General features: G+C 39.3%; 2 protein-coding genes and 1 non-coding gene across 3 annotated transcripts; 2 read left to right on the top strand and 1 right to left on the bottom strand.

Annotated features, from left to right (window-relative positions):
• Positions 1–1984: 1984 nt before the first annotated feature.
• Positions 1985–2090, bottom strand: LOC114479883 (U6 spliceosomal RNA). Its single transcript, XR_003676030.1, has one exon. It is a non-coding gene; the product is annotated as a U6 spliceosomal RNA (small nuclear RNA).
• A 1203-nt stretch (positions 2091–3293) lies between these two features.
• Positions 3294–14587, top strand: mcm4 (minichromosome maintenance complex component 4). The gene is made up of 17 exons (XM_028472485.1): positions 3294–3796; positions 4270–4331; positions 5498–5656; positions 5798–5961; positions 6054–6155; positions 6245–6340; positions 7298–7393; positions 7477–7615; positions 8434–8654; positions 8785–8905; positions 10173–10432; positions 11457–11822; positions 11899–12026; positions 12821–13028; positions 13539–13767; positions 13914–14047; positions 14345–14587. Exons 2-17 carry the CDS (start codon positions 4283–4285, stop codon positions 14438–14440), a joined length of 2568 nt encoding a protein of 855 aa, XP_028328286.1. The 5' UTR covers positions 3294–3796; positions 4270–4282; the 3' UTR covers positions 14441–14587.
• A 1695-nt stretch (positions 14588–16282) lies between these two features.
• On the top strand, positions 16283–29778 carry ube2v2 (ubiquitin-conjugating enzyme E2 variant 2). Its single transcript, XM_028472486.1, has 4 exons — positions 16283–16419; positions 25027–25172; positions 29312–29437; positions 29513–29778. The coding sequence occupies exons 1-4, from the start codon at positions 16404–16406 to the stop codon at positions 29657–29659; spliced, it is 435 nt and encodes a 144-aa protein (XP_028328287.1). The 5' UTR covers positions 16283–16403; the 3' UTR covers positions 29660–29778.
• The last annotated feature ends 31170 nt before the right edge of the window (positions 29779–60948 follow it).

Here is a 60948-nt window from a genome sequence, read left to right as displayed (position 1 = left end):
TTTTCTAAATTAATTAATCAAATAAATACTGTTGATGTTCAGTTTAATTGAAATAATGTCAACAATGATAACATTCCCGAAAATTTTTTAATCAAACAGGCTTTGTAGTGTACGTGATATAATTGGTAAATTTATATTTGTTTTTCATTTAAATTTCACCAACTACAGCCTGTTATACATGTGAGCTAATATGATTTAAGTCTGAAACACGCCAAATCTTATTCTTATTATAGATTATGTTTTCCTATCTAAGGTTGCAAAAATTAAAAATAAATAAATAAATACAGGCTTTGTTTGTGTTTACATGACAAGAATTTTACTATTTGGTAATCACAAATTGGAGAACTTTTAAATTTTAAACACAAAAATAAATTCAAAAGCTACTATTGTAAATATGTATAGCTTCTGACATGCATGACAAATGTGTTTTGCTGTAGTCCTATAGACATAAAAACAAGAGTAACATTATAATTTCTCTAAATTTATTAATTAGATTAATATTAGTAATGTTCAGGTAATTTGAAATTATGTCAACAATAATAACATTTCCTTGATTTTTTTTTTTTTTTTAATCAACATATCTTAACATTGGAACTATAATTGTAAAACAATCTACTTAATAGATGGAACATTGTTTTCATTCTATTTTATGTAAATCACATTATCCACTTACTTAAACTTAAAAATTGAAGTTGAAAGGGAATAAAAATTGACTGTTTTAGCAGAAACATCCTCACTTATTGGGAACTTCACTTTTTCCCTTTAATACCATAGTAATGACATCACACATGCTGCTGTGTGTAAATCTAAATGTTAAACGCAATTCAACTTAATATCTACAATATTCTACAATTGAATAAATATAATGTAATATATATTTTAGATGCAGTGCGATAAAATCCGATAGTTGTTTTCTGGCTGATATCGGACCCATATCCGATATCAATATCGGATCAGGACACCCCTGGTTAAACGTAAATCTTAATGTTAAATCTAAATCTAATGTTAAATTGGTTTCCAGCTGTAAAGCTAAATGTTTAGAAATGATGTGGGCAGGGCAGCACCTGTCGATCACGAGGCCCTGCCCACACCACCTAGTGAGTGAGGAGAGAGGAAGAGTGATTTTGTGACAGTTAGGTTTAACATTTACATTTAGATTTAACATTTACATTTAGATTTAACATTTACATTTAGATTTTATTTTACACATTTTTAACAATTTTTAACATGATGTTTTACATGAATTTGTCTCAAATGAAAGAAAAATGAGCTAAATGTGTGGAAAATGAGATAAATGTTCAAAATATGTCGACAATGAAACAGTGACACGAGATAACTGGGAGCCGAGGCTACATTAATCCATCTGATGATGAACAGATAGCGCTCTGAACAGCCAGTTTCACTTTATTACATCGAAGACGTGTTTCTATTCAGGTAGTCCTCCTCAATTTATCGCACACTGGAATGAGAGCACGTTGTTTCACTGTAGTATGTTCCTGCTGATGCTGTGCTCTGTTTCCTCAGCAATAAATGGGACACCTGCAGGTAAGAAGGCTTCGATTGGATGTATTTCAAACGCTATAGAGCTTCTAAGTGTGCACCCTTGGTCACCCTATGACTGTGGAGGTAAGGAGAGGTTATGTTATTTTAAGTGTGCACTCAAAGCTACAGTCAGAAGGGAAAAGTTTGGTGAATGGTGTCCGTGTGCGCGTGTCAAGTTATTAATTAGATGAGCTGATCTCGGCGTGTTGATGGGTGCTATTCTGACTCAGTACTGCCTCTCAGGTTTGAGGTTGAATAACATCATGCCTGTGTCTATTTAGCTCAGAGATGAGCAACTTTGAGCACATTGGAGGCCATAAAAATAGGATTGCCTGACCTGAGGGCCACATGATCAAAAAATGCATTAGACTGACCAATCTGAACATTATTGCACGAAAAAAAAAAAAAAAAACGTCACTCGTGGAAATAAATGATTAAAAAACAAAATTGAGAACGCTTCACGATTGTGCGTGTCATCCTTGCGCCAGGGGCCATGCTAATCTTCTCTGTATCGTTCCAATTTTATCGTATGTGTAGCAACACTACACATTTAACACACGCGCCCCCGTCGCTATTTATAATTAGTAATTGTTCAGTTTATGTAACACACGGTTTTTAAAAATGACTTTAAACAAGTAAAATGAAATTGCATTTAAATAAAAATGTGTTTGATAAGGATAATATATATAATGGTATACTGTATTAAGTACGTTTTTAACCTGAGTTTTCTTTCTGAAGCTGCTTAAAGTTGGGTTCAGTAGCGCGCAAAGGCTTCTGGGATTACATTGGTGTCGCACAGAGGGCGATTGTGTCTCACTTTAGATGCATTGTAGTCAATTATTGACATTATAGAAAGTAGAATGCAGTCCAACGTCCTGCATCCTGATCAATCTTTCTTTCGAACCTTTTATTTGTCACCCTGTCGTTTAGTATAATGTGATCTTTATTACTGTAAAGGTTCCACTATAGTTCCACATATTCACCTCTAGATGTCGCCAACGCACTGCACTAGTCCAATGAATGCAATACGCATTTTGAACAAAAAGAAAATACCTTTACTTATACATTGTTGTGTCTTTTATGAAGCTGTTATTAAACATATTAATGTCTTTTTTTTTTTTTAAAGAACCCCTGATAATTCGGTCATGCATGTTTTCTCACGTTTCATTTATACCATATAAATACTGAACTGACTTTTATTTTCCATTTGCTTTTTTTTTTTTTTTTTTTTTAAAAAAAAAGCAAATATATTTCATAATTTTGTATTTATTTAGTTGTAAAATTGTTTTTAATTTTGTCTACTTATTATTTTGAGTATTATATACATAATTACTACATAAATGTAAGTCTTCATAATTTGTTGTCCATATTTTAAAATTAATTAACCCAAAAATGTAGGGTTATATGAGAATTGATGTAACTACAATACCTTAATATTCTAAATTACATTATATCATCAGAAGCTTTTCTCAAAAAGGGTGTTTTTGGCCCCTGAGACCAAATGGGGCTAAGTGGTCGTGAAAATAAGGTAGCATAAAAAACATCCTGATGAGTGGCCTAGTTACTTTTCTTCTATTTTATTATTTCCATATTTATTTCAAGTTAACTTTATTTATTTTAAAATTGATATTTTTTGGATCTTTACATTGTATCAATAATTCAATTATTTTATAGGTTAACTTCTCAATTTATTTATTTATTGATTCGTTTTTCACAGAGTTCAGCAAAGCATGGAAAAAGTGATGACGTAAATGTAGTTTTAATAGTTCAGAATCTATTTAGTGTCATAATTCTTTTTTCTTATATTAAAAATTTTATTTGTATTTCCTGATTTGTGGTTTTATTTTTTGGACAAACCCAAAGCAGAATAGGTGGTTTTGTGTATCGGACATAAATCAAAGTAGCGTAGTTTTAGTTTACAGACATTGTTCTGTAAAATTATTACTTTATAATAATCACACCGTAGTATTGTTATTTGTTCTAGTGTTTGGATCGTTTGAAAAGCTATTTTCTACATACAGTAACAGAACTGAACCCCCCCTCGTTTTTGTCAAAAATGAACGAGTCCAAAGAGCCGCAATACACAGATCTGCTCACTGATTGGTTTGTGTTTCCCCGCGAAAGCTACGTCACCCTCAGTTTCGCGCCACATCTGCAGCCTTCACAAGAAGGGGAGCAGTACCGGAGCAATTAACTGAGGTTTTACCGGACAATCCGTCGGGTTGAGTGGTTTATTTGGAGCGCAAGACTTTCGGTAAGTTTACCGGGATGTCCGGGAGCCTTTTGATTTTTTTTAAAATCGTTTTTATTTGCGGGAAATAAGATAAAATCCTTCAGCTCATTGTTTTCTCTGCAGCCACATGTCAGACTGAGCAATGAATGTCATTAAAACAGCTGCAAATTCATCCATAATGACCAAATAGCCCCAAATAAAACCAGTTAATTACTACACAATGCAATTATGTTGTGTGTCTTGTTTCACAGTGGATCCCTGAAGATGTTTGTTTATTTATAGCCTCTTTTTTGGTCTAAATTATGTCTGAGAAGAGTGATTTCTAGCAGTAAGATTGAAAATTATGGCATCTTAAAAGATCTTGGTCGTTGAGATGTTTTTTTGTATACAAAACAATGGTGTATATATGTGCGTAGGCCTATATGAATATATATCATCAATCGAACTGTAGTGAGTTTATTTATTGCTAATATGTCTCATTTTTGTTTCCTCAGATTTTTGTGAAACATGTCTTCTCCAAATTCCAAACGTGGACGAAGCAGCAACCCTCCCACACGTAAGTTCATTATTATTGAAATAATCATTATTAAAATGAACCAATACCGATCACCCCCCCCCTCCCCCATCACCCCCTGACTCATCCAAAAATTGATTCATTAAAAACAAAGAACAAATTCAAAACATGCTTCTGAAAAAAATCACAAAAAAAGTGACTCCATTAATTATTAATAAACAAACAAAAAGTGGTTTATACTTCTGATCCATCCAAATCATATATTAACATGCAGCTGTTTAACTGGAAACATTAAGAATGTCTCCTCCACCAAACTGAGACCCTCAGCGAGTTTGGATCCCTGCGCCCCAATATACCCTATCCCTAATTTATCATTGGTAGAAAGTGATTGTTTACCAACACACATTTAATTTGACAACCTTTTATTAGCATTAACTAATGCTGTAAGTATAGATACAGTCGTTTGGCTGTATGGGGGGAAAAAACTACAGTTAATAGATAAATAAATTAAAAAAAAAAAAAAATGAAATAGAAATAACTTTTGACTGACACAGCAATCACACACTCGCAATCTAACTTTCCATCAGGCAGCACACACACAAATATTTATCCATCTATCCATTTTCAGAGCCGCTTTGTCAGCAAACAAACAAATACATCACACACATTTCCACACTCCCTTCCGTATTACTCCCACATCATTTATTTATTTTACTTGTCTCTCTTCCTCATATTGGTCACATGGGACTATATGTGTGAAAGCACCATTAGTGTCACTGTTGTATTAGGATTTTTCAGTGATCGGTTGCTACTGTCTGGCAGGCAGCGGGGGGTGTGGAGTGTTTACGACAGTGACATAACCAAAGTGACCTTTAGGGGGAGCATTAAGCACAAGTCGCTTAGTTCTGCTTTAAATTATTTCTGTTGAACATTTAAAGATGCAGACTTTTAAAGACTTGACTCAACCTAAACATGCATGTGTTTCGACTGTGGGAGGAAGCCAGAGTACCAGGAGAACATGCAAGCTTAACAGAAAAAGTTCAGACGTCCAGCTCCACAGCAGCAACCAGTCCCATGTGTTTGAGTTAGCTTCGCTCATAGCGGTGCTGGGTCAGTGGGTATGGGGGCGGAGCTATGCTTTCAGCTCCACATATCTGACCAATGGTTATGATGCATCCCTTGATGTTTCCTGTCCTTTGTGTTCTCAGCGCTCAGCGAGGATCCGACCTCTCCTCCATCTCAGAGACGTCGGACTCAGGACTCGTCCATCGGAGACTTGATGGCAATGCCAACGTCACCGGGCACTGACCTGCTGAGTCCAGCTGCTCCACAGGACACGTCACTGCTGTCCAGCCCAAGGCCTTCAGGTACACTGGGCATGCTGTCCTCACTCTGTGTGGGGGTGTGGGTTCACACGAGTTTTCTCGTGTCGTCATCCTAGGTCGTTCTGTTTGTTTGGGTCACTGGTGTGAGACCACCATGTGTGTATGTTTGTGTGTCGCCCTCAGTGCTGCCGCCCGACGTGGACATGAGCTCACCTCTGATGTACGGCACTCCCAGCTCCAGGATGGAGGGAACGCCTCGTAGCGGAGTTAGGGGCACGCCGGCCCGGCAACGACCCGATCTGGGATCAGTCAGAAAGGCCCCGCAGGTCGACCTGCAGTCTGAGCAGGTAACAGCCGTGGGGGCGGAGTCTGGAACAAAAAGTGGTGATGTCATGGGACAGGCAAATAGTGAATCAAAACGTCCTGTGTGCTCCTCCAGCCCGTCTCTGATGCGACCGTGGGCAGCGAGCCCAGCGGAGGACAGAGGTTGGTCATTTGGGGGACGGACGTCAACGTCAACATCTGCAAGGAAAAGTTCCAGGTATGAAGACGGGGAAAGGGAAGGATTTGAGGAGGGGTCACCAGTGTCATAGGTTAACCCTCTGTTCTCTGCTTCCTGTGGTCTCTCAGAGGTTCGTGCAGCGCTTCGTGGATCCGACGTCCACCGAGGACGAGAACGCCGGTCTGGACCTGAACGAGCCGCTCTACTCGCAGAAGCTGGAGGAGGTGGGTGTGGCCTTGATCATATGATCATTGATGGGTGTGGTGATGAGGCCCTGTGAATGTGGCGAATCTTTCTGGCCAAATGTTTCACCAAAAGGCTCATCAGACAAGCCCCATTTCATAGCTCATTTAGAAATACTGCCATCTGCTGGTAGGTATGGTAGTAGTGGATCTGTAATTTTACGGTACTATGTCAAAATCTCCATTTAAGGTATTGTAAAGCCATGAAAAACCTAATCCACCCCGATTCTGGGATATTGATAAATTAATATTGATGGTATTTTGGTCTGTTGTGATATATTAATACATTATTTTATATTGAGAGTGTGGCTGTTTTTATGGATAAATAGTTGTATGAAGTGCTTGTATGACTGAGTTATCATTGATCTCAGCAGATGTAAATTATGTTTTACCTTCTCTTTTTTTAGTGGTTCCATAGTTCAGCAAAGCATTCTCCAGTAACCCTTTGCTTGGTTTTATACATAAGGCTAACATTATGCTGTCATTAGCATGAATAAGGTGTCGTTTGCTAAATTATGACAACTTTGGGGCTATGTTGGCATTTTTTGGGTTAGGTGGAGGGATCTAGTAGGGTTAGGGTGAGGGATTAGGATAACTTAGACAGGTGTCATGTCATATTAATGACAGCATTATGTCAGTCTTGTGTATAAAATTTCAAATAAAGTGTTACCCAATCTCCTACTTCTGCACGTAGCAGTCTTAACACTGACTTTGCATCACTTAAGACCATTTCTGTATTTCCTGCAGGTTTTTAAAAAAATCTAATCACATAACGAGGCAGTCACGTGATTTCAAAGAACTAGGCTTCTTTTGTCTTTTGTCACCTGATACTCTGACAAACGATGCAGGCCTCAAGGCACGCTTCATCTGGACACGCCCCCTTTGCTCGACACGGGCGTTAGCGTCGAACGTAACATCACTGTGTGTGTGTGTTCTCAGATCAGCGTGGTGGGCGACCCCGTGCTGAACGTTAACTGTCGTCACCTTCAGTCCTTCGATGCTGAGCTCTACAGACAGCTGGTCTCTTACCCTCAGGTGAGGTCACATGACTTGTTCACCGTTGACACACATCGTTGTGCGTTTGATTATTGCGTAATTACGTTACGTCCGTGTTACAGGAAGTGATCCCCACCTTCGACATGGCCATCAACGACCTGTTCTTCGACCGCTTCCCAGACTCTTTCCTGGAGTATCAGATCCAGGTCCGACCCTACAACGCCCTGAAAACACGCAACATGCGCAGCCTGAACCCAGAGGGTGAGTCCCACCCTGCCCCAGTGCATGTTGGGTGTATTTAGCAGTGAATTAAACTCCTCCAGTGTACAGTGTACATTTTAGGACATCCTCAGGTTTCAGAGTGAGGTATCAGGAACATTCTGTTATTTATCAAACCAACTGGATTCATGACTCAGCAAAACCTCAGTCAGAAGAAGAGCCTCACTTGTCAAACCAAACGCCGTGAAATGGCATGGTCTCAGGCTTCAAAATAAAAGTCATCAGACTCAACAGCCTCAGGACATAAAACACGACATTACATATTTTGAATAAACCAGAAATACACATGACGTCATCAATATGTGTTGCTTTGGATACGAGAAATTAGTTGAAAGTTTTATTTTTTATTTTTAAAGGTTAAATTGTATCAAAGTTTCATTTAACTATGTATTAATTAATCAAACAATACTTTGATATATCTTACCTTTTAAAAAAATAAAAGGAAATATTGGTTTTTCAACTTACTACTTAATGTGTACATCCGGTTCCTTCAAAATAAAATGTCATGTCTTGTTTTACGGACTGAGGCCTTTGAGTATGACAACTTTTTTTTTTTTTAAGTCTGAGGCCGTCTCATTTGATGCCGTTGGGTTTGAGTGAGGCCTTTTCATCTGATGGAAGTTTTGCTGAGTCATGAGTCAGTTTGGTCTGATAAATGACAAAGGTTTTCCTGATACCTCACTCTGAGATCTGAGGATGTCCTAAAATGTGCACCGTACCAGAGAGATGAACAGTCTTTGTGAGCTTTTCTGTGTTTAGTGAGTCTTGAGTTTTGTGTCTGACGTCTTGCTTCCTCGCAGACATCGACCAGCTGATCACCATCAGTGGGATGGTGATCAGAACCTCTCAGCTCATCCCAGAGATGCAGGAAGCGTTCTTCCAGTGCTCCATCTGCGGCGCCAGCGCTCGCGTCGAGGTCGATCGAGGACGCATCGCAGAGCCGGCGGCCTGTCGCCACTGTAACGTGTCACACAGCATGGCCCTCATCCACAACCGCTCACTCTTCTCAGACAAGCAGATGGTGAGTGTTCGACTTCAGACTTGACCGGAGTCGTGAGGTTGCGAGGTCCGGGACTCCAGCTCCACGCCTCGGTCTTGTGCAAAGAAACTAATTTTGTGTACGGTGTGTCACGGACTCGTTTGTGCCTCAGGTGAAGATCCAGGAGTCTCCTGAGGACATGCCTGCTGGACAGACGCCGCACACTATCGTGGTTTACGCACACAACGACCTGGTGGACAAAGTGCAGCCTGGAGACCGCATCAACATCACAGGTACGACAGGTCACGTGACCTATCCACGGTTTTGTTTAAGGTTAAATTCCCAAGCCAACATTTAAGTCACCATTTGGAACAAATAATTTAAATTATTTAATTGATCAATATCATTTTAAATGCAAGAAATTTTAGTGAATCAAAAGTTTTTTAAAAATGTGCAATTTAGTCACTTTTTCTCAGAATTGTAAATAGTACTGATATATGCTACTCAAGTAGAAGTACTCTTACTTTACTGAAATTATACTCAAGTACAAGGAAGTCATACATAAAATAATCAAGTACAAGTAAAAAGTAGCTCAATTAAATAGTACTTAAAGTAAAAGTTACTAGTTACGATCATCTCCAATGTTTATTTTTGGTAATAAATCTTGCCACGGTTCCCTTACATACAGTAAACGTCTCATGTATAAACTTAAAAAGGAAGAGACCAAATCTTGCACAAATGGAACTTAATTTATTTTCCACAAATGCATTTGTATAAAATAAAATGTTTGTCAAAATGTACAATTCTTTTCAAAATAAAATAACATATAGCTACGTTTATGAACTCGAAAACAGCGCCAAGCTAAATGTGCCATGTGGGTAACAACACTGTAGGTAGAAACCACAACCTGAACCCAAGAAAGTGGCTGGATGTAGAAGTGTAACCAATTACCTTATTTTTTTTAAAAACGTACTTAAGATAAGTAAAATTACTGCTTTGGAAATATACTCAAAGAACAAATACCCATAAAAACAAACTCATTTACAGTAACGTGAGTACTTGTGATCCATTACTTTCACCTCTGCGTACTATTGTTGTTTTTTTTTTTTTTTTTGTTGTTGAACTTTTTATTTATATTTTTCACAGAACAAAACAAAACAAAAAGAACATTTTCTGAGAAAAGTGAAAAACAAAAATAATAATGAAAATAAATAAAAGTATTCTGTACATATACGATGCACATAATATGACCATTCACTTCTCAACATACATGGCACACTAATACACAGCAATATAGTGATATCTGATATTCAATATATATAAAAAAAAAAAAATATATATATATATATATACATACACATACTCATACATACACACATGTACATACATATACACACACCAGTTACCTCACATTACATTAGGGCAGTTTTTTTTTTTTTCTTCTCTTTTTTTTCTTTTTTTTCCCTTTTTCTTTACTATTGTTATTTTAAAGTCGTACAAATGTAGTCCACAGTGTTTAACTGTGTCCAAAGTTGTGAACGGGTTCCTCTGAACCTGCAGGGATCTACCGAGCCGTCCCCATGCGAGCCAATCCTCTTCAGAGCAGCGTGAAGTCCGTCTACAAGACGCACATTGACGTGATTCACTTCAGGAAGACGGACGAGAAGCGTCTGCACGGTTTGGACGAGGACGCCGAGCAGAAGCTGTTCACCGAGGACCGCGTCCAGAGCCTCAAAGAGCTGTCCCTCAAACCAGACGTGTACGAGCGGCTCGCCTCCGCGCTCGCCCCGAGCATCTACGAGCACGAGGACATCAAGAAGGTTGGTCCAGATGTTCATTTCAGATCTAATGTCCATCCTGCTGACAGTGGGCAGAGACATTCTGGTTTGGACGAGCGCTTTAGTTACGACTTGTTTAAACAAAGTGCAGCAGTTTTATTCCTCAACAGCTGATAGAACTGAATATGCTTCCATTTCAGCTCCAATACACTTTATATTTGATTTTTCTATCTTTTCTACCTTGTACATGTACATCTTTACTACTTTTGAAATGATTATAATTATTGTTAAACTTTTCTTTGATTTGTTCTCTTTGTTTTTAATCTTTGTGGCATCCAGTGTGGACAGCAAAGTAAGAATTTCATTGTACAGGGAAACATGTTTCTTTACTGTGCACAAGACAAACACTTTGAATCTTAAATAGTAAACAATAAATACAAAGCCTCTTCATGGACACATTTGTTTTCTAATGAGTTGTACTGGTACTTGCTCCCCTGAAATTTATATTGCATATATTATAAACTTTAAACTTGTGGAAAACTAAGGATAGTCCATAAACTGTTCTACTTGTTAACATATGTATATATTTGTTTACATATGGCACTCTCATGGCCATCGTTGTGCCTTATCATTCATTTGCACCTTGTCATTTAGTTTGTGGTGTCTTGCTCCTTGTTTTTGTGTTTGTTGTGTGTATTATTGCTGCTTTTTTTTGTTTTTTTTAATATGCCACTCTTTGCCTTACTAATTATCCCTCGGGGAGATTAATAACGTTTTTTTCTGATACTGTATCGTGTAATAGTTTAGAAAAGTAAATAATTTCACCTGCTGCCCTCTGTCCAACATCAGATGCAGATGTAACATTTTTACGTAATTCTTTTGCACATCCGTAAATTTTAGCATTTTAGGCTCGCATCAAATTTTTGTTTGCGTTCATGGATCCTTTTTTTTTTTTTTTTTTTGCACACACAAAGTTTTGCATGCTGGGCCCAAAGACTACCGAAAATGTTTTATCCCCTAGGGAACAATAGTGTTTAATGTTTGCTCCTGTCCATGTTGCGTTCAGGGAATCCTGTTGCAGCTGTTTGGCGGCTCTCGTAAAGACTTCAGTCAGACGGGCCGAGGCCACTTCAGGGCCGAGGTCAACATCCTGCTCTGCGGAGATCCCGGCACCAGTAAGTCCCAGCTGCTCCAGTACGTGTACAACCTGGTTCCCAGAGGCCAGTACACGTCAGGGAAAGGCTCGAGCGCCGTGGGCCTGACGGCATACGTGATGAAGGACCCAGAGACACGTCAGCTGGTGCTGCAGACTGGAGCGCTGGTGCTCAGCGACAATGGAATCTGCTGCATCGACGAGTTCGACAAGATGAGCGACAACACGAGATCTGTGCTGCATGAGGTCATGGAGCAGCAGACACTGTCCATCGCCAAGGTGACGCGCGCACAAACGCATACACATATTGATTCAGGGCGCAGGTGTGTTAAAGGAGGTGTGATTGTTGATCTAGGCGGGGATCATCTGTCAACTGAATGCTCGCACCGCCGTGTTGGCAGCCGCAAACCCCGTAGAGTCTCAGTGGAACCCAAAGAAGACGACCATCGAGAACATCCAGCTACCACACACACTGCTGTCCAGGTAAGCATGTGTCCGTCCCTCTCCGTGTCCGTCCCTCACCGTGCCCGCCCCCCCCCGTGTCGTCCCTCGCTGTGTCCATTCCTCACCGTGTCCCCTTTGTCTGTACGTCACAAATACCTACTTAAGTACTCTTTCAAAAAAATTAAGAATCCAAATTAAAACTCAATTTGTATGAATAATTAATAATAATTAAATAATTAATGCATTTTTCTATGCATTTGTTATGATTTGCCATCTTGTTTTTAATAAATGAAGCAGTAACTGTAGCTGAAGTTAGTGGTCATGTCCTATTCATTTTCTTAACATTAATGATCTTGTGTTCTATTTCTCTTATAAGTGCATGCTGATATAAAATAAATTCAAATAATTATGAAAAATAGAAAATTATTTTTCTTCGCACTTTATTAATAAGGATTACACTTTAAAGAATTTTTTTTTTGTCACAAAGGGGGTCCCTGAGAGTTTTTCATTTTTCAAAGAGGGGTACAGCAGAAAAAGTTTAAAACCACTGCCCAAGTGTAGATTCTGCTGTTTTTGAAAAGGATGTGTTGTAAAGACTAACGTTGGAGATGTGCATTCATGTTGAAATAATTCTGCATTTTAAAGCAACCCTTACCTGCACTGAATTTAAATATTTTAGAACAGTACACTGAAGGCTTTACAGAGCAGCATGTTATTCTGGCCCTGCCTGTGTCCGTCCCGCACCGTGTCCGTCCCTCACCGTGTCCGTCCCGCACCGTGTCCGTCCCTCACCGTGTCCTTCCCTCACCGTGTCCCCTGTGTTTGTTCCTTAGGTTCGACCTGATCTTCCTGATGTTGGACCCTCAGGACGAGGCCTACGACCGGCGTCTGGCGCACCACCTGGTGTCTCTGTATTATCATGGCGAGGAGCAGATGGAGGAGGAGTTCCTGGACATGTCGGTCCTGAAGGACTACATCGCCTACGCTCGCACCTACATCAGCCCTCGTCTGAGCGAGGAGGCCAGCCAGGCCCTCATCGAGGTACGAGACGCACTTATCCTCAGTGGGACATATTTATTTCTTCTTCAACTTTTTGGGTTTGGTATTTGTCGTTCGGGCATATTTTATATTTGCTGTGATTAATTTATTTTTGCCTAGTTTTTCTTTGGGTTTTTAATCCTTTTTTTTTCTTCAAATTTAACATGTTTTGGCAAATAACAATTTTGTTTTTGCTTTTTAGTTTTTCTTCTGATATTTTATGTTTTTTTTTTTTGATTGATTGATTCCCTTTATTTGATATGGATGTCATAATTACATTGGTCACCCAGATGTGTTGTTTTGAGTGTTAGCACATGTGCTAATTTGCAACACCTGTCCAGGTAATTTTAGGTAAAAGATGTTAAATCCTGTCAAGTAGAATTGTTAGTACAATTTTTGTGATTTTTTTTTTTTTTTAATTTTAATTTTTAATTTTTTAATTGTTTCAATTTTATGTCTTCAGTTTGTTTTTGTTGTAACTGTGTTTTCTAACGTAGTCTCCTTCCTCCTCAGGCCTATGTAGACATGAGGAAGATCGGCAGCGGTCGGGGGATGGTGTCTGCGTATCCGCGGCAGTTGGAGTCTCTGATCCGTCTCTCCGAGGCTCACGCTAAAGTGCGTTTCTCCGAGCGGGTGGAGACAATCGACGTGGAGGAGGCCAAACGTCTCCACCGGGAGGCGCTCAAGCAGTCGGCCACTGACCCCCGCACCGGCTTTGTCGACATCTCCATCCTGACAACAGGTACGAGCCCCGCTTTTATTTTGAAAGTTAGTGGTGCACCTCAGAGCGATCAGCACAGAAAGCACACAAATTACAAAATCGTTAAGGCACACAAATGCAAATGACTTGTTGCCATAGTAACACTCGCGGGCGTCTCTCTCTGACAGGAATGAGTGCCACGGCACGAAAGCGTAAAGAGGAAGTTGCTCAGGCGCTGAAGAAGATGATTCAGACCAAAGCACGGACGCCAGCCATGAAGTACCAACAGCTGCTGGAAGAACTGCGCGCACAGTCGGAGACGGTGAGGGCCTTTTTCTTATTTTGAAACTACTTTTAATCAAATTTTTGACAGAATACAGATATCATAACCAGGAACATTATTAGAGGATGCTCAGTTTGTGGTCAGCTCACTTAACCATTTTTTTTATTTCAAACAAGCTGCTTTAAAAGCCAATCCTGTGCTGCGGATGCCTTTTTCTATTTCGTGTGACATGGTTTCAGGATTTCCGAAGTGTGTGTGTGTGTGCAGTGAACGAGTGGCGTGATTGTTGATTTGTAACTGGTTTTACACTAACTCTTTCATGTGTTCCTTTTGAAGGCCGTCACTAAGGAGCTGTTTGACGAGGCTCTGCGCGCGTTAGCCGACGAGGATTATCTGACCGTCACGGGGAAGACTGTTCGCCTGCTGGCCTGAAGGAGATCAGGGAGGACTTTACCATGACTTTTGCAGACTGGTTTAAACTGTCCCTTATTTTCTATTTGCTCCGGTTTTTGCTGATGCTGTAAATTTGAAATTGTTTCTGAACAGGTTTTTGTTGTGTTTACTCCGCTGATGTTTGATTTAAAAACAAAACAAATCTAAAAATGCTTGTTAATAAATTGATGTTTCATGTTCAATGTGTGTCTGTGAATTTTATGGAGAAAATTCTGCAGAAGCTTAGGAATTAATATAAATCATTTTTACATTTTTGTGCAAAATTACCCTTTATTAAATTCCTGGTTTGTCTTGGTTAAAACATTTTGACCTATTTTAAGAATTCTAATCATGGTTTGAGTTAAATTTTTAGAACCATGAAAATTTATTTTCTATTTACTTTGCGTTTTTATTACGAGCTGTTTAATGTGTTGTGTTCACATATTTTTTTTTTTGTTAAATGTGAAACTAAATAGGTTAGAGCATTTTATTTTTTAATCCAGGCAACCAGACGGAAGAGTGATTTATTCACCCCGATGGGTGAAATAAGCAGGTGTTTGGGGAATATGAACCTGTTTTAAAGGTGCGTTCACATAAAACGCGACTATCGTCGTTTTAATCGCCCGTAATGAGTTGCTTGAACATTGTCGCACTTTTTGGTTGCTCCACTTCATCGCTGGGGGCGCCGATCACTTCTTCTACAGCCTTACGTTTACAGCCCTTTTCACTGACGGCTCCACTTGTACTTTTTAAATGATCAACTTACAGAGTTACTATAAAGGATGAGTTCACTCAAATTATACTTGGAATTTAAAAGGCTTATTCAAGGAGTATTCTACTTTCATTTGGCCCCAGTAAGTTGAAGTGTACAGCCCTCCCGCTGCAGCCTCTGCTCTAGAGACCGTGATGTCTGCTTGACGTTGCGTCATTTACATTGATTTTGAATGTAATGTAGTCTGGGCGTCCAAAAAAGATGTATTATAGACATCCCAAGAAGAAGTCATTAAAAAAAATGACCTAGGAACCCCTGACCTATGCTGTCATTGACCTATGATCAATAACCCCCGTGACCCCCCTGAAATAGGACAAAGCGGGTCTGAAAATGGATGAATGATCAATTACTTTTTTTTTTTAAACCCTTTACTACTTAGAAAATGTTCGAACCACAGAAACCTTTTTTCAAACATGTTTTTGACAAATTGTAAGTTTACAAATCAGTAATACAACATTAAGGAAACAAAACATCACTAGTAAGAATTAAACAAATACAGGCAGTTTGTCACTTGGAGGTACAGGAAATGGTTCTTCATATAGAAGCAGAATTATTTCACCTTTTTTGTTTTTCAAAAACTTCAAAGTATTTATATATTTAAACTCAACTAACAAAAGCTGAAAATTTTGGAAGGGTTTTTGAGAATTTCGATTTATGAATATGGAATTTTGCCATTCATAATATGAAAGTTATTGATTTATTTTTGTTATTAGAGAAAAACAAATGACATCTTTTGGCGTTATTTCTATCGTGTTTTTAGTTGTGTTGTAAACAATCCTTAACCGCATGCCAGAATAATAACGTAAATTGGCAGTGGTAAAATAAATGTAAAATCGTTTCAGGTTAATTTAAACAAAATGTGCCTTTAGCGATCTTATCGGTGTATTTGGAAATGAGAACAAAATTTTGAAATGTACTTCCCTGATTTTATTATATATACAAAATTGAAAGGGGCATAACCAAAGCTTTTTTCCAATTTATATTTTTAAAATGTGAGTTCCAGATTGCTTTACCTCTGGGAGTAGTTTTATTGTGAAAAAGGATTTTCTGTCTTATATGTTTATTAGCACCTCTTTTTATTAGTTCGTTTTACACGTTAAGCGCGCTTATCAGCCGGTTTGAACTACCCGCAGTGACGCAGCACGCTGCTCCTGACGTCACACACCGTTGTGTTCCCGGACTCGGAGGAAGATGGCGGTCAGCGGAGGTTTGTGATTCACACACTAACACGTTAACGCAGTGCAGTTTGTAGGGCGAGGCCGGGGGCCGATGGCCGCTGCCGGGTCGCGGCCGGTCAGTGTCCATCCTGCAAACTAGAACTGTAGATCCTTCTGGTATCGTGTCAAAATCCAGACCATTGACGACCCGCCTTGGGTCCCGTCTATTTCCTGGAGTAGTGACGGTTAAAGCAGAGCTAATGGCTAACAAAGCTAGCATACTAAAATCTTCCCCACGCTTCTCACAGCCATCATCGGCTTTACTATCGCTATACCGGCTCTCTGTGAGCTCTTAGCCGGTGTTTGGTTCATTATTTACCGTCCTAATGAACGTGTTCTCCAGTCGGCTCCGGCACGTTAGCAGCCAAGTGGTAACCGTGTTAATTAGTGATTGGGCTGCGGCAGTCTTTATAAGGTTCGGTTGATTCAGTGATTCTCAACTGCTCTGCCTACAAATCATAGCTATGTGGTACAAACTAATACTTATAGGATAGATAATTCTGAGACAAATAATAGTTCGATAAATAACTGTGATCAGTAACAATAGATATATGTATTTATGAGCAGGCATATTTATGACGTACTAAAGTAATAACACATTAGATCCAGTAATCATATGAATGAGATACACAATGGATAATGAAGCAATTATGAGAGACGGTTTTATGATACGGAAGCAATAATGAGATGAGTTTGAAATATGTAATACAAGCTGTGCTCGTCGTTACATTAGACATATTAACAGATTAATAATGTAGAAAATGTAATACATGTAACACAACTAGTCCAGTTTCAATATCATTGTTTTTACCACATATCACTGTTAAAACAGATTTATTTTTAGCTACCCTGCTAACCCTTTTATTTTAGCCCTCACCCAGGAAATACCCTAAAATGTTTTTTTTTTGGAAATGTATTTTTAAAAGTGGAATTTGCCGTGTTAAAATGAAAAAAATATATATGTCAAAAGTGGGATTCAAACCCACGGCAGCGGAAGGAAGAAACCTTGAGTGCGGCACCACACAGCCAGGCACAGTACACTTATGCAGAAAAAGTCTGGAAAATGTACCCATAGTTCTGGGGGCTATTGATAATTAGGAGTGGGTACCTCACGATACGGTACACGATACAAAGCTCACGGTGACGATTATCTCACGATATGGCGATTATCGATAAATTGGTCAGAAATCAATCTACGATAATCGATGACATGACAGGAAAAAAAATAGGATTAAGTGAAAAAATACAATTTTTATTTTATATCTCTGAAAGGTGATAAATTGAAAAAGTGTCCTATGAACAGTGACACTATTTTAGTGTAACATTTCTGTAAATAACTGTCAACATACCAATGTAAATGAATAAGTATCTCCAATAGTGCTTTCTGTAAACAACAAATAGGGTCTTACCAGTGACACCATTATCGCGCAATATTCCAGTAAACAATATATTGGTTCCTTCAACAAACAGTGACAAAATTTTTGTGAAGACCTACCTGCACATTTTAGTGAAAAAGCAGAAAAGGTTTTGAATTAAAAAAAAAAAAAATGTAATACTTATCGCGAGCATATCGATAATCGATCATGCAAAAAAAAAAAAAAAATATCGTGATATATTGCCGTATCGAGATATCGTCACACTTCAAGTATCAATAGCCCCCAGAACTATGGTTCCGTATCAATAGACACTTTGAATAACCTATTATTAGTTGGTTAAAATGTGATCTTTTAATGTAATTTTCATGTAATTAAATCTATTGTACAAACCCACATGATGGATCTTTAATACAACAGTTTGATTGTGTGATCATCATTCCCAACACTTTTTTTAGATTGATTGATTATATGGCTATAAACACATGATGATGTATCTGCTGTTAAAGCCAGCTAGCATCGCTGACACTCTAGGAAGTCAGTCATCAGTTCACATGGCAACCATTAGGTTCCTAACACCAGGCAGAAGCATGCTGACGGCCCTGTGCCGTGCCAGAAACTGCTGACTGTCTGCAGGCTTGGTCTCGCCCACAATAAAATCCTATTTCTTCTTCTTACATATTTACATTTTCACAATTTACTTCAACATTGATCACACTATTATGAGCGTTATTAAATCTGTTCAATCATTATAAATCTGAACAGACAGGAAATGGTTACAGTTTAAATATTGACACTTGGATAGGACTCACATTTCCAGTGTTAGAAATGACCTCAACATGAAATGATGAAATAACTAATTATTAAACTAAAAACAGAGTAAGTTTAGGTTGACTAATGGATTAATGCTCCAAATAATATTTTTTTTTTTTTTAGATAATCCTTCCTTTTTTTTTAAATGTATGGTTTATTTATACATTTGCAGAATCAATTAACGTTATACACAAACTTACAGGCGTCGTAGTGCTTTGTTTTAAGGAATATTATGACGTCTGGGATGCGGCAGCAGTTTGATTTAATTCAGTTATTTTTTTTTATTTCAAACATGAACACAAACAATGCACAATATATATATATAATGAGCCCGTTACATGTTTTAATGGTTGAACACATTCTTTCTACTGTAGCTCATGCTGCTGTTGTTAGAGATGCAGGACTAGATTACAGGTGCTCCAGCCTTTAGTAAGAACTGGTTTTCAGCAATTAACACACAACGCCATTTGTCTGCGTCAAGCTGTGAGTGAGGGCGGAGACAGTTTTCTCTGAGCTAGTGAGGGCGGGGCAGAAAGTAGTTTGTGTGAGAGGCCTACAGTTAGGGAGGAAATAGTGAAGGTAGATGTGAGATTAAGTAGGATTTTCATTGTCTTTCTACTTCTGTCACTGAAGTCATTTTGCCCCGATGGAGCCGGTAGAACACGTTGGTGTGTGACAGTGGTAGAGACTCTTATTTGCTGTTTGACTTGAATCATTTCTGTTCTAATTCTATTTGGTTGTCATTCCCTAATTAGTTGTCAGTACTAGCTTGGTAAGCATTTTTCAGTTGCATTTTCAATTACTCATGTACAAATACAACTCAATTACCATTATAGTTACCAGTGTTTTTTCTAATCACAATTAAATTCTAGTGATTTTTTTTTTTAATCCCCAGAAAGTCAATTACAATTATGTTCTCAATTACTAAAGTTCAATTACATATAATCACAATTACTGAGTGTAAAATAAATAACCTAATAAAAGCTAACCTTCCTCTCTTGTGTTAGCATTAGCATCTCTTATGGCAGTTGTTCCCAAACGGTGTGCCATGAGGCAAGTCTGTGTGTGCCGTGGGGTTTTGTGACACCCGTACATAATTTATTGCACTATACAACTACACAAAAATAATTATCTTTTAATTTACTACTTTTGTACGCACTCATTTCATAATACAGAGGCAAACGCTATACCTAAATTTTTTTTTTTTTTTTTTTTTAAATATTTCATTGAATATTTCATGAGTAATATAGTTGTCTGTCACATTTTATTTGGCATTAGTAAATAATTATGCACATTTACAGATGCTGTACATGATATGAGTGATAACACATGTTATAAAAGCTATTTTACACAATAGGTGTGCCTTTAGATTTTTACTTTGGTGTGCGTAGAGCACAAAAAGTTTAGGAACCACTGCCTTGCTAACGGGTCAGTTTGACCCATGTCTGAAATGTAGGGCTCTAATCAACCAAGGAATTGGTTGGTCGACTAAGACTATGGCACACATAGCGATTAGTTGACCAAAAAAAGTGGAAAATGAATGAGCAGGTGCAGAAGAGAATGAGGAGAAAGGAAAAAGAGAGATAAATATTTAGTTTTGGGGTGCTGATTTGCTTTTAAACACAGATTTTAATATTTAATCCTTATCACCTATATAAGTGCATTTCATTTTTTTTAACAGTATTGAAGCTGATACCGTTGCTGGTTGACCAACAAAAATCTTGGTCGACCACGACGGCATCGACCAATTAGTCGACTAAACGTATAAGACCATAGTTGGCAGCCCTATTTAAATCAACTGTAAAATACACTAAAAACAAATATCTTTCATCTAATTTTGTTCCTTTCTATTGGTTACAATGTTAGGCTTCCTAATCAATGAAAATATTGGTTTTGATATTTTTGGTGTGAACATCTGAGCCTTTTTTGTGTCCGTACACCCTTAGATTTATTTTTTTTAATAATTCGTGTAGAACTGTACATGAAATTGTAACATGGTTCCCCAGTTTTGCGTAAAATTTTCCTGGCAATTCCAATTACAAAGTCAATTATCTAAACTCAATAACTATTTAATTACAATTACGACAGCAACATATTTTTAAAAATACAATTGCAATTATGATTACGCCATAATTGTAATTAATTTACAATTACGCGATTAAAATTGACCCCAACCCTGGTACTAGCTATTGAACCTCCAGAAATCGTGCAAAAATGTCAAATTGAGTTAACCACTTTTTAAAATAGAGTATATAGAATGTAGTTTTAGATTAGCAGATAAGAAACACATGGGGGCACACAGTAAATGACGGTTCGGTTCATCCTGGCCAAGCTCTAAATAAGTTATTTTAGTTTGGAATAGGGGTGAGTATTGGCAAGGATGTTGCAATACGATACATATCATGATACTTGGATCACGATATGATATTATCACGATATATCACAATATTCTACCCAGTTAATATCAAAATTAAACGTTGGGATGAAAAATCAAGTTGCTGTATATGTTCATCAGAAGATATTGATCATTCAGAGGATAAATTCAGTCAAAACTACTGTATTTGCTTCAAAACATCCTCTTTAATATTTATTATTAGTGTTTTTGCACATTTTCACTAAAAAAAGGGAATGCAGTGTTACACACTACCATCATAAAATAAAGTGCATCAAATAACCATTTGCAACACATGAACGCATTGTAACCACCACTGAAATACTGCACAAATACACAAAAATATTGATTAAATATATATATAAAAAAATGTTTTTAAATCGGCACCCAAAAAAAATCGTTTTTTTTTTTTTCACACCCCTAGTTCTGGCTTGCCATGTTGGATAGCAGTAATGTTAGCCTGTTGGATGATCATTTCTCCTTGACAGTGGCATGTGTTCATGTCAATCTGTGTTTCTGCTGCTGCTGCTGCCATGTTGATGTGTGTTCTTCTTCTGTAAGGTTTGAAAAGGTTTGGAGGAGCTTTACTTTAGGCGAGGCGTATCTTTGTTTCACTCTAACCAGTCAAACCACCACACATCTGCCAGCTGTCAGAAGTCCCGTTGAAACCCGTCTGTCCAGTCCGACAGTCCAACTCCAGCATGCAGAAACCAGTCCGAACAGCAGCAGACGTAACAAACCCACACCAGTAGAGTGTGGTGGTTTGTGTGTAGCTCACAGACAAACAGATGGGCTTTGACAAGTCTGTGACACACGTTTGTGTTCTCTACCAAACACTATATGATATGAACACAGACACTGTGCACGTGAACAGTGCACAGTGAGCACAGTGTGCTCAGTGTGCACACAAAAGCAGAAACACTCTTTCTGCTTTTGTCTGTGTGCAGTTTGAAAGCGTTTGAAAGTTTAATTTCTTTCATAAAAAACAAAAAAAAAAAAACATGCAGCAGTGAATGAAATGCTTTGATAAGAAAAGACAAAGGATGTGAAAGTTTAACATTCAAATTACATCATAGGGTGCTTTCACACATACCTCTTTGCTCTGCACCATGCTTCGCTTACTCGGATACGCCAGTCTTTTTGCGATATGTGAAAGGTCACTGAAACTCTAGTGCAGAGCAAACAAGCAAACTCTGGTCCTCTGATGAATGTAGGTCTCGTTTCGGCTCCAGCAAAGCGTTATGCGGTCTTTAACCATGTGAGAAAGCAACCAGGACCAAACATAGGACTTTACATTAAAGCACAATTGTAACCGAGCAACTCCATCAGTGACAGCAGCAGCAGTGTGCCAGTGCCTGCCGTCACGGTAACAGACACGAGCACACGTTCACAACCCAGTGCTCCAGCAGCAACACATCCGTCCATCCATTTTCAGAGTCGCTTTGTCAGCTCACAAAAAAAAAAAAATTTCCTCACTCTTTACAGTATTAATGCCACATCGCTCGTTTATTTCACTCATTTTTGTTTAGCCAAACTGTTCACATGATCAGTGATGGCTGCACATTTGGCTGCTGTTTTATCTGCGTATATATTCTCATATCTTCACATATTCCACATCCTTACCGGTGATATGACGACTCTGACAAGTGGAGACGGAGCTGAGTCATCAGCTGTATTTATATAGAGCATTAGCGCAGGTTGTAGCATTGTGTTATTGGTTATTTTGAATTATTATTAATGGCTTTCCTGCGGGGATTGTTTTAGGATTTCCTTTGGAAAACATAGGAAGAGAGACCAAATATAGGACGTGACGGCGCGACTGTCAGTAGTGACAGAGCAGCGCCGCATCGTCACGGTATTGGAGGTTGAAAGATTCTTTTCTTTTCTTTTTTTTTCTTAATTCTGTCCAATCGGCGACCGAGCGTTTCGCCTGTGTGACTTTGTTCAGAAAGTTTGGTGCGTTTGGCAAATAGAATGTGTGAAAGCGGACCGGACCAAATTAAAATGCAACAATGTTGCAGATTCACCGCCTGAATCGCAGTCCACCGGACTATATGTGTGAAAACAGCCATAGTGTCAATTCCACACTTCACACACATCATTGGCCAGATGCCGGACACACAAACAGTCGGTGTCCAGTAAGGGTGTAATAATAAATCGATTTGGCGATATATCACGATATTTCACCGTGTGTTTATAGTATTGATCTTAAAAAATTGTCCAAAGAATTTTTTTTTTATTATGTTTTTTGACAAAAAAACCATTAACATATGTGTAGCATGTAAACGCCCGGTCACTAGCTGTCAGTGAACCACATCAGACCTTGTTAAACTACCTCACTACTCAATGCATTTTAGCTTGGAAGTTGATTGCACTTTATTTTCATAAATTATACTGGCTACTTTTATAGATGTATGTTGTTACTTTTATATAAGAACTTATCAGAATCTGTTGGGGAAGCAAAAGTTAAACGTTTTTGAAAATTGTACTTTGACAGTTTGATAAACATACTATTTGTTTTTGATATTTGTACTTGAATTAAAGTTAGTTACCATTTACTACTTATTGCAAGTTTAAAATAATGAAATAAATTATAATTCATACCATTTTGTATTTTAAAAGTGAAATATGTAATTATGATATTGCAATGTATATCCTATTGCAGTGTTCCTCAAATGAGTGTACGTGTACCCCTAGGGGTACGCAATGGCACTAGAGGGGTTACTTGACGGAGAGAGAGTGGAAAATTAACAAATAAAGTGTTTGTCTTGGTCCCACGCCAGGCGTGAGATGACCGGAAATGATAAAAACTATATAAATACATCTATTCAGGAGCCACTAAATCATTGTTTTTCAACCTCAGGGTCGGGACCCAATGGGGTCGCCTGAAATTTACACACGATCTTAAACAACTGTATTTCTGTACTTTCTAGGGAAGATTAATTGTGAGGCAGTTAAAAATTGATTAAATTGTGTCACGGTTCACAGCAATACTTTGAAATTTAATCGCAGTAAATATTTAATTTTTTTTTTTTTTACAGCAAAGAGCGTTATCTATTTAGAATTTAAAATTCAGGACGCACCATCGTGTTTTAAATCAGAAGTGAGGAAGCATTTTGGCTTCCCCAAGACAAAATGAAAGAAGTGAGAAAGAAAGAACATGTTAAATCTAAGTTAAGAGGAGCACAGAGAGGAAAGGGAGAAACAAGAGAGAGAGAATGAAAGCCATAGGTTGTTTATTTATATTATTTCTTTGATGTTATGGGATTTGTTTTTAAGTCCAATTGTTAAGGCAAAAAATAGATTTTCAGTTGCACTTTTAAAAAGAAAAGGAACTATTATGTAGTTTTGAATAGTTTACTGTAGAGCCAGAATTTAAATGAATAGGCTTCTTCTTCATTTGTACTATTTCTTTATTTATTTTATACAGGATTTATTTTTAATTGAATTGCTTTGTTTTGCATAGTTTATCAAGGGATTCTTTTGATAATGAAAGATAAAAGAAAATGGTACAGTATTTTTATTTTCAAAGGAAAAAAAATGAATATTTTTCTGTCATCATTTGTCTACAGTCTCATTTTGTAAAATAAATTGTGAGAGAATCATATCGTGAACCCAGTATCGTGAATCGAATCGTATCGGGAGTTGAGTGAATCTTTACATCCCTAGTACTTTCACTTTGTGAAATATAAATTTAGTTCAACTAAAATGCAGTAAAATGAATAAATGACTGAGCTCAAACATAATCAAAAACTTGTCTTTGGGGTCACCAGAAATTCTTTACATCAGAATGGGGTCACGGTCCAAAAAAGGTTGGAAACCACTGCATTAAATACAGTTTCTTACCACTTATTTACAAAATCACATTATTTAAAATGTGTTTTCACTCGTTTCTTTCATCATTATGCTCTATAATTTTAAATGGTTTTCTAAGCAAAATGTTGTAGTCAGACACTTTATCATCCCTCATTTAAACCAGGTCTAACCCTGAGTGTGTGTGGTGTGCTTGGGTCCCACAGTTAGAGTACCACGTAACTTTCGTCTCCTGGAGGAGTTGGAGGAGGGTCAGAAAGGCGAGGGCGATGGGACGGTGAGCTGGGGCCTGGAGGACGACGAGGACATGACGCTCACACGGTGGACGGGCATGATCATTGGACCAGCACGGGTACGTATCAAGAGGAGCAAAATATATATTTTAAAGCTTCTCTTTTCATGTATTTTTCAAATAACAGATCAGTCTGTGCTATATCAATTATTTATATCAGGGGTGTCAAACTAATTTTAGTTCAGGGGCCAAATACGGAGCAGATCATCTTAAGTTGGTTATAGGTAGGAAATGAGTAATTTAATCATTATTGTGCTCTAGTTTGCACCTCTACGTATAAATAAATGATACAATATGTACGGCAATGATAATATCAAAGCAATAAGTGACAGATATCGGCTGCTGCAGGATCTTCACTTTCAATTTATTTTGTTTTGTGACCAATTTCTATTTAATTTGGGGAAATTTTGTGGAATAATATGAAGAAAATTGCTGAATTTGGGAAAAATTGAGAGATTAAAAATGAATGCCATCATGTGATTTAAGCATTGGGGTAAATGTGAGCGCTGCTAATATTGTTGAGTTTCATAGAATTTGTGAATTATTTTGAAGATATCTAGTTGAGATTTTTACAAATGAATGAGTTGGTAATTTACACAATGATTCTTGTTTCTATGATATTTATTTTTTTTTGCTCTCTGCTGCGGGCCGTATTGGATGCTCTAAAGGGCCGGATTTGACCCCCGGGCCTTGAGTTTGACACGTTTGATATACACAGTAACAGTATATCAGACTTATACATAAATTGTTCTTTCTAATAGGTTAGGCATCTGTTAAGATAAAGGCAAATGAAGCATGAATTGATATGAAATACAGTTTATTGATCTGCTTCAATTACAGTTTTAAACTTATTAAAGACTCAAGGGAAAGTTGTCAGTCAGATGGGTTCATTTATTACGCAGATTCTGACTAGGAATTAGGAATAACATGTGAGGAAAACAGCAAAAATGATGAAAAATTATAGATAGCAGAAGTTCTTCCATTAACAAAGTGATTTGCTCAGGCTTGTAAGTCAGTGCCCAGTCAAAATCATGTTTTATAATATTGCGATACCGCAATTGTGTATATATGAATTATTAATTTCTAAGTGACGCTGAGGGTTGCTGGGTGCTGTTGCTCAGCCTGGTCATAGTAGTAAAAGCTCATCATGAAGTCTGAAGTAACAAACACACCATCATGTCAGAAAGACTGCTGTAGTTTATTATACTAAAGTGTCCCTGGTATCGCTGACTCAGGTAGGTTGGTGTAAAGGCATCTTGGGAGTAAAGTGATGATTAGATTATGGATGGTGGATAGAATGTGTCGTTGTCCCCCAAACCATCTGTGCTCTTCAGACTGAGAACAGTTTGTGAGAGGCACATGGTTAAAGAGGAAACAGAGAGCGTAGCAGCTCGGAGAACTAGTATTGTAGCACAAAATAGTTTTTACAACAAAACTAAAAAAGACTCATGACGTAATGGGATACATGAACTCAGAATATCGACATGTACACACTGACTGCTAAATAACTAGCCGTTTATTTGTGACGTAATAATGTATCAGCAGCATTTGTTTTAAATAAATGTAAGTGTGATGAATATAAAGCGAATATAAATATAGAGCGTTTTTAAATGATCAATGTTCGTGTGAGAAATACATAAACAGTGGCACATTTAAACCTGCTATGCTGATGCATGCTCACATGCACACGCCTGCACGGAGCTGCTGTGCACGGAGACCATGATGGCTCATAAGTAAAGTTACACCATCTGTAAATACTGTGCAACACAAAACTTTGACGCTATCATTCAACTGGGCAGAGCCTTATTAAACAACAGCTGGACGTTTGCATACAAGCTAATCACTGTTGGCAAAGACGGAGCAGCTGAGCAAGCTAACGTTAGCGTCTCGTCTATTTTTGGAATCAATGTAATAATGTGAGGACAGATATAATTTATCTATTGAGATAACTTCTCTAACTAAAGAGATGACGGTGTGCATACGCACGTGTGAAATGGTAAAGAGACATTAAAAGTGAGCAGGGTTCTCACCAGCACTGTTGAGCGTAGGGACCCCCTACGATGTAATTTTTCTCCCCTATGGAGTGATGGTGCCCCCTACATTCAGTTTTCAGCAACGTGTGGGGAGGTTTTTTTTACTTTTTTAATCGGTACCGTCGTAATAATTGTTGCACACTTGGACACAAGAGGGACGTTCAGATGTGCGCAGGTTGTTTTAACTCTTTTTATTCTGCATAACCCAGAAACGCATACATCTGCCGCACCGGATGCTCCTCTTTACCTGAGGACCCCTCTTGCCACTTAGCTGCCCCCAATGCTGCCCGTCTGCATCCTTCAACAGGGCGTAGCGGAACATGAAGCTGCTCCTCATGTTTCTAACGCACAACTGATCATTCTACATGCGCGCACAGATGTGAATACCGTCTGTTTGAAACATGTTCAGGCTTAAAGAGACATCTGCTTCATTCAAGTGGGACTACTTTGGGACGTGTTCTCTCTTTTTTTTGAGCCGGAAAAAATTCCTGATGCGAACCCTGGAGGTGTTGGATGTGATCATGTCTGCTAATGATTACATATCTACTCTGCATTGTTGGTCATTAAGTAGTCAAAGCTAAATGTGAGGCTGGAAAATGTTAGAGCTGAACAGTAATTCTATTGACTGATTTATTATTTGATTATTTTGTTGCCTTTTGTATCGTGAACTGCCATAGTTAAGATGTCCCGATACAACTGTTTCATTTCCGAAATGATACCGATATTGCAGCCTTGTGTATCGGCCGATACCGATATTGATTCGATATCATCATGAATTATACATACTTTTATTACTTTTTCCCTTTTTTTTCCTATAATAAAAACATACTTTACTTATTGTGTAGTGTGGAACGTTAGAAAAGGTTTGATCAAGTGATGTTACTCATACAGAGAACAATAGTCAGCAACAGAAGGGATGAGAAAAACTGACCCATTTATTATTAACCAACAGTGTTGGGAACGTTACTTTAAAAAAGTAATTAGTTATAGTTACTCACGACTTGATCCAAAAAGTAACTGAGTTAGTAACTGAATTACTCTGTAATAAAAGTAACTATTTGCATTAGTGTTAAAAAAAAAAAAAAAAAAAAAAAACTTGCTATATGTCAAAGAATTCAGATTTTTTGGATGTGTGTCGTTGTGAGGTGCTTCATTAAATTTGAGTTGCTTATAACTGATGTGGACAAAGTCTTCACTCCTGGATATAATAAACACTTCACATACACGTTCTTGCCTTTGACCACAATTAATTTAAAGTAGTGTTTGTATCGCCTTAAAAATGACAACTTTTCATCGGACTGATCCACGCTCGCGTGTGTGTGTGTGTGTGTCTTCTGGCCTGCTCCTCTGAATGTTCTTCGATATTTGAGCTGCTCCAAACACTGCACACTTCTTGACTGAGGCTTTAGATTTTGTTCCTGGAATCTGTTGATTGGCTACCATGAAACATGACACCACCTAAGCCAATCATAATCGCTCACCTTGTTTTTAACCCTCCTCCTCACTACAACTGAGTCAGAAGCCAGGGCTGCTTTCGGATCATCAGTTTATTCAATCCATACATGTAACGCACTGCATTTAACGTTCAGTAATGATAACGCCGTTGTAACGGCGTAAAAAGTAATTAGTTAAATAACCCGTTTATGAAAAAAAAAACACTGTTATTTTAAACGCCGTTATTCCGAACACTGTTAACCAATTGGTTACATACATTTTAACCTTCAACATAATATTTACAGTAATTAAATAAAATAAACAAAAAATGAATTGCAAAAAAAAAATAAATTGGAAATTTGAATCTGATATCCGATATTCGTATTCAGGCTGATATCGGACCGATATCTGAAATCGGATCAGGACCCATAGTTAAATATGATTGTTGATCACATTGATCATAATACTACTCTTGGCTGTAGGACTATTTATTCTCCAATTGTTTGGTGCTTTAAACTAAATAACTTGGAAATGCCACACCTTGAATCCAATAATTATTTTGTGCTTAGATTGAATTGAAAAACCTTGTGTAATCGACTAGTTGATGAGGAAACTAGTCATTTATCTTAGCAACATCCGTGACACATACACAGGCTTGTTAGCAGATGTTTTGGTGACTTTGTAGAATGAATGAGCTGCTGGTGTTTGACAGCTGCTGTCGTTGTGTTTCAGACCAACTACGAGAACAGGATATACAGCCTGAAGGTGGAGTGTGGGTCTCGGTATCCGGATGCAGCACCAACTGTTAGATTTGTAACAAAAATTAACATGAACGGGATAAATAATTCCAACGGGATGGTGAGTGTGTGTGACGCACTGCATGCCTTAGCCTCCATCTGCTGCTGCTGACTGACTGACTTTATGTCTCCTCAGGTGGATTCACGTAGCATACCAATATTAGCAAAATGGCAGAATTCTTATAGCATTAAAATTGTTCTTCAAGAGTTACGGCGTCTAATGGCGGCCAAAGAAAATATGAAGCTGCCGCAGCCTCCAGAAGGACAGACCTACAGCACTTAGTGGAGCCTCAGTTCCACCTCCTCCTCCTTCTCTTCCGTCTTCAGCCTTCCTCTCTTAGAATAAAGTGTAACAGCATCACTCGTCTCCACAGCATTTGGACTTTGATCTCTCATTGAGTTAAAAAAGAAAAGGTGTCCCTGCCAGTGCGCAATGAGTAGTTTAGTCATCCGACAACCACGGTTTCTCTCTCTGCCTTTCATTTTCCTTTCTTTGTGCCCATGGAGGGAGAATTCCCAGCATCCCTGAAGTACACGCCGCAGGGCGCGCCTTACTAAACATGGGAGGGGCTTCAGCTCCAAGGTTAACAGGTTCATGTAGAACGGTTTAGTATCATAGTATTAAATTTCTTTTATAAATAAATGAATATATATATCCGTTTTGGGCACAACACCTTTCTGTTCTGCAGTTCAAGCATTCATTAATTCCTGGTGGAAATGGCAGGTGTGTCAAGTCGTGATTTTTCTGAAATTAAAATCAGTCTCAAAACCAAGACTAACCTCATCTTTGACCTCACTTCTCTCATCCTGACATGTCGGAGCTTAAAACGGGAATATCTGGCAACATTCTGAATGGTCATGTAAGGCTTTTTTTCTCACCATCATTATGAAGGAAATGATCTAGGAAATCAGCATGCTTCACCTCAGCAGCCAGTGGTTATAATGTAATGGCTCACAGTATCTGGTTCTTTTGTGAGTTCAGACGGCCTAAATAAGTCCTAAATATTTCATAAAACAAGTGGAGATGTGACCAACCACAGGGGGAGCCCTTAACTTTAAATAGACAGCTGTATTTTTGTTGAAGTACCGTTAGGGCAATTTATTGGATTTTTAACATTGTTAGGGCAGGTTATTCTATCTGGCAACACTGGGGACCTTAGAAATATATTGTATCAGCCAAAACAAAAATGTTATTACAAAAACACTGACAACAGTAATACAAAAAATAGACTGAAAGACAATACACAGAATAACCATACAGGATGACTGCAAAAAAATTAAATATAAAGTGACTGAAAATCACATGGAATGGCATCAAAACAGAATGACTCCAAAAACGACAATACACAAAAACCCTCAGATTTCCCCCGTATTAATGTCCAGGTTGGTCATTATGATAAACTGTCCAATATGTGTTTAATGTGGCCCTCAGATCACAATCACATGTGACCCATTCTGTGATAAAAGTTGTCCATGTCTGATTAATATGAATACTAATTCATTTGTTAAATGCCTATTGTATATATTTGCTCATCCATGATCCATATACATCTAGAAATAAAAAAAATGATAAAGGTGAGTGAAGCATGAACAATTATCAATATTTTACATTAATTACTGAATTTAAACTGAATCAGATTTTGTCGTTAGAGTCCTAAAACCTGTGAGAAATGCAACAATTCAAAGGGGAGGTTTAATAGTTTTGTAGTTAATTTAGAAATGAAGAAAAGGGGGAGTGGGAGTCACCAAATGGGATTTATGTAATGAAATGATTGGAAACAGTATAGGAACTTAATAGTGAAGAATAAGTTTGTCTGAGCAACAGAAATGAAATTAATGATTTCATAACTATAAATATACAGTAATTAGTTCATGTTTAAATGTGTTCAGCAGCTGCAGTACAACATATGACCTGAGGGTGGCGGTATCAGACTAAAAGTCAACAGATCTGTACCATCGACAGGTAAAAAGTTTCTCAGTGTGGGACCTACATAATGTCTTGAATTGATTCTGTTTGTTAACCATGAACATAGTTGTTGAACCGCTGAGGGCCCTCCCCCACCCCCACCCCTACTTTGGGAGGAGAGTTGGTTTGGTCCTTCAGCAGGTCACAACCTATGTCTGCTGTTCCTGTAAAAAGCTTTGTTTTTGTTTACACACCGGCTCCATACACAACCCTCCATAAAACCTGAGACCGCAAAGACAGCAGTCAGCCAGTGGTTCTCAACCGATGGGTCGGGACCCAATAGTGTGTCACGGACCTGCTTTCAAATTGGTCGTGCAGGTTTGAGATGACGTAAAAGGAGGAATAAACAAAAAGATGTGCTTTAATATTGAAGACTTTAAAAGCAAGATTTATTTTGACTTCTAATAGAAGAAGACAGTACTGCACTACATAGTTTTTATTTAGTGTTTATTTAGATCAGGGGTCACCAACACGGTGCCCGTGGGCCCCAAATAGTCCATGTGAGTGGCCCTCAGAAGCTCTAGTCACCAATGAGCTCCATCTGAAATCTGATTTACTTTCCAGGATTTAAACTCACAAAAATAAATACATATGACAGATGTAGTGAGTACTTAGAGTTAAATACTGCTGCACCTGATAAAGTTTTAGTATTAAATGTGCTGCAGATTCGGTGTATGGTCAGTGGTATGTATGGTATGCAGCAGTAGCAGTGGTAGTGGTAGTGGTAGTAGTAGTAATAGTAGTAGTAGTAGCAGTAGTAGTAATAGTAGTAGCAGTAGTAGTAGTAGTAGTAACAGTAGTAGTAGTAGTAGTAGTTGCAACAGTAATGTAGTAGTAGCAGTAGTAGTAGTAACAGTAGTAGTAATAGTAGTAGCAGCAGTAGTAGTACTAGTAGTAACAGTAGTAGTAGCAGTAGTAGCAGTAGTAGTAGTAGTAGTAGTAACAGTAGTAGTAGTAGTAGTAGTAACAGTAGTAGTAATAGTAATAGCAGTAGCAGTAGTAGTAGCAGTAGTAGTAATAGTAGTAGCAGTAGCAGTAGTAACAGTAGTAGTAGCAGTAGCAGTAGTAACAGTAGTAGTAGTAGAAGCAGTAGTAGTAGTAGTAGTAGCAACAGTAGTAGTAATAGTAGCAGTAGTAGTAATAGTAGTAGCAGTAGCAGCAGTAGTAGTAGTAGTAACAGTAGTAGTAATAGTTGCAGTAGTAGTAGTAGTAGTAGCAGTAGTAGTAATAGTAGTAATAGTAGTATTAGTAATAGTAGTAGTAATAGTTGTAACAGTAGTAGTAATAGTTGTAGTAGTAGCAGTAGTAGTAGTAGTAGTAATAGTAGTAGCAGTAGTAGTAGTAGTAGTAATAGCAGCAGTAATAGTAGTTGCAGTAGCAGTAGTAGTAATAGTAGTAGTAGTAGTAGTAATAGTAGTAGCAGTAGTAGTAATAGCAGTAGCAGTAGTAGTAATAGTAGTAGCAGTAGTAGTAATAGTAGTAGTAATAGTAGTAGCAGTAGTAGTAATAGTAGTAGCAGTAGTAGTAATAGCAGTAGCAGTAGTAGTAATAGTCGTAGCAGTAGCAGTAGTAGTAATAGTAGTAGCAGTAGTAGTAATAGTAGTAGTAATAGTAGTAGCAGTAGTAGTAATAGTAGTAGTAATAGTAGTAGCAGTAGTAGTAATAGTAGTAGCAGTAGCAGTAGTAGTAATAGTAGTAGCAGTAGTAGTAATAGTAGTAGTAATAGTAGTAGCAGTAGTAGTAATAGTAGTAGTAATAGTAGTAGCAGTAGTAGTAGTTATAGTAGTAGTAGCAGTAGCAGTAGTAGTAATAGTAGTAGCAGTAGTAGTAATAGTAGTAGTAATAGTAGTAGCAGTAGTAGTAGTTATAGTAGTAGTAGCAGTAGCAGTAGTAGTAATAGTAGTAGCAGTAGTAGTAATAGTAGTAGTAATAGTAGTAGCAGTAGTAGTAGTAGCAGTAGCAGTAAATAAAATAAAAAATGTAAAGAAATAAATTGTTATAAATGTTAAAATATATTTTAAGTTAACCATAACTGGTTTAATGCTGGAGTCCAGTGAAACCAGTGTGTTGTGTGTTAGTAGAAAAAGCTGACTGTGCCTGTCACTTTAATAATAATAATAAGACAGGGATTAGAGCTCATCCTGCTGGAGGAGCAGGCACTGGGATTGGACTCCATTTTCCTTCAAATGCAGCCAAAAAAACTCGTTTTCATTTAAGAGCAATTAAGTGAATCCCAGAATCTGTGGCTCCAGCTTTTATGACCCATTTCCTCTGGCTCACTTTCCCATTTCCAACGCTGGGATCACACAGGGAGTACCATGATTAGGAGCCAGAGCTTCCCTAAACATGGGAGACGTTGCTTGCCCCCCCGAACACTGCTGCAGTGTTGTGCTTCAACATTTATGTGGAGTAATTAAAAACATCCAGCAGTAATTTAATAGTTCTCACCGAGCAGAGACATGAAGTCTGCCCGCTTTTCCCCTCTGTATAAATAAGCAGGAATGCAGCGAGCACACACACACACACACACACACACACACACACACACACACACACACACACACACACACTCCGCCAGGCTTTAAAGGCCTTGTAAGAAGCTCTGTTCTGGGACAGCTTCACCTCAGAGGAGGTTGTTGAGCTAAAGGCAGAAATCCCTGCAGAGACATCCCAAATGTTCAGATTTGACGTATACATGAGGTCACAGAGATGGAAAGGTGCACGTACAAAGCCTCTGAGTTAAAAAAAAAAATCACTGCGCGTATGCAGTTAAAACTTTAAATCACATCAATGAGCTATTTTTTATTGAAAATAAAAGGCGTTTCTCATAAAGTGTTTACTCAGTCATGCTTTTACAGCCACTTATACTACAAATACACTGCTATTAAATGCTGTCAGTGTCATGACACACTCCTCCATGCCACTTGGTGGCAGTTATTAGAAAAATAAAGTAGTGTTGCGGATCAAAGAACAGTTGCTGCACTACTCATCTATCTATCTACAGTATCTATCTATCTATCTATCTATCTATCTATCTATCTATCTATCTATCTATCTATAATGCAAGAAAGGTCTGTGTGTGTACACTAAAAATATACAAAAACACACAAAATGACTCCAGCATCACACTACAATGGCAACGAAAAACAATAATTATGCAAAAAATGCACAAAAAGACAACTGAAAGATTACATTACAGAAAAATACACCAAAAAAAAATATACATAAATGAACAAAACAACAAAACACATTTATCATGCGCATGTCATGCACACGCTATTTTACTTTGCACCCGCAAATAAACCCCTTTATAACACTACAGAGTATGAACCTCTTTGTACATCCAACCTTCAAACATATGCTCATTTGGCCATAAGTGATAGCTCTACTTAAGCCACAACTATATGAATACATATTTCCAACGGCACTGTACTAGTTTTATTAAAGTAAAATCTGCTCGTTGGAAATCCCACTTTCGTAAAAGTACATAAATACCAAAGTTTTTCTAAAAGCACTTACTTTTGAAATTATTTACAATTTGAAGTAGAAAGTGCAATAAACTTTAAATTAGTCAATTCGTAAAATGAACATTTGCCTTTACATGTGCTTTAAAGGTACATTTCCCGTACTTAAGAACAAGTGAAAGTATGCAAAAAAATAAGTACTTGAGTACAGTAATGGTATCTATAACAGTATATACTTAAAGGTGCAGTCTGCAATGTGGGAAAACAAGCATGATTTCAGGCAGCAAATCATAAGCTCCAGAGGGAGTCGTGGCTGGACAAGAAATGAAGGCATCTGATTGGTTCTTTCCATTCGGACAGAATGGCAGGGATTGGTCAGAGTTTGTAAAGGATTTCATCCACTACAGTAGTTGGACTTTTTCACCCTGTATAACAAAAAGTGTTTCTTGACTACAGACCTCACCTTTAAATATTGTATTTAAGTACAGAACTCCAAAAGCATTCTATGTATGTACATTTAGTATTATACAAAATAAATGTGTTTGTCATAAAGCTTTTGATTAATGTGTTATTTTTTTATTATTTATTATTATACGCCACTAATAATTTAATAATATTGTTAGAAAATGCTGTCGGTGTCTTTGGGGCGTAATGAGTCCTCCATGCCAATAGGTGGCACCGGTGTATTTAATCATTATTAGTGGGTGGAGCTCTGACTGTGACAACTCTGACATATTGAATAAGATCATTTCCGTACAAAAAAAGCATGCTAACACTTTGAGAGACTATGAAAAACAGTTCATGACTTCATTTTACAGGAATGACTTGGTGTGTTTAGTCGTAGAATGTCAGAGAAAATATGAGAAGGCCGCTCGGTTGTTACAGACTAATGAGTGACCACCATTGTTGCGAGGGGTATGAATGTTATTGATAATGATGCTTTTGTTGGGAATGACTTTTAAAAAGTATGTAAGAAAATATATCCCAGTAAATGTTGTTATAGGCTTACTGGAAATATTTTAATCTGTACTAAACACACGCTAAAGTGTAAATGTTTTGGTTCATTTTTGAACTCATTTGTAATGTTGCTCCAATGTTCGTTTAAAAAGTTTGAACTCAGTTAATTATATTGCTTGATTTCATCTTACTGTGTGCAAATTGAAAGAAATTCAGCTTTAAAAATCACCTCAAATCAGATAACATAAAGTCTGTCACAGGTATTTGCACGCGAAACAATAGTGAATCAGACAACAATGTACATTTTTATGTTTGTTTCCTCCACTTTTTCTTTTTGTTTGATATTTGGCATCCGTGGGAAAAGAAAGTCCTGCTTCATGTTTTAGAGATGCATGCTTATTTTTTTGTGTTTGATTTAAAAACTGCTTATTTCCTTTTTCTGCATCATTGGTTTATCATTAACAACAGGGCAACATCACTGAGTTTAAATACAGCATTACATGAATTTAAAGCTTATTTTTAATTAATAATTTATTTGATTTAGCTCATGATTTAAGTAAACAAAACCAGACAAGTTTAGAACCAGTGAGATTTTTGACTGGTTTAGTAAATCCACACAGAATGAGCTTGAGCAGACAGGACTTTGTCTCCTCAGTGTCCTCTGATGAAGCTCAGGGATTCCTCCTCTTCCTTCCCTGCATTGTGTCCCTTTGTGCCATCGCCAGCACAGGCAGGCGCCGAAGGGTGGCAGCCGCCCGCCTAACAGGAAGTGACACGCTGGCCACTATGTAGTAGGAGCTGCAGGGCGTTGAGTTTCACACCCGCCTGTCACAGAGAATGCACATTATTTAAAGGGAAGGTCACAGTAAGTGGAGGAAACAAACAGCACAGACCCCTCAAAGTGTGGAGCACAAACCAAGTCTGAACTCTGATAAATTTTTTATTAGAAATAATATTCAAACTGTTCGGAATCAAATAATTTTGTTGAAATTCACAAGTTCCCGTAGCAACAATGCTGGAGAATCATTGGTCGAGAGCATTGTCGTAGTTACTGTGGAAACAAGAGGACTTCTAGCATGATCTCTGACATTCTTTGTGTAAAACTTCTTGGACATTTGTGCTTTTATTTTGAAGTATTTATGTATGATATTTACTGTATCAGTCTGATCAGCCAACAATTGCTATAATCTTAAAGGAGACATACACATTTTTCACCTTGTAAAACAGTTCCCTGTGGTCTAAATCAGTGGTTCCCAACCTTTCTTGTCTTGTGTACCCCTTGAAACTTTTTGTCATACCATGAATACCCCCTCACTCGTACGTGCTCATGATTCTCCAAAAGTAGAACATAACACAACTGAATATTCAACGCAAGTAATTTTATTTCATCTTCATAAATTGAACAATTAATATTCAGGCATTATCTTCTTACTTAACTCAAATTAAACATAAAATTATGTTGCCTTCAAGACAATAAAAATAATAAACATAAGAAATAATATTATAGTAAACGTTTGTATTATTAATACTAAATGTATGATTATATTGTTATTAAAGAAAAATATATATATACCTATACCTCTCTTTCACAGGGTGGCACACACTAAATAAAGGTGCGTTCACACCGAACGCCACTGAAGTGACACTGAAGTGATCAGCCCTCTCTCTCTCCCCTGTCACCCGGCTCCACACACACACACACACACACACACACACACACACACACACACACACACACACACACACACACACACACACACACACACACACACACACACACACACACACACACACACTGTTCACTGGAGCGATGGAGTGACCAAAAAGCACCACTATATTCAAGCGTCTCATCACGGGCGATTGAAGTGACTGCAGTCACAAAAGTTACGTTCGGTGCGAACGCACCTTCACTCCTTCGCTAGCGAGAAAAACAATGGCGGGGGTGGAGTCCATGGGAGGAGCGACCAGCGGAGGGGAGGGTTATTTCTTTCCTGATTTAGCTTGTGACGTCACAAACTTAGAAAATGTGAAACGGAACAAATTTCTCTGTGTTATAAGACTTACACAGACCACAAACAAACAACTGGATGGTTTTATTTCACATTTTGTGTTACCTCAGAATTGATCAAAAAACTTTCACAATATGTCACCTTTAATCTTAAAAGAATTTGAACTATAGTTCCTGATAACATAGTACCACCATTTTACCCTTGCCATGCCCACAAAGCGTTTCTACGTGATTCATCTTAAAGGTTCTTTATCTCTCACCTTGCTAGAAGCCATATACACATTTAGAATATGAAACTTTCGCTGCACAGACCAAAAAAGCCTTGAAAATTGTGTTCTTCATCTTTCCAGTAAAACAGCTGAATGTTAATGTGCTTTCTTGAATGATTTGGTTCACGTTTATACATTTAGTCATTTTACTTTGACAGGAATAGATCTGTTCTACTTTATGTATGTAGAGTAAAAGTCTTTCATTAAAGGAGCCTCTTGTTGTTTAGTTTTTGAGGGTTTGTCAGGAGAAATCAGGAATACCAGCAGGTACGTTTAGACATTCAAACATCTGAGGACTTTCTTTCGCAAGCAGCATCCTCCTGTGTTTCCTCTGTTTCCTCTACACTGTCAGTGTGAGAGTGTTTGCACACACACGGCTGCCTCACAGATGGAGCACTGATGATGAAGAAGGGGTTGTTGCTGTGTCAGCACATTTCCTTTCCTCTCTGTGAAGATCCACGTCAATGCGAACAGACCGACACAGTTTTTGTTCCCAGCAGCCCCCAAACCGCGGCTCCACGCGGAATTCAGATGATATCTTCACCTTACCTCATGCTCAGCCGAGCAGCTCTCAGGTCTGAACCGCAGTCGAGATGAAGAAAAACTAAAAAGTCATCATCATGAAACCACGTTCTCTGCGGTCCAGGCGTCTCTGGGCTGCCTGAGTGCGTTTTTCTTTTATTCCCTCTAAGGCGCCGTTTAAGTGGAAAACAACCAGAGACACTGAGTGAAGTCACAACCAACTAAACAAAAGACCAGATGTGAAGATCAAAACTGAAACAATGAGTACAAATACCATATATATCATCTCTCTATATACAGTATGCTGTATATATATGTATATATATATATATAGAGAGAGAATGGCTGACTCAAAGCAGAAGAGTCATGATCATGAAGGATGCCCAGAAGGGATATGTCCCAGCCAACTACCAGACAATTACTTGTCACTACACAACACTAAAGCTCCTGTCAGGCATCATGGCAGCTAAGATAAGTAGGCACATGAATCAGTACATGAGCGAGGCATAGTAAACAATCTGTACAAGATCAACAGGGCACTAACTGCCATCCCAAAGAAATGCATGGGAATGTTGAATGCCACCCTTGAGGCCAATTCAAAGCACAATGCCCAGATCAAGTTCAAGTGAAGCATATACCAATGAGACAAACTGTCACCACTGCCGTTCTGCATAAGCCTCAACCCCCTCAGTCAAATAATTGACAAGACTGGAAATGGATGCCAATTCTAAAATGAAGCAACAATAAGTCTGCTCTACATGGATGACATCAAGTTGTATGCTAAGAATGCACAAGACATCGCGAGACAAGTGTGGGTGGATGGTATTCTGGAGAGGCAAGATATCAGGACTGAGGGAGTTGACCTACCAAAAAGATTCGATACATCTATGATCTAGGACAGCTACAAGAACCTAGGGATCCTACAGGCTACTTAAATCAATCAACCACAATCAAGTGCCAACAGCGAGTAAGTCAAGTCCTGAGATGTCAGCTGAATGGTCAGAACAAATTCTTAACGATTAACATGTACAAACAGCTGGTTACCGGATACACAGCTGGGATCATAAGCTGGACATAGGAGAAGACTGAAACCACAGATATCAAGACACACACGGTGGGTTCCACCCCTTGCATGTTGAGGAACATAAAGAAGATTGCCGAGTACCGGTACTAGTGAGCATCAGAAACACTATCCACAATGAAACAGCCAAACTCCAGGAATACATAAAGAAGATGCTCCAAAGGAAGCTGTTCAGAAAATCACCAGACAAGGACAATGTGTTAGAGGAGCAACATGAACGGACAAGCCTCTCCATGGAGTATAGCACAGTGAGATAGAAAAAGTGTAAATACTTGATTTTATATTTATTCACCTGTATGTAATGTTAAATAGACCTAAATGTTAGTTTTCTCTGTGTGGGATGTTGAGACACTGATACCAGTTCAACAACTAAACAGACTTAAATAAGGTCGAGTTGAAGCTACTTTATTTTACTACTAGACTGAAGTTAGTCAGGGTTCAGATAACTAAAATAAGAAGTTTTAAACTTAGACTAACAACTTAACAGTCACAGTAAATGTCATGGTCATACTGTGAATGTGACTGCAGCGCTGCAGTAGTTTCCATCGCAAATTACACGTCACGTGGCTGTAGGGGAGATAACTTGAGATTGCGTCATTTACATTGATTTGAATGTAATCGCGTTGCTTCATTCACTTCAGTCGTGTTCGGTGTGAAAGCACCCTTAGTGTTACATAAAGTTCTAACATCATCAGGTGAAATGAGCTGAAACACTGTTTTCACTCGGCGTTTAATAAACCCACCAAAAAAACCTGTTCCTGATAACTGAGGAGGGCCAGGAATAACTCAGGCCGGCAAGATGTGGAAGAGATTAGAGAGTTGGTGTGTGTGTGTGCGTGCGTGCGTGCGTGTGTGTGTAAAAGAACTCATAAAAGTCTCATTTGTAGGTGATGCATGAGGAAGTGGAGGCAGCTCTGGCACATGAGTCTGAGCTGCTAAATTAACTGTTAACACAAATAATCCCAGTGCAGCGTTGGCGCCACTCGACTGAAGGTGTGTGTGTGTGAGAGAGAGAGAGTTAAAGGGGGGTCAGGCGGCGGCAGGTGGAGGTCTGTCGGCTTTCAGAGGAGGGAAGTGCTTGAAGGAAAAGCACCGCTGCATTGCAGCTTTCCACCTATTGTGTCCGTACCAGTTTCTCTTTTTAGATCAGTGTGAATCCCCCCTCGCACCTCCACAGAGACTAACAGAGACACAACCCTATTAGAAACATTCAAACAGTCCACAGATATTCACCCTGTGTGGCTTTAAAAGGGATGTTTAGCATTAGCATTAGTCTCCAGCCTACAGCAGAACTATTAGCATCAGGAAGAAGCTTCTTGCCTACTTTATTTTAAGGAAATATATTATTAAAAATCCACTTTTGCAGTTGTTTTTTACACATACGTGAAAAATTGTAATGATATGTCTCCTCCAATGCTAATGCTAAAATGAACAGCCAACTCAATTTTAAAGTGATGTGTTTGGAGCTGTTTTGCGGTTATATCAAACTCTAAGCATTAGCATTAGTCGACAGTCCTGAAAACAATGTTAACACATTTAATCAAGTCTATGGTCAGCATTAGCATTAATCTCCTGCAAGTGAGAAGCAATAACATGGTAAATATAGTTTATTGTGACTGTCAGCATTACCATTAGTATACTGAAATGACCAGATCTCCCTTAGTTTTAATTGGGCTAGCTAATAGCATTATCATTAATTTGCACTGCCTAGTAATTCGCTTAATGGTTTAAAAAGTGAACCACTTTTTAACAGGTATGCAGAGCCAACTGTTAGCATTCTCATTGTTAAAAATGCATATTAGTTTGTTTTAAAAAAAGACTGTTAGCATTAGTACCACCCTTCCGTCCTGAATAGCTCCTTAACCTTTACTTAACTTTGTTTTAGTTTGATATGGTTGATTATTAGGTTAGCATTTGACTCCCTAGCTTCAGCTTTTTAAAAAGTTATTCTGGCTAACTATTGGCATTAGTTCCATTTATGAATGGCATTAACAAGTTAACTGTTAGCATTAGCTACTATAGTGCAGTTACCTAAAATGATTAATGAGGTTAGTAGAAAGAGCTCCACTGATCAGCAGCTTTAACAGGTTAACCTGGGCCGTATGCTAGCATTAGCCACCAGTTATCCATAACTGTATAACAGGTTAATTTAATTAGCTTTAGCAGCTGACTGTTTCCATTTAGGATGACAATAAATTAATGTTTGCTCAGTTTTATATCCATCTACTGGTATCTATTTGATCTTTATCTTAATGTTTTTCTGGTTGGCATGGCAACAGGTGAAGCTCCCTTTGTTTGGTGTTTGATTTAATTATTCATTAAAGTTTCCTATCTAAAACTATCCAGAGCATTAGCATTCTTTCCCGTTAGTTGTCCTTACAAGCCGGTCACCGTAGTTCACATGTGTCATGGCCTGAAATCTGTGGTCGGAGTGCTAATCCACTCCAGATGTTAAACTCCAAATGAATGGGCCTGTTGGGAGCGGCGGCCCGGTCTCGGGGGACATTCCTCCAATGGCTAAGCCTGTTGGTTCACATTGAAACAACATGGCCAAGATAAACTGGGATCTGAAAGAAAATGGGGTTGAAAATAAATCGTTGGGGCTGAAGGAGGAGCTTAACTCATCCTCAGAGGAAAACAGAGCGCCGTGCGACTGACTGACACCCTTGATGGCTGTGGCGCCAGCCGGCCTCGGTCCTCAGCCCAGTCTGTGGGCTGCAAGGGAAGCGCAGAGCGTCGGGGGCCGCGCTGCCTTTGTGCTGATGTCACCGAGCTACAGGGTTTTACTTTTTCCAAAGGGGAGAGTTTGTTTTTCCCCTCAATACCCGGACTTTCTCTGCAGGGCTGAGGCAAAGATGACATTTAAAATCAGTTTGACTGTATCCTCTCAAACTGGTCCAAAACCATTAACAATCCTTCAAAGGAACCTAACACACACAACCAAGGATGTCCTGAACAATCACTGCATCACTTACAGCAGGCATGTGCAACTGGTGGACAGGGGGCCACATGCAGCCCTTTGTCTAATTTTGCGTGGCCCCTAGAACAAATACACAAAATCCAAAAACGCACAAACGGTAAACACAAAATGACAAAAAATAAAGACATTGCCAGCAAAAAACCCACAAAATGACAAAAAATACACAGAAGAGAAGACATAAAATACAGATACAAATACAAAAATGACCCCGGAAACACACATATTTTGCTTTTTCCTGTGTATATACACAGATTGGTCATTGTTCTAAAAGCTGAAATTAGATATTGCTACAAGTTAACTGCACTTTACCACAACCTGATAGAACAGATATGTAACAAAATAATGCAGAGACTAAGAGCCAGGCCTTCTCGTCCTACATCGGTGCCTGACTTTTACTAATATGCTTCTGTAAGAAAGGCCTGAAATTCACATAAACTTTCCTAAAGCATGTGGAAAGAATTCCCTGAAGAGTGGAAGCTGATATATGTGCATAACAACAAAGCCAATGCATTGGGAAAGGGAGGCCACTCAAGTTCACATTAGAAGGAATACTTTTTGTAGCCTACTATGGTGTCTAGATTTGCAGAGTTTGGATTTGTTGGACGTGCTCAGGTCAACGTTTATCATCAGTGTTTGCTGTTGTTGTTTTGATTAAATGGGAATCCAAAGCTTTGGAGGTTTAAGGACTGAAGTTACTCAAAATTAAGTCATGACAAAATCCCAAAGGACAAAATGCCTAAACAGCTAAAAATCCAAAGGACAAAATCCAAATTGCCAAAAACTCAATAGACAAAATTTGAATGGAGGAAATTTAAAGGACAAAATACCAACAGACAAAACGCTGATATTCTTGCTAAGGAGCACATGTGTTCCTAAAGCAAAATATTTTGGAGTACAAAGAGACATTCATTTATGGACAGACACAAATAGGCAGCACATCATGCATTTTTTCTTTCTCATTTCTTTTCTCTGTGAACTAAACACAAAGGATATCAGTAGTCTAACTGCTTTTGTATGTTGGATGGAGCCAGCTTTCCACTGCAGGAGAGGGAAGAACTTCTCTACAGAGAGACTCTCCATGCTTATCCTTATCAACTAATTAATTAAAAACTCCATACATCTGCATTTAAAGGACAAAAAAAAAGGTGTAAAGGATGAAACATTTCAAAATCACTTAACTAGAAATCTGCTGGTTTCACACTCTCTCTTTTCTTTTTTTGTTGGCTTTTCACCTCTTGCATGATACATGTTGCGTTTTCGTTGTGAATGACTGTGATTGGTGCAGTGGGGCAAAAGGATTGTTGGATTTGTAGTTTTTAAACAAAACAACAACAGAGTAATTATATATAAATTTTTTTTTTCACATGTAGCGTATTTATGCATGTGTGTCTGTGTAAAAAAAAAAAAAAAAAAAAACCAATGATGTGATTTTACTCTGAATGTCAAAATTAATTTCTGTGATTGCAACCATGTCGGAAATGAACTGAATAAATGAATAAAATAAAAATAACATAAAGAAATGAGTATATAAAACTCAATGCTCACTTATGACCCACTGCATTTGAATTGATCCATTTTATTCAACTTAGCTTACTGTATCTGGGTTTCCATCACCCTTGGAGATGTGCAAAATCTAAATAGCGCAATAAAAATTGGTAATGAAAACCCCTGACTTTAAAAAAAAAACTCAAATTTCACTAAAAAGTTTTTCATGAGGAGGAATTTCAGAAGTTTTAATATTGAAATGTATCACAAAACATGGAAACTTAGTTTCTGCAAATACAAGTCACAAAACTTGACGTACCTCGTCACATGACCGCTTCTCTCCGAGAAGTGTAAACAGAAGAAGATACCAACACATTTTTTAGCATTATACTTTAAAATTATTACTGCCACATTAGACGTGAAATAATAAAGGACTACGGAGTGTTATAAGGAGGTTTAGAGCATCCTTCTCCCTGCAGCGAAGTCTCGCGGGATGAGATTTCATGGGAGTTATGATGCTTTTGCGCAAAAACAACCTTCAGTGGAAACACGTTCAAAGTGCAATTGTCTACATTTCGCAAATTTTTGCAAAAATCTGTAATGGAAACCCAGCTTCTGATGACTTGAACTGATAGGAATCAGCAAGGGCTGCATAGTCTGGGCAGTGTATGCCAATCACGTGGCAAGGACCCTTTAGCGGAAGAGTTTCAAATAATAAGATAATATTAACCTTTGTTAATGATTGTAGTGGAAATTTTACTCTAATTTTTACAGTGGTGGCAGTGGGTTGCCAGTTTGGAGGCGGCTGGGGAGAAAGTTAATGGGGGTTCATCCCCCCATTGGGCCTGAACAGATAGGGGATCCAGACCCCATGCTTCCACAATCAACGGGTCGATTACTGAGGCATTGGGCACCCCTGTTGTGGATGAAATGGTTTGGTTGCATAGACTGAATGGTTGGTATTTATCCATACACTCGCAATGTGTGATTAAATCATTTTTGCAGATTGCACATATGTTTTTCTAGGGGCAAAGGTGAGTGAAATGCTATAGAGGCCGAAGGTCCCTGGATGCGTAGGGCTTGCGATCCTCCTACGTCCTGTTACGGTACAGACACTGCTCAGCAGCAGTGCCAGCAGAGGCGTCTCTGTGAGGGCTTGTGACCTTTGACCCCACGCAGGGTTCAGTTTACCGAGTCGACCTCCCGCCGTGAGGCAGCACATCGGATCCAGGAGCTTTACAACTGCTGTCATCACCACACACCAAGGTCACCAATCAGTCTGGGAACCACCACGTTCACAGAATCAACATGACTACCAGGGCTTGAACCAACAACCTTCTATTATCGTCTCTGAGCAGCAGCAGGCAGAGATGGAAAGTATCTGGATTAAATGGAAAGTACAATTACTCTATTACTGTAGATTTCTTTTTTTTTTTTTTTAACTTTACTGAAGTAAAGCATATGCCAGAGGATAGTTATGTCACATTTGGTACTTAGCTCAGTTAAAACCATCAAACGTTCACTTTCTCCCTCTGAGACAGTAAAGGACCTCAATAACAGAAACCTGTCCCACATCCAGATGTTGTGGTTTAGCGTAGCATGAAGCAATGCTAAGCTAAGCATGATCAAAACTGTATTAAGGGACAGAACCATGTTATCAGGTTGAATTATTGGGTAAAAATTGCCTTATCGATGTGAAAATCTTCCATTACCGAGCAGTAAATCACCGGATAAATTATAGAGTCTCCAGAAGGTGCTTGTAAAAAAGTTTTGCATGCACAACATGACAATATGAGATGCAGAGCCACAGAAACAAGGGAGCGTTTGGATCAAGACGGCGACGAGCATGAAGCTATAATGAGCTGTGAGAGTCCATTAAGAGCTCAGCTACCTCACCTCACACTTTATTTCCCCCATTAGCGATGACTGCAGACACAATTGGACGCATTGTGCTTTAGGAGCATTGTGAAGCCTCAGGTGGTTCCTCAGCGGGTGCCTGAGTTTTATTTGTCACCAAGGAGGTTTGGCACCATAAGCATGTGGCCACAGGCCAGGGTGTGCTGCGGTGGTTGTTTTTTAAAGGGAACAGGCGGCTGAAGGATTGCATGCTAACACACTCCCCTTTGATAATACGACGAGGCCATTGGTGCAAATCGGGTTAGCGGAATGGGAAAGATTGAAAAACTTCTCTTATATTCCTATGAAGATACCAACCATAAAACGTCATTACTTTTGACTGATAAGATGCATCCAGATCAGCTTCTGTTAAACGATTTATTACAAAATGCACAAATGCTAATCCAATGAGCCATTTCCATTAAAATGCAAGTGAGAGTGCAAAGATGTGCTTAATTTATGTAGAGGATTGTCTTCTCGTGTGTCTGAAAGTACAATACTACACGGATGATCTACAGGTCCTGGTGTTAGATGAGATACTGGAGGGCTCCGACAGTGGTCAATGTACAGGCAAACTAACAAAGTTACAGAGGGTATATGGGAGCTGTAAATGGTAGCTTAAAGCTGCAGTATGTAAGTTTTTCTTGGCGTCATTTGGACAAAAATCCAGAATCGTCTTTGAGCACATTGTAATCCAAAGTGTTCTGAGTGGACACTGAATTTCTTCTCCTTTTCCTGGCCCTGTATATGAGCTTTAGAAATCCAGGAGCGTGACGCTAGACTTCAGAGATCTTTCTACAAACACAAGTGCTCCATGGCTGTTACTATTGGCATCTTGTGCTGCTCGTCAAAAGTATGCGCGTTCAGGATCTGAGAGTAAGGAAAGTGTAATGGCAGATCTTCCAGCAGGTATCCATTTTGGCACAGTGGTTACAAGGCAAATCAAGAGGAAAACGGAAGAGCGAGGTGGAGAAGCAACAGAATAAAGGCACAAACGTGTTCAGGAGGAGCAGAAGTTCCTCTAACTCGGTATGTGCAGCTCACTGGGAGCAATCTGCGTTCAGTCCGCACGTTGTCTGCCCAATATACCGAGATAGAGAGAGAGAGAGAGAGCGCGTGATAATGGGATAAATAGCTTGTAAACCTAAGAGAAACATTATCCAAGGTAAAGAGAACAGACACAATTAATTTGCAGTGTGGATGTGGAGTGTCTGCTCTGATCAGCTGGAATCAGGAGGAGCGGCAGCCTTTTTACCCTGCTCGTTTCTTATTGTCTTCAAATGGACAAAGGGTCACCAACATAAAATGTGTTGTCACAAACCTGTCTGTGTTCCACCATAGATTTCTGTGAAAGATTTGTCTTCACAGTGAAAACTTTAGGGTTTATCCCACACCACCTTCTCTCTGTGCCGTTACATCGGACGTGTGCATGTGCAGCCTCTGAAACACGTGCGTTTCTTTCTGCTGTGTGTGTTTCCATCGCTGCGCGGCATCCTGACCTCGGGTCGTGGCCGTTTTGTTATCCTTCAGCAGGAATGCCCACACTGTGACCTCCCTGTGCCCGACCCCTGTCCCCGCCTTCCTCTGGGATTCCCCCTCCTCGCGCCGCGTAACGAGGCAAGGCGTCAGAGGCCTGATTATTTGCACTGACCCGGGTCTGTGTCCCCGGGCCGCCTCGACTCAGTCGCACTGGATGAGAGGAGAGAGGAGAAAGGGGGGCGCTGCTGGCTCCAGGCAGTCGGGTCTCCTCGGCAGGTTGATGAATGTCCGGGACTTCACGATCTTTGCCACCCAGGCACGTGGAGTCACAATGAGTTACACTCTGAGGGTTAAGAAACCCTCCTGCCTTCCCTGAACCAACCTCAAGTTCTGCTGTTACCTCCAGGATCTGCACATGCACAGAGGAGGCCTTTGCTCCACTGCCATTATCTCCACTACGATGCTTCAACCACAAAATCCACAACACCTGATTGTGGCGCAGACCTTTAACCATCCCATTTAAGCTTTCTACAAACATCACCAACAGAGGGAAATGTTTTTCATGCTTTGAGGTGTAGAGAACAAGAACGTTGTACCTCATGTTAGTGACGTACTTCCTTTTGTTGAGAACTCTACCTGAGCGTTGACAACAGCAGAGGCTTAACAACATGCTGGAAGCTCTGAGGAGGAACATTTGTTGGAGAGGGGAGGGAAAAAATCACAACACCAACAGGTACAAGTGGTCAATGTGATCAAAGTTGACACATGATGCATCAGTGAATTGGAACACCGTGTGTGTTAGATCTCGCCGTTCGTTCAGCACACACACACAGACGCACGCACTGATGCAGGCACGTACGCATGAACACACACAGGATGCTAATTGGTCCAGGATTATGTAAAACCTTCATATTAAAAAATTATTAACCAGGAGCTGAAAAATTAGTCTTTATAACAAATAATTCACACATTTGGTGTATTAGCTCAACTGGTGATCATTATGATCACCAGTTGAGCTAACATTAGTCTGAACTACATCACAATAAAATAAAAACACTTTTCAGACGAGTTGTGCATTTTACAACATCCATCTGTCCTTCTGACCAGTCATATATTAACACGATGACAAGTCGAACTGCAACACCAAAGTGCTGATAGTTCAGTATTCCCACTAAACCTATAGGAGAAGGATGAGGGGACACATATGAACTGTTCCAGTGGTTCTTAAACTTTTTTAATTTAATAATTTCTAAATCTAAGTACCCCCTATGTCTGACTACAACATTTTGTTCAGAATTCTATAGATCATATTGATGGAATGAATAAGCATTGACAACACACATTTTAAAGAATCCCATTTTGTAATGTTTGGAATGAAACAGTATTTAGTGGCTCCTGGATAGATTTATTTCTCTATCTATCCTTTCCCACCTTGTGTTGGATCAAGACTGACCCTTTTATTTTCAGTTCATGTTCTTATCAAGATCATTTCCATCACCCCCCGTCTGTCTCTCTGTACCCCCTGTAGTGCCATTGCATACCTCTAGAGGTACACGTACGCTCATTCAACATGCACACACAGTATGCTGATTGATCCAGTGGAGGGACAATGATACCACAAAGTTATCTGTTGTTGTGATATATATACTATCCTCCTTAATGCTGATGCTCACTGAGCGTTCCTCTGCAGTGCTTCCTGCTGGATGGACATCTGATGAAGCGATGATGCTCGATGTTCGAATCATGGGCTCGTGTGGCTCCAGCTACGTCCCCCGTCTCATGTCTCTGCAGAGCTGAGCTGAGATGGAGGAGCAGCAGGAGGCCCAAGGCAGCAGACAAGCACGGCGTGCCATTAGAAACACTATTAATTGTTATTACAGCAGCACGCTCTCATTAGGTTCCCCTGTGATGGAGGTTGGCAGCAGCAGCAGCAGGAGGAGGTCATTTGATGACGCACACAGTCAGTCGGTGCGTTTGGAGTTAGTCTGAGAACATCGCTGCGTTCTCCTTTAATCCTAGACTTACTTTCGATGGACTCCAACAGTCTGGCAGACTTATGAAGAGACACATTAGGACCAATCAGGTATCGACCTCACAATCCATAGGACGATAATTACACATTTTCATGGTTAGCGCGCTCGCTGTTTGTAAAATACACAGATACAGTATCCTCTCTGGTAGCAAAGCAGCAGTAGTTGATTTCAAGAGGAAAAATGTAAAGAAAGTGTCTAGAGATACGTTAAAAATTCAACATGAACTTTGAGAATGTGAAGAAAAAGAAGCACCGTCGACCTTTGGCCCATCTCAGATTTAGCTTGTAGCAGTTGTGAAGGCGCATAACTATAAAACTCCAAGACAAGGTGAAATGAATCCAAAAGTTCTGGCACTACAAACCAGAAAAGCCAAGAATGACAGCATTTGGAGGTAATATGACATGGTCAGTGCACAGAGCGTTAAAAAGAAAGCAGTGATGTAACATCCTCAGCTGTTGAAGTGTAAAATCCAAAAAGAGCTCAAATAAAATCCTCAAGTTGTAACACTGCAAACCTAATCAGTGGCTATAAGCCAACACAGTGGGAAGGAATATGAAAGCGCTGCTGCTGTTTAAAGAAAAGCCTTTCAAAAGTGCACAATAAAAAAAAGTGTCCACAAAACATTAAAAAATAGATATTTTTCAAAGATATAGAACAGGATAATAACACAATATGACTGCAAAAACCCCCAAAAGGATATAAAACAAGAACAAATTTATACCTAAAAACACTAAAAGGACAGAAAAAGACAAAACCAGTAGACAACTTGTATGAGAGGCAATCACAGAGGGAACAAAAACATTGCCACTTGATGAGCACAGTTAGCTTAAGACTAAAATACATCTGCAAACCCTTGGGTGGAAAATGCATGAAGAGGAAGCACTTTAAGAGGCATTTGTAAATGAATACACAAAGATTTGTTTCAAAGAGTTCAGTGACATTTGGTCTATGGAAGCATTCCAACAAATGAGGATGACACAAAAAAATGGTTTATTTACTTGCATATTTTTTCTTATAAAACCCAAATAATTCAATATTAAACCAGCTACATCTGACCTTTGACCCTCAGGGTTGTGTTAGGTTATGGACACTTTGCCTCTCCATCAATGACCTCACTCAAGAAGACACAGGAACACAAAATCTTTCAACCAATGTCCTTCAAAGGGACGCTTTGAACCAGCAAAATGTGAGTGTGTGTACGAGAGAGTGTGCGCACGTGTGTGCTGCCACACAAAGATCCGACCATCCACCGAGCTACATGTGCAACAGTGCATCACTTTCCCATTGGTTTTCCCTCCCACAAATTCCTCCTTCATCAGCGCAAGTTTCCGTCTGCAGCGGCTGACGACAGCGCAGAGCTTTACCCCACAGATTGACGAGCCCTCCGCTGCCCGTTTACTGTAGATGGCAGCCATGCTGGAGCCGCCGCACATCTGGCAGCACGTACACACACACACACACACACACACACACACACACACACACACACACACACACACACACACACACACACACACACACAGGCTCTCCGAGTCTGTAAACAAAAACCTGAGAGAGGCATTAAGAGACATGCTGGAGCTAATGATCTGACAGTGGTGGGAAAGTTTTCACCCAAGCTGCCGAAATCCCCACTTTCAAGCCTAAAACCAGTCTGAACTGGTGTAGGATTCATTCCCAAACCACCTAAACACTGGTCTGCAAGTACGGACAATTAGTCTGTAACCACCATGAAAATGACTGAAGACAGGAAGGACCAATAATGCCATATCGCCCGATAATAACGTGGCCCCGCCCCTTCACTGTTGACCCCCCCCAGCTAGCGCGGCTATGTGCTAAGCTAACCTAAAAATGTGGGGCTGGTTGTTCACCGTGACTTTTGACAGTGTCAGAAGCTGTGTTTCCGTTGCAGATTATCGCAAAATAAAAGTGATATTTCTAAATGTCAACAAAGTATAATTGCGCTTTGAACGTGTTTCCATTGAAGGTTGTTTTGGGCGAGACTTTGCTGCAGGAAGATGGATGCTCCACACTTCTGTTTACACGTACTATTCCATGTTTTCTCTGAGAAGTGGTCACGTGACCGGGTATGTCACATCATGTGACCATGTATGTCACGTTCTGTGACGTGTACTTGCGGACGGAAAAAGTGTTTTCAATGGCGCTTTTGCGACACATTTCAATATTAAAACGTCTGAAATTCCTCTTCATGAAAGCGTAAAAACGTTTTTGCAATGTTTTTGAGTGTTTTTTTAAAAATTTGTTCATTTTAAATTCATGTTTCCATTACCAGTTTTCAAAAGAATTGTTGCAGTTCTCATCTTTATAACACACAAAACAACAACACAAAACTACACCACTAAAAAGGACACAAAACACTAGTACTAATACACCAAAAAGACTATTTCAATGCAGGACTATTTCAGTTATAGTCTAGTTTTAGTCAACTAAAAGACATTAAGATTTTAGTCGACTAAATCTGTTACAGATATAGTCGACTAAAACATCCAGGATAAGAGTTTTTGTATTTTTAAAAATTTAATTATCATTTATCAACCTAATATTGGATGATATTATTGTTTTTAAATACACAGACAGATTTGACAAGATCAATGCATAAAACCACATTTTTACACTTTTTAAACATTTTACAACATGAGTTGTCATTGGATTTCGTCCCGTGCGACAAAATTATAGTTTTGTTTACATTAGTTGACAAAAAATAAATAGAATATAAATAAATCATTTCGGGGTGGACTGGCCATCTGGCATGGTTCGGTCCGCTACGTTATTTTTTTATTTATTTTTTTTGACGAGCGAGTGGAGGCACACATGGTAACAGGTGGACAAAAATGGTCCAAAAGTGGCAAAAACGTGGCAAGGAAAATAGTGTAAAGTGACTAAAATAGGCAAAAAGCAGTCAAGAGTGGCAAAAAAATGGGCAAATAAAGAGGAACCAGGTGGTACGTAATGGCACAGGGTAGCTTTAATGATCAAAATGTGGCAATCAATAGGGAAAAGGGCAAAATGTGGAACAAAATAAGGCAAAATGTAGGGTAAAAAGAAAACGAGTGGGTTAGGGTTAGGGCCAAAAACCCTAACCCACTTAGGATTAGGGACCACAAAATTAAAGAAAGGACAAAAATTGGATAAGTGTCAAAAAGAAACTACAAAAATGGTCAAAAAATAGGAAAAAAGGAATATTTATTGGCAAAAAGTAGTCAGAACATTTTGAAAAGGAGCAAAAATGGGACAAAGGAAGTTACAAAATGATCAAAGGAAATAGTTCAAAAGGAGTTCAAAAGTTCCTGAATCGTTTTTTGTGTACGGTTACATTGACATTCTATCCGTACGCAGCGCCCCGAGTTGGCCGGTTTAGGTCACGTGACTAGGACTAAACCTAACCCCTAACCCTAATATAGAGTTATAATATAGAGTTAATATAGAGTTATAACCTAAACCTAACCCTAAGACGCTACGTACGTGTACTTCGGTAAACGTACCAATAGCACCTTCCGAATAAACACTTTCTTTTCTTAATTAGTCATAATCTACTTATTGTCACTCAAAAAAAATTAGTTGATCAAAACTGTGACAAAGAATGTTCATGAGACAAAATGATTACTGTGCATTCAATGTACTTTCACTGAGGATTTGGTTCATGTTTGTAGGTGTTTCACTCTTATCGGTTATCAGATCGGTTGGTGAAAACCAGTATAGGTACGTCACCACATCTAAGTGTTTCAGTGACGCTGACACAACCCTCAGCGACAAGTTGGGCATCCTGCGAGTGTGTGCGTTTAAAAAAAAAGTGTGAAGGAATTCATTGTGTGCGCTCCACCTGTTATTATTCTGCTCCCAATCAACCTGCTAGCCAGGCTGGAGCCAGCAGCCATCTGGAAACGCTGCTGAACGCTCAGACTGTGTGAGGCTCTGACCTCCAACACAAGACTGGAAACAATTAGAGCACGTCAGGCTGCCTGATTACTGTGAGACACACACACACACACACACACATGGAGAGAGAGAGAGAGGCCAGAAACACAACCACAGCCACAGAGCCGCCACCATGTCAGCGGAAACTGCAACCTCAGAGCCACACACACACACGCACGCACACACACACACACCATTAACACACACACACACACACACACACACACACACACACACACACACACACACACACACACACACACACACACACACACACACACACACACACACACACACTTTGACTATTTAATGTATTGAATTCTTTTTTGGGTTGTTATTTGTACCGATTTTATTCATTTTCTGTTAATTTGGTTTCTTTCATCAATTTATTTATTCATTTATAGCTTCTTTGTTATTTTATCTAGTTGTATTGTTTCTTTTTGTTTTCCTCATCTAGTTTTTGTTTGTTAATTTTATTTATCTGTTTATTTATTCAGTTTTTAGCCATTTTGTATTGTTTATTGTTGAATGTTTTTTAGTTATGCCTGCCATATTTCATGTATTTGATTTATTGTAAAGTATTAATCTATTTTTAGCTAGTTTGCTATATCATCATTGTATTGTTAATACATCATCTATTTAGGACCACAACTCAGTGGTAGAATGGGTCGTCAAATAACCGAAGGGTTGGCGGTTCTAATTCTGCTCTACCCAAGTCATTGTTGTTGTGTCCTTGGGCAAGGCATTATCCACATTTCCTCATATGAATGGGTATGAATTGTGCAGGAATGTTGGTGGTGGTCAGAGGCGCGAAATGGCAGCCACGCTTCTTATGCGCCAGGGCAACTGTGGCTACAATGTAGCTTACCACCACTGGTATGACTGATGTGAGTGACTGATTTGAATGAATAATGGTTTCTCTAACTTCTGTAATGAACTTTGGGCCTTTTTGACAAAAGCACTATATAAAGCCATTATCAGTTGTGTTATAATGTTAACGGTTCTTTGTTATAACATAACATATGACTCCTTCTTCCCCAAATCCCTGAGTTTTCTTATGCACTCGCACACATCTGATATTAAACCTCCTGCCGGCCTGAATAATAAAGTCCTACATCAGTCAGTATTCACACAGCTCTTCTCTGACATTAAAGCGCAGAAGGACCGGACATGCAGTGTGGTTTCGTGTGTTTGCTGGGATCTGCAGAGCGAGGCTGACTTTAATAAGCACAGATTAGAGGAAACATTTTCAAGTGGAAGTCACAGACGGATCATCTCCTCCATTAGCAGGAAAAATATACACAAGATGCACGCGGGAGCACAACACATTAATCAATGAGCAAATGTTTTTAAGAAAGACCCGCTAGGTTTTACATATATGTTTGGCAATCTGGCAAATTTCTCTTTTACCACACTATTAAGAATTAACAGCACACCCATCCATCCATCATTTTATTTCTATGAGTATATGTTGGTTTGTTGCATTTTTATCGTAAAGCTTTGTACAATATTCCAAAACTATATGCATATCTTTTGACACAGTTGTTTTTTTATGTAATGTGTCATGTGTCTTTGTTCGTCTACAGTATCTTTTGATCTGTAAAAATGTGCAAATAATCATTCAGCCAAGTTAGAAGAACAGAGAATAACTGCAAAGCTGTCATCTGAAGTGTGTTTTCTTGTGACCAAACAAGTTTTTCAGAATAAAGTACCGACAGGTATAGTGTTTTTTGAGAGCGTTTTCGCTCTCCACGTGATCACACCAGGGGAAAACAAATATTTCCCCAAGTTTAGTAAAATAATAATACAATTAAAGATCAGCGAGCGAGAGAGTAGTGCTAATGCTAATGCTAACAGTCTCAATAAGCAGGATGCTAACAGCTGGGTCGTGTGTGTGTGTGCGTGAATTTGTGTGTGTGTTTGTGTGTCTGACTTTGAAGAGGAAGAGCTAGGGCAGCGTCCTTCCTGGTTTCCTGTGACTTCAGTCCCAGTGCCATTGTTTACGGAGCGTTGATTCTCACCCAACAGCAGCACACAGTCAGAGGGCGGGACGGGAGTTTTCCGACTGCGTTCAGTCTATTTTAAGACACACAGGACAGGAGGGAAACATGTTTAATGTGATTAATAACCAATACAACTTTACAGTATTAAATGATGATGATGATGACGATAAAAGTAATGATAATAACCAGTGACGTGCAGTCAGGGTAGGCAAGGTAGACAGTGCCTACCCAAGGGTGAATTGATATTTTGAACTTTGTTTTAATTACAGTATAATTATAATAAAATTCTAAATTTATTTTTCCATTTCCGATAGCCTACAGTACTTATAAGTTTGAAAGTGTCAGCATTTTGTGCATTTCATAGCCCAAATGACTAAACGTCGCTATTTCCTGGTACGGCAGAGACGCTGCACAGTCTCACTCCGCTTTAAGGCAGGAGGAGGCCACACCCCCTCCCAAAAGCACATTGCTGCTCTGCCTCCGTTTCCATAACGTGTTATTATGTGTTTGCGCATGAGCAGTCAGTTCCCCAAAATGAAATCATTTACGAAAAAAGACAGCTCTCTATGCTGCCTTTGGACGTAACGGCGCTATGCTAAATGCTATAAGTAAGTTCACAGTGCATTAGTAAATTGATCCAACGTGGCCGCTGCTACGTTCTCTAGCGAGTGGGCGGGATTATAACACTACAGCTAGAAACGATAAAGAAACTTTATTTTTTTTAAAAGATGGGAGACCAACATCTGAGCTACCAGAGCTTCAGCAAAGGTAAGGTCAGAAAATGTTTTGTATTTTCCACAGTGAATGGAAGGATTGGTTTTGTGGATGCTCCTCACTGAGGCTGTTCTGAGCTGTTGTTGTCATTTTCTCCGTGTTTCTGTGTTTCCAACACAAACAACGGATGCGCTGCCATGTCACGAGATATATCTTGTTGGGAGAGTATGGAGGCTATATTAAATAATTGTTTATGTTTCTTTAATAGTGTTTTACGATGTTGATTTTGTTTGATTAGCACAGCAGAAACATATGAAATTGTCATTGGTGGTCTCGATTTGCAACGTGCCTACCCAACCCTAGTGGTCACGGCACGTCACTGAAAATAACAGTAATCATGATAATGATAAAAATACTAATAAAAAAGGGATGATGATGAAGAATGCAACCTGGTTTAATAAAATACATATCAGGTTCATTAATATAAATCTTGATTGTTCACCACTGAGAATAAACAATACTCAAATGAGTCCTCAATAAACAACTAAACAATACTCAATAAAATGAGTCCACAAGTCAAGTGGCTATTGGCTTAGGATAATAAATTTTCATTCACATGTGCTTTGTGAACATTGAGAAGGCATTCAACCATGTCCCTTCTGGAGACCTGTGCGGAGTTCTCTGGTTGTATGGGGTATCGGACCCCGTTTCCTGTTCAAGCGGTGCCAGAGCTTGGTCTGCATTACCAGCAGTAAGTCAGACTCGTTACCAGTGAGAATTTGTCTCCGCTAGGGCTTTCTCTTGTCTCAGATTCTGTTCATAACTTTTCTGGACAGAATATCTAGGCAAAGCCAGAGCATCGAGGGGGTCCATTTTGGTGTCTTCAGGATTGAGGCACTGCTTTTTGCAGATGATGTGGTAATGTTTGCTCCTCCAGGCCATGACATTCAGCTCTCACTGGATCAGTTGGCAGTCGAGTGTGAAGAGGCCGAGATGAGAATCAGGCAGCCTTAGGGACCCTACTGATGGTATAGAGCTGGTTCATAGTCCAAGACGAACACACATTCTTCCTCCTCGATCAAAGGTTCAACTGTCCAATGGACCCTGCTCTCCAGTACCCCTGATAGACCTAGAGTGTGATCCTCCTAGTTGGAACATACCCTCTGATTCCCATTTTCAAAAGGGGAGTGACCATCAGCCTGGTCTGCCAGTCCAGAGGCACTACCCCCAATGTACCCGATGTTAATGCAGTGTTGTAGAGTTTTGTCAAACATGACAGCCCCACAACATCCAGGGTTGTGGTACTCTGAAGGGATTTCATCCACGACCCAGGCTCTGCTACCAAGGAGCAACCAACTCTGCGACTTTGGCCCCACTCCTGGATCCCCAGACCCTGCATCCTCACTAGAAGGTGTTTCGGCGGGATAGAAGAATAGAATATACTTCATTGTCATATGTAGAGCTACATACACAACATTTGTTCTCTGCAATTAACTCCTCCCTGAGGAGCAGTTAGCTGCCACGGTGTAGCACCAAGAGAGCAGTTAGGGTTAAGGAACTTGCTCAACATCCCACAGTGATGGTCCAGGTGAGATTTGAGATTTGAACTGATGACCCCCCGTTAACAAGCCCGCTCCCTTAAGCAACACTCGGCCACCACTGCACAAGGAGGAGGTCTTCAAAATATTCCTTCCACTGGTCCACAACGTCCAGATATGAGGTCAGCAGCGCACCTCCCCCACCACACTATGTTGGCAGTGCGCTGTTTCCTTGAGATGCTAGTCCAGAGCCTCTTTGAAGCCCTCTGGAAGTCTTTCTCCATTATATCACGAAACTCCTCCCATGCCTGAATTTTGACCTTGGCGACCACTATGGCTACACTTCACTTGGCCTGTTGGTACCTGTCTGGAAACTGATAGGAGTGTCAGATTGTCATTGTCATCAAAAGTGATGATGATGAAGGTAAAAGTGATATTGATTATATAAGGCAGGGGTAGCCAATCCTGGTCCTCAAGAGCCACTATCCAGCATGTTTTAGATGTTTTTCTCTTCTAACACACCTGATTGAAATGACCAGGATCGTTATCAGGCTTCTGCAGAGCTTGATGATGAGTTAATCATTTGAATCAGGTGTGTTGGAACACGGAAACATCTAAAACATGCTGGATAGTGGCTCTTGAGGACCAGGATTGACCACCCCTGATGTAAGGTATGATGATGCAGATAACAGTGATGATAATGATGATGATGAAAGTGGTGGTGATGATACTGATGACGATGCAGCTAAAGACCAGCTGGTGGCGTCAGACACACACTTCTCAGGAAACACCTGCACCTCTAAGAGTCAGACAGGTGATCTGACACACACACATGCAGGCACACACAGGCACGCACATATGCACAAACACGAATGCACACACACACATAGGAAGTATTTGCCACACAGAAGCTGCAGCAGGTCTGGACCTGCTCTCTGAGCCTCACAGGAATGCAGATCTTCTCTGTGTGCTCGGTGTGAAGCTCACCATCACTCTGTCATTAGTCCACCTTTTAACACACAAGCACACACACGCGTGCACACACACTAACATGCTTGCTGAACTGAATCATGTCCAAAGAAGGTTTTTCTTCAGCTTCTCATAGTGGTTTGAAGAGAAACACAACCTCATCAATCACAAACACACACAGACACACAGGCACACAGACAAACACTGAAAAATGCACACCCAGAAACAACAAAACTTTTGTCCCAGTATATTGTCAAACGTCTCCAGTTGATCCAAAATGGAGAGAGCAGATTTCTCCAGGATTGGCTTTAACACCATGCTGTTAGATTACAATGCTCTTCATCTTTAGTTCCAGTGGATCCAACAGACCTGTTGGTGCCTTTTTATCCCAGATAACCTTCACCTGCATCAATCATTCTCTCTAGAAATCTCCATTAGGACTTAAGACTTTCCTGGTTTGGGGTCTTACAGCTCTGCTCAGTACAGCAATGGGCTGATAGTCAAACTGGGCACAATAAATCACCCTGATGGAAGGACACCACTACCAGGAACATTTTCTGGTGTACACAGCAGGTCTCTGCCTTGACCCCACATTCATTTACATATGAATATTTTGTATCTCTATCTCTCGCTCTGCAGTCTGTGATTTCTGTGCTTCCCTGCAGTTGTCCTGGTTTTGGAGCTGATCCTTGGTTATCAGTGCAGCCAGCTTGTGTTATTCTGATGCCCTCCCCTTTTTTTCAGATGTTCTCCACCTTCAGTCTTCTGGCTTTTTCAGAGAAAAGTCATTAGTGGGTCACTAAGTTGTTCTTTCTGCAGGCTCATGGATGTTTCTGAGCCTATGCCCCTGAACTCTTCACCTCGGCCCCTGGGCTCTTCATAGCAGCTTCCTGTTGTTGTTCTTTGAGATTCACTCTGAGAAGTCACGGTTTGGTAAATCCTCCTCTGACCGGAGGCTCAGCGGAGATTCTTCACAGATACTCCCAGAGGTGTCGACTTCACATCAAATCATCCTCAGGGCAAATCCACAACTATTCAGTCCACTTTATTCATGCTTGAGTTTCTTTACTCAGTCCGCTTCATTTGTTCAGGTCTAAACGCAATCTTGGACTGTGAAGCAGATCAATGAATCGGATACTGGTGCAGACACAGGCCTTGGAGCGGTTCATGTGTATTCTGAACAGAAACACTTCTCAGAGTGTCACAAAGACCAAAAGGAACTCAATGTGACGTAGATCGCAATGCTGTCAAAGTTAAAAAAAAATATTGATTGGTATAAATCAAATATTGGAGCACTGGAGCTCATGTAGTATTGTCTCAGTAAGGCCTGAGGACCACACCATATGCCTCTTTGACTTGTTGAGAGAAATGATGGATAACATTTTTTGTTACCATCCTTTTGCTACCTGGTAAATTATTTCCATGGTCACTGTAAACACATTTATCAAATACCGTTGTCTGTGAAGCAATGGTTATGTTTATTTCACAATAAAAAATGGGAAATAGCTGCTGCCGCGTTGCTCTTTGTCACAAATGTCCTTCTCTGGATTAACTGTCCTCTGTTTGCTGCTCGAAGCCCTCACACACTGAACAAACCGCAGAGATGTACTCCTTATTTCATCTTATTTGTGTGGGGTTTTTTTCTTGCTGGATTAAGTAACAATGCTCCAAACGAGCAGCTCTTGTTACTGCACTTTGGAGAGCTTTGAAATGCTCCGTGTGAAAGGAAACTGAGATCTCTAACAGTACAGTACATTGTACAAAGATAGACCTTACACCATGGAATATTTCATTACATTTGGGAGAGGATCAGCTCCATATACTGATTCTGGATCTGAATCTCTCATCATTGCCGAAATTCAAAAAAATTATATTTCAGTTGACCGATCTTTATGAAATTTGATCAAATTACGTCGGATTGGTTTTTCAACTACCCCAACGAGTTTCATCTTAGTCGGGGACAGATTGCCAATTTCATCACATTATTAATCAGGATAGACATTTTTTCCAAGTCTTTAAAGTGTGAATGATCATGGTACCATGTTCAGGATCATCACTGATTCTGATAACTGCAAATATCTGGTAAAAAGGATATTGACACATAGGGCGGTCTTGTTGTTCATGTTGATATTTTTGTTGTTGTCTTTGTTTTCATTTTACTTTGTTGCCACTGCTTCCTAGATGCCTTGCTTCAACCTTTTCAGAGGAATGAATGTTCGCTGTCCAAAGTGGAAGAATATTGTTTTTGCTAACTGCTGAAAAAAAAAAGAGTAAC

This window comes from Gouania willdenowi, chromosome 17, assembly GCF_900634775.1.
Source record: "Gouania willdenowi chromosome 17, fGouWil2.1, whole genome shotgun sequence".
Lineage (NCBI taxonomy): Eukaryota > Metazoa > Chordata > Actinopteri > Blenniiformes > Gobiesocidae > Gouania > Gouania willdenowi.
The sequence above is the reverse complement of the archived record's forward strand: the minus strand, read 5'-3'. Positions and strand labels throughout refer to the sequence as shown.

Bases quoted from the DNA above. Each gene is read 5' to 3' on its own strand.
- ube2v2 (XM_028472486.1), top strand. The intron at 25,173-29,311 runs GTACGTATCAAG...GTTGTGTTTCAG, and splicing joins TGATCATTGGACCAGCACGG to ACCAACTACGAGAACAGGAT. The intron at 29,438-29,512 runs GTGAGTGTGTGT...ATGTCTCCTCAG, and splicing joins TAAATAATTCCAACGGGATG to GTGGATTCACGTAGCATACC.
- mcm4 (XM_028472485.1), top strand. From the start codon at position 4,283: ATGTCTTCTCCAAATTCCAAACGTGGACGAAGCAGCAACCCTCCCACA. The intron at 8,906-10,172 runs GTACGACAGGTC...CTGAACCTGCAG, and splicing joins AGACCGCATCAACATCACAG to GGATCTACCGAGCCGTCCCC. The intron at 14,048-14,344 runs GTGAGGGCCTTT...TTCCTTTTGAAG, and splicing joins TGCGCGCACAGTCGGAGACG to GCCGTCACTAAGGAGCTGTT.